The sequence below is a fragment of the Sinohyriopsis cumingii genome, unplaced genomic scaffold (genome assembly GCF_028554795.1).
Source record: "Sinohyriopsis cumingii isolate HCF-2022 unplaced genomic scaffold, ASM2855479v2 utg000229l, whole genome shotgun sequence".
Lineage (NCBI taxonomy): Eukaryota > Metazoa > Mollusca > Bivalvia > Unionida > Unionidae > Sinohyriopsis > Sinohyriopsis cumingii.
This window is the reverse complement of record NW_028315879.1, coordinates 6,057,441-6,129,529: the sequence shown is the minus strand read 5'-3', so window position 1 is coordinate 6,129,529 and position 72,089 is coordinate 6,057,441. Positions and strand designations below refer to the sequence as shown.

At 34.5% G+C, this 72,089-nt stretch overlaps 1 protein-coding gene across 1 annotated transcript; it reads left to right on the top strand.

Annotated features, from left to right (window-relative positions):
* The first annotated feature begins 21,541 nt into the window (after positions 1-21,541).
* On the top strand, positions 21,542-40,619 carry LOC149774478 (neurocan core protein-like). Its single transcript, XM_089945295.1, has 5 exons — positions 21,542-21,575; positions 28,293-28,532; positions 29,343-29,576; positions 35,094-35,353; positions 40,302-40,619. The coding sequence occupies exons 1-5, from the start codon at positions 21,542-21,544 to the stop codon at positions 40,308-40,310; spliced, it is 777 nt and encodes a 258-aa protein (XP_089801421.1). The 3' UTR covers positions 40,311-40,619.
* Positions 40,620-72,089: the final 31,470 nt, after the last annotated feature.

Below are 72,089 nucleotides of genomic sequence, written 5' to 3'. Positions count from 1 at the left end.
AAAGAGGTATACATCTGGAAAATAAACATATACTGTAAATATATGTAACCCCTTTAACTTGGAAAACCTTTAAGCTGCTGCTGCCTTGAACAATTTATGGGGAGAGCACTAGATGGGTGACCATCAACTATGTTATCTTACCCTAATAAGATTAAGACTTGTGACTTTAAAGATTGCATGGTTAATCTCGAGAATTCATGTTTTCTTTTGTGTTATTTTAGACACTTATTATACATACAGATGCAAATCCGAAATCCCGGCAAACTGGTGCAAAAGGACATATGGAGTCATGTGCTACCTTTGCATCAGCACATAGAGGACATGGGTTGACGCACAAATCGACTGTTTCTGGAGAGGGAGTAACCTAATAATCATACAGACAGCTGGAATACATACATTTTTAGAAAGGAATTTGCAGACACTGAATTGGAAAGGAAATGGACTGTGGATTGGGGCAAATGATAGACATCGAGAATGACACTTGGTCTTGGTTACTAGTAAGACCAAGAACAATACGTAACAATAAACGAAAAATGAATAAAAAAAGTTCATAATAAAATAATAACTTTTACTCTTTATTACGAGTTGAAAATTTTGCGTTTTGGTTAACTGTTTCATCAGAAGAAAGAATTTTTTATTTTATGTAGTTGCTTATGTACTAGTTGGTATGTTTCTTAAATTATAATACCCGATCATAATACCTTAGAAGAACTAATACTACCTTGTAAATCCAGCCTTTCCGAATTAAAACCTTTTAGCTAAGAAAGCTAAAGGTTATCTGTCCACTTTAGTGCCAACTAGATAGAAAGTTGTCTCCCCATGACACTGGAAATACCAAATCCTTTGATGACGTCAGTTACTACTTCCGTTCATGCCAAGTAACAGCTCTCTACGGACAGATATGCCTCACATAAGAGATGCAAGCAGTTTTAAAGTTTTCTACTTAAAACAAGTTAGAGGAGTTTTATCTTCAAATGGAAGTATACTCCATCTATATATTTCCAAAGTGTCTGACTTTCAGTGCTATCACTTTGATGCCTTAACATACTTAGACACCTGTGGTACATGCATGCACGGGTCACGATGACGTCCCTTCATATTGCGATAACGATGTTAATAAGTTTTCTTGCACGGTATATAAAACTCATCAAATATTGATGTATAATTTCCTCTTTGTAGTTGTATACGTGACGCTTAAGATATTTGGCCTGTTTATAATATCATTGGTCCTTTCGTACAGGTAACATTGCATTTCAATGGTTATCGTAGTGCCCAGTTTGTAAGTATCAATTAATGATTTTCAATGCCTCTTTATATGGAGGCATAGTGTAATGAGTATAAAACTCTTTTATATTACTGTATAGCTTCCATCATGATCAGATACAAACAGGCACATTTTCTATATTATTTTATTATAGCATCCATTTCATAGTTACTGTCAGTCATGCTTCAGTGATTTTACCTGTATAGGCAATACAAAATCGGCCTTCCTACATGTAACCTGTTACTGGAATTAGTTATTTAGCATCCACTTCATAGGTATTAATAGTGACGTTATAACTTCCTACCTCCAAGTGCCATGTGCGCTCTTCTACAGATATTTTGTCATAGGGTGTAACTCTGCTTCGACAGTATATACCGAGTGCTATGTTTTCTCTTACAGATTTAGAGAATGGGGGAGACCAGACTCACGGTCATTTTGCAAGTGTAGCATATTCTGGATTTCATTATTTTAATACATATCAGACTTGCATATTATGGACAGAAGTCACTGGGTGGCAATTTATGGTTAAAGTGCACGATAAGGGAGGGTGCCGATGCGAGGCTTGAGGGACAACGACATCATCTGCTTGTGCACAATGGTTCAAAACCATAGCAATTACTAGGGAGGGAGATAGAGAGCAGCAACAACTTAAGTTACCATCTTGCATATCAGAATTACCGATGAGGCTATATGGATCAATATCCCATAGACCATGAAAACATTAGAATTGGACAATGTCATGCTATCCAAGAAGGCTATGTTTATTCACGTCTGGACCTAGCCCTATTACACTGTTTGCAATGGGACATGACTACAATTGATTATACAGTATCATCTGCAAAGAAAAATAAACCTGTTCTGTTTTACTAATCATACAGTGCAACGTGGCACTTCCTGCATATGATACCCAGTTTTCTGCTTCATTACGCAAGACAAAAAATCATGTACCCAGTTATACAGTAGTCCAACCCACATTTACAGTCACCTCCAGTGGCTGACGTAGAGTATTTCTATATAGGCACTCTCATGGATCATCCTATCCCGCATAGTGTAGATATGTACTTCCCGTGGATAATGTCCATTTTAAACAGGTACCCTCATGGATTATTATAATCTCTATGCACTCTGATGGATCAGTTGAATATGCATATTTCCTTTGGACCATTGCGGTATAGTATTTGTACCTATATGGGAAGGAGATATGAGTACCCTTCTCCTGTCTTTATCTCAAAGATCTTTGATTCTGAAAGGCTAAGCTTGATCTGGTATCTTAAGTAACAACAACAATGACAAGAAAACTAAAACTAGAAGCTTTGGAATCAACTCATTAATCAGTTGAGCCATTTTCTACAACACTTAATAGAATACAAAACACAAAAACAGATCCTAGTTCCCCTTGATCTGTTTAATTAGACTCTGTCGTAGACGTAGACAAGAATTATACAGGTCAAGTTCTAGCTAAGTATGGAGATGCATTTTACATATTGCTGTAATTGATTCATTTTAGGTAACTTTTATTAAATATTAACATATGTAAGATACATAATTCATTGCAGATAAAACTGACTATGATTTGCCAGTGCATTATATAAGAACTGATCTGTTTCATCACTTTTGTGATGTTATACTTGCAGTTACGAATTGGTTTCATTGCTATTTTAAAAGATAACCCATTCTTAATGCATCACATGCTTTGACACTGGGGCATCAAACTGCAAAAAAGGATATCCCTACCCCAACAAACTGTAAGATGCAAACATTAACCTAAGGGAGAAAACTGCTTGTTATGCTTAATGCAAAGTTTAATCTTTCAAGTGTAATCATGATCTTAATTAGGGTAATCGTTACTGGACAGTACATTGTTAGGTCATTTATCAAAAGCATAATTCTTGTTTTGCATTAAATTATGGCTATCGTTTTTATTCTTTCTTTCCTATATTCATTTTTCCCCAGATTCAGTTGATGTGAAGGTGGAATATCAGCACTTAGCAGCTGTGGATGCAGGTGTCCAAACATGCACAAACAAAAATGAAATAGGAGGATCCTATGTTTATACATCTGCTAGTTTGGTTTTGATGGAACCTGAGGCTCATTCGATTTTACAGTAATCACTCGCTTTTATGCTGGTCATGGGAGCAACACTATCATTTCCTGTCGTCACTTTGTACTGAAGCAGATTATATGCAAGGCAAGCCTTTATGATAATAGCTATATTTTCGACAGGTATTAGTCTGTGAAATCACATTTTAATAAGGGTACAGAAAAATAATTTATCGGGAAGAATTAAAATATATTGAGTGTTTCAGAAATAACATTCTCCAAGCATAATGGGTACCAATGACGCTATATGAGCAGTCATGTCTCTGTAGTAAGAGTCCGCTTTATTTGCCTTTACAGTCGGTAGGGAATACAGAAATATGCTGTGTCTGTACATCCATAATTTGAGCAGTCCCATCGGTCAGTCACACTTTTGTTAATAGGGTTCACCTCCAGTACCATTCTAGATATTATGATGAAACTTGGTACACAAGTCCAAATCTTTTCAAGATGTCTCTATTTAACTTGTTTTACTGATTGTCTAGATTTTCACATTGTTCATGGTTTTGTATATCAGTCCCTCTCATCAGTCACTTACCTTCTTATTTACTGACCCAGTTGGCCAAGTGGTATAAAGGGCTTGTCTTTACCAATCACTGCTATTTCACCTTCCCATGTGGGTTCAAGTCTCAGGTTCAGCCTATGAGGATATGTGAAAAAGCTTGCTGGAGTTTTCCTGGGTTCTTCCTTCACCAGTTATACTGAGACTGGCTGCAATGTATAGCCTATTATATGCTGGAAAAAGCATTAAGCCAAAATACAACTCTTTCAGTTCTGAAAGGGACATTTAATCTATTCATGATATCCATATGATACTTGTGTGTGTGTGTGTGTGTGCGTGTCTATATCAAACCTTTCCTTGTTTGCATTACACTCCTTATACATTATTTTCAAAAAACTAATCAATTAGTACCCAGCGAATATTGAAAATAGTGTATGACTGATGTCTTGAGAGGATTTTCTGAAAATGGACATATCAGCACTTCAAACAGTCATAACCAGCATTTCAAAAGCCTTGATTTAAAGAAGGCTCCTAAGGATCCGAGCTTCTGGGAGAAATATGCATGTACTTCTGAAATAATGTATCCTTTCTCCCAGTACCGTGTGTGTCTCCGAGACGTGTCTCCTTTTCCCCTTGGATACTCTCAGTTTTTATATTTTGTTCAACTATGGCCAATCTGCAGAATGGCTAAAGGCATGACTTATTAAGTAAACGGCATGAAGCCAATTTAACTGGTTAACTCCTTATCACTGTAATTATCTTGTGAATATAACGGTCCTTCTGAAGACTAATTTCGGCTGATTTCATACAAAACCAATGTTCTGTTGAGTGTGCATATAAGCACCTGTGATTGAAAACAAATAAACAATGTCCTGTTTTGTTGTAACTGTTTTTGAATTAAATATGTGATGACATGTAGTAATCAAAGATGTCTCAATTCGATATTCACAATATTGTCAGATCATCGATATGCCGTGATAACTATAACTGGCATTTAAGTAAGTATGATTTTCAGGCACTATATAATCGAGTTGGCAGAGGTTATTTTCATCTTTACTGGATGTTGACGTATAATGAGAATGACACTAATCCAAAACCATCAAAAGGCACAAAACGTTGAAAGTTCCAATTAGTAGGCGATCTGCAGTCTTGCAAAGATTTGCCACCCTACAAATACCAAGATAAACTATCTCTTATATACAGTTCTTGTTATATCCCAATCGTATTCTTTGGGGCCAGATCATAAGGCATTTAAGACTGTTTACTAATTACTAATTAACCTTTAAATTAATGTATTGATTTTTAACGTGGTATATTGTTTAATTCCTTGATTGTTTAGTTAAGGATAGAAGTTTACATTCTTATATACAGTACAGTATAAAGCCAGGTGTTCACTCGTGTAAAGTTTCTTGGGTTGAATGGAGATGCAATTTTCTTGCAGAGAAAAAACACATCACTCTAAATAAACATTCTATTTACTGAAATATATTTACATGATTGTATGTCATTATAATTGTGTTAGAATGTAATAAAATAATGTTTGTATACATTTTCATCCTTTTGAAAGTGAAGTACTCCCAAGTTTAGTTTTTACAATGGATTTTCAGTTGTTACATCTTTCATGTCAAAATTTAACACAAGCGTTTGCACCATCAGATTATCTGACAAGTTAGTGAAGTTTTTGCTAAACATAGATCGTGATTCAAGCACAATGAAATCGTTCCTTTTTTAGTTTAGCACGGGTAATTATCAATCATGACTAATCCCTAACAAAATTTAGTTTGAGTTACAGCCAAATTTTCACTTGTACATAAAACTGAAATTTAAAATTGTATTTGCTCATCAATTTTATTTAACAAACTGGGAGATTCCTGCATTGGATTTCCAAACCCTTGTTTTTTACCCAATAACGTTTTAATGAAAATATATTGTTTTTGTAGATATGATATAAATGTGACAATAAATATTTGGTGAAACGTAAGTAAGTGTTATTCTTATTCAAATGCATTTTAATACAGTTTTGAAGTACAGAAGTATAAAAAGTGAAAATAACAGTTGCGAAGAGATTTTTTAAAATTGTATATTAGCTAAGAATGTTATATAGGAAATTAAAATACTTTTTACAGAAGGAAGGCCGTATTGGTATACTAGTTACGTTTATTTTGGTGTTCATTGCTGGCCTCATCATTGGTTTACGAATAAGCAGGATGTATGTATGCTACATTAATGTATTTGCCCATATGTAATATGCATTCGGATTTAATTATTACATCATATGATAAATTGTTTAGGTCTGATTAGCAAACAACGAATTACTTTATCACAATATGCATTTAAACTACACCAAGCAACAGTTTTTACACTATTTACATCAGGCTCGATTACTATAAATATCTTTGGACGCCCAATATTTTATGTTAAAAATAAAGATCTTATTACTTTCTCCTAAGAAAACAACATGTGTATTTGATAAAAGATTAAGCTGGTTGGCACTTTGGAGTATGCATTTCTGATCTTATGGCGAAACTGTTTAATTATATTGTCAAGATATCAGTCCAGTTCAATGATAACTGAGGTATTCATCAATGAGATGGTGTTGCATCTGATTGGCTGCTCTTGTCACCATTTTGGAAGCCATTTTTTTTTCTCTTCCAATTGTGATCAGACTTTAGAACGTAACTTACATCGGCAGTCGTTATTGAGCTCCAAGATGAATAATATCCTTGCATATTAATGAGGTGATCTTGCATCCTATTAGCTGAACTGGTTAGCGCCTTGTAATTATGGGTTACTAAAACTGTATGGACAAATATGAACGAATTTTTTTCGGATGCAAATACTGCACGAACTTGGGAGTTTTGTATATTCATTCGACAAAACGAGTTCATATTTTCCCATACAAGTGCAGTAACCCTTTTCAATGTATGCAATATTTTTTTAATTCTACCTAATGCTTAATTATATTAACAAAATGCACAAAAATCAATAAAATAACTGAATGTAAGCCGTATTCCAAACGAAATACACAAGCGCAAATTCATCATTACACAATAACAATATTATTAATGCGCACATAACTCTGCCCAGATAAGTTTGAACTTAGTCGCGCGCTCGACATAACTTTCGAAAGAAAACAACGCGTCTAGTTAACATTGAAATTTGAAGTCATATGGTGAATAAATGCGCATTACAATGACTATTCCATTTGATCTGGAATTAATAGATTTTGATATTTTCTTTGGATTCTACGAAATTGTGTGATTATCGACTAGATTTATATGTGACAATTCCAAATGAAATACATCGGATTGAAAAAGCGAGGGAGAAGCGTTTTGATAATTGCAGATGTGTTTCTGTTTCTGTCATTGAATGTTTGAAATCAAAATGTGGGGAAATTATGAAGTCTTTCAATTGCAATTATCAAAATGACGCTATGGAATGTAATGCTTATTTCATTTTGAGTGACAGTACAATTTAGAAATGTGTAATCAAGTTTGAGGACCTATGATATGGCTAATGTAATTCAGATTTGCAGAATTAAGATGTTGTTGTTGTTGTTGTTGGGTTTAACGCCATATTTCAGCACACGATAGGCTATGCATGGCGGCCAGTATTAATGGTGGAGGAAGAACCCGGGAAAACTCCGGGAAGAACCACCGACCCACTAGAAGCTACTGGCAAGCTTTCTCACATACCCACGTTAACCGAATCCTAGACTCGAACCCACGCAGACAGAGGTGAGATGGCAGTGATCCGTAACGGAGAGCGCTTTAGACCACTCGGCCACTCGGGGCCCCGCAGAATTAAGAAACTACATTTTTAGAAAATTCAGGATGTAAAACAGTATGTGTATTTTTTGGCATTCTTATCACCAGCTAAAGAAGATAGTTTATGTCTTGACACTTGTATGTTATTTGTAAGGACCCTTTTTTTGAGTCTATTTTACAGCTAGACTAAATCCGAAACACTGTATCAAAAAGTTAACGCGGAATGTGCCAAAGCATCTGGTATGTGACAGTCCACGAAACTATTGCTCTACTTCATTCAGGAACAAATTTAAACAACCACAACGTAAAACGCCTACTACGCGAGTGTACATGATTTGTTTACAAATCAAGAGTGCTGGCGTCTGCTTCCATTCTTTGTTTTACAATAGAAATTAGTTCTTTTATGCACGTGAATGGAATATGAAGGTGTGCAATATCGTAAAATACTGAACGATTCTGACAATGTAAAGTTAACGGGGAAAAATGAGCATATAATAAGCCAGATTTCTGACCAGAGTTTGGATGAGTTTGTCAAAATGTGAGTTTCGCGCATATTAAATAGCAGGTCATGGATCTGGAAGCATGTTTCCACTCTGTTGGATTTCTAGCAAATATTTTGAACCAATGTAAATCTTGAGCAAGTTTTTACGCGGCTGTTGCTACAGGAATCCAACCTTTCAACTGTATTATGTTTCAACAAGCTTATTTCAGATACTGGAACATATTTCTATTGACCAAGAAATTAATGAGCCATAACGACATCTGTTATTTTATGTAAATTTATGTAATATCACATTATATCCCGGATATTTCATTGTTATAGTAGTCATAGGCTGTAAAGCAAATTAAGAGAATTATTTAAAGGTAAAGCTGTCGGCTGTAAAATAACATTGTATGTGTGCATGGTTGTCTTTTTCTACTCTTCTTTGTTTAAACCGCTTGGTTTCAAAGTTCTAAGCTGGCGTATTTTCCAGACCGGGTAAACATGCAATAACATTTTAATTTCATTTCTGTTCAGTATATCTATAAATATTTGTCTTGTAGTAAAATTAGCTATACTAAATTCCTTTTAGAACCCGATAGTGTCATTTTCAAAATATGATCTTCAAATCTTGATGTATAATTCAAATTAACAATATATACTTAACTGTGAAACTTCATAAAAAATATTGCTTAATATCATTAAGAAATTTATAAGCCATAGTTCATTTAAATTTCTCTTAATTGATCTTTTAATTCTTTCATAAACAGGTTTGTATAAATTAGGAAGATACACACAAATTAGTGTCAATACTTAGATTTGTTTGACTAGAGTTTTTTTGAGTATATATTTAACTATTTTAAGTATGTTTTGAAAACATTTAACAATTGTCATTTATTTTGAATGTTTATCAGAAGCCCATCTGCACTCACTGAACTCCTAATCCCTGGAACAGCAATCTCTGCAGTTTGTCTCCATATCTTACGGCTGATCGGGATGGTTGTCGCCTTGGTTTCGCACGTCAAATCAGCCGCAATTTTGATCAATTACTTCATTTACATGGCAAAAATTACCCCCATGAAAACTAATAGACTAAGAGTATTGTAGGAACTCCGAAACAAATTGATTCTGTTGGCATAGTGAGACAAATTACCAGAGATATAATGTGTGACACCCATTCAAATTGTGTATAATGGACCTTACGCATGACACTAACAATATTGGATGTATATTAACATAATAGTATGCTTCTAATTCGAGACACTATATTTAAATATGAATCTAATAGTGTTGACATATTAGCGTTTGCTGAAATAATTCCTTCTCTTAAGGCAACACTTATAGTTGCAGAATGTATTTTAATGGGAATTGAGTCAAGTTAGTTTCCGTATTCTTGTGGTAATTTCATATGACATAGCGGAACATTAATTGCTATCTCAAAAACAAAGTTACTGCAAATACAAATATTTAGTACGTTTGTGGTGCATCTAATACGTTGTAGTCCTAATGTGAAACAATGTTATGGTATTGCTAATTGTTCAGACATCAAGCTTGAGAAACATATGTGGTAAAAATGCCTTCCTGTCGACATAAGTGTATCATATATTGTTCAATTGGTCACATGAATACAATTGCTATGTCGTCGACTGGAAGAGGAGCCAGAACCCAAATGTATTGATAAATATTGATAATGTGTGCAAAACGACATTTTCACTGGCGATAAATAATATAACGACAGGACAACGACATTATATTTAATTGCACCTTGAACTATTCAAGTTTCTGTTAAATGGCCTTGAAATGCTTTCGGTTTCGAAAAGACATTTTAGCCCTGTATGTGATGGTAATACACAGAACTATTTGTGGTTCTGTATATCAATGTATAAGACAGCATAACTGTACATACTACATTCATAGGACATGGGATAATTTTAGTTTTTAAAAGAAATGACAAGTCTAAAATGTAATGGTATGATTAAACTACGTTCGAAAGAAAAACATAAAAAAAACAAAAAATATTTTTCCAAAATGATAAATTGTACACTTTTTTTGCGATCTCTCCACCATGATTAAATATTACTTACGTTGTATCTTAGGACTGAATTTGGAGCCATTTGATAGGAAGAGTAAGGGTGCTGCTCATGCCCAACCGCAACCAACTTTGCCAACACTGTCGTCCAAACAGCAACCAAATGGTGTTCTTGGTCAGTCTGTCTTACATCTGTCATTTACATTTCGATTACTAAAATTTAACCCAGACATGGAAACGTTTGTTACTCGAAAAATGCATATGCGGTCTTTCACGTTGGTTCGAAAGTTCTCAAGTACAAGTTAAAATCATGTAAAGTCTTACTAAGGATGGGCCGAGTCATAAAAGTAATAAAATGAGGCCCTCACAGTATACAAATATGACTTCAGATAAAAGTCTTCCAAATTAAAAACCTTTTAGTGGAGGGGAATGATCAGGGAATTTGTGTACAAAATAGTTGACATTCTATTAAACCTTATTTTCTTTGTGCATGCTCGTTCGTGATTTTTTCATTTTATATAAACATCAGTTAAAGTGTTTATGGAACTATAAATATTACTTTAATCTGCTCTTCAATTAAGGACGTTATTTGCGTTCTGAGTATAATAATTGTAAATAACATCTAAATGCTTACTCCGAATTTAAATTGTGTGTCGATGTTATTGCATGAATAGAACGTATAGTTGTACCTTTCAGTTCTCGCTAGGGTAAGTGTCTAGCTGTTATTCGACTCTGCTGGCAATCTAGAAACTCTTAAAACACACTCGTACATCATAATTAACATACTTCATGAAAGCTTTGTATAGCGGATGTAATGTGTTAATTGGTTTATAGCGGATGAAGAGTATCATGTGGTTTACGGAAATATGTCCTTGACACAAGACCGGGCTGCAATTAGGAACAATTTATCTGATGGAGCGACAAAATAGACCGGAAAAGGTCAGGGGGACTGTGTATCTCGTAATATCGTATGAGTTCAAAGTTAATGAGAAGTGGATATTTGGGTGACGGAGGTGAAGGTTAGCCACAATTTAATTTATCTACAGAAAAAAGATAATATTCTGATAGAAATCATGGTTTGAGTTCGGAATCAGCATAAACGCATCCACCCCGTGTAAGACTACTTCTCAGATATGTAGACTTATATATGTGTATATATGTAGCTTACACCTTGTGTGAATTTAAAACTCATATGGTTTAAAAACATATACTATTACAGCGTAGAAATCTTACTATGAAACAAGGGTAAACGGATTGTAAGTACGTGCGAAATTTGTGTTTCATATTCTTGATAACGAGTTATTGAAATGTAACATCCCTTTTGGATGTTACATTTGTACAGTTAGCTCTAATTCGTTTTTGTTTTGTTATTCTCCTTCACTATCTCAATTAGAATGAACATATAATTTATGACAACCCCATTTAATTCATATTAGCAATAAGATGTCATAAAAACATGATGTATGAAACAAACTCAAAGCAACAAAAATTATGTTTTATGAGCTAAATTATTTTAAAATAGTTCTCACAATAAATTGTGCAGTTTTTCATTAACTGAACTTATAAAGACTATTTACGTTCGATGTTAATTGTCACTCAAACTTACAATCTCATTAAACGTGTTTAGTCAAAACTTTGGATTGATTGTAATACTACCAATTGTTTACTTGATGATCATAGCTCTCAACACGCTCATCATAAGGTTTGAAAACCATCCATACATTGGAGGTAAATGAGTGTTCACTGAAAATCGAAGCTAAATAACAATTCAGTAATATAGTGTAGTGACTATTACAAATTAGATTTCAAGCTTGATAATCATATTAGGTAAATTCACAATCACCAATATCTTAACTTTAAGGTGGATACGCTTTGAAGTCAGTTGCAAGCACGCATTCGTATTGGCTCTATTCTATACGATATAAATGTAAAAAAAATGATTTGTCTTATATAAAAAAGGCATTTTTGGGGGGCGGAAAAATACGCACTTTGAAGTATACAGAAGATAAGTCAGAGTCCTAAATTGTTGCGAGATGTTAGTACTTTTTTTTATCAATGCAGTAATGGCTCATTAACTGCATTGATTCAATACAGAAATAAAACGCGTGAAATCCGAGGGTTGTTGAAATGTTATATATATATATATATATATATATATATATATATATATATATATATATATATGTGTGTGTGTGTGTGTGTGTGTGTGTGTGTGTGTGAACAATAATAAAAGAAACTCCACGTTTAAGTTTCTCTGTAGAACATGAAATTTTTAAAGGATTAAGTAGACATATTTGAGTTTCATGTCAGCTTTGGTCAAAATATGTCCAACCAAGAGTTTAAATTTCCTTGTTAGGCAAATCAAGTTGTTTTCAACGGATCTGTTATCCTGGAGTGATTCTTATAAAAACGGATGTAATTAATTTAGTATAGTTGCGCTGACATGAGTGTAAAATGATGAACAGTGTATGAGCAAGTGAAATTCATATATAACGAATGAAATCTCTTACTTTGGGAATCAGTAACAATATATTTCAAAGACTAAATGTAGACAGGCAGACTGACATATGGTCATTGCACTTATAGATCCGTTAACCGCAATTGCACAGAACAGGAAAAAAATCCGTAAAAGCAGTAAGTTTTTAAATTTGAATATATGTAACAATAATATGTTTTTGTATTCGTAGATATCATAATCTATTAACGGGTGAGGTAGAAATATTTTCTTCGGCACAGGTGATAACATAACGTTTCAACTTAATTTGTGAAATATCATTAGTTTCTCCTTTAGTACACTTAGATCATCTCCATATCTTTAACATATTGATAAGTTTCTTGTAAGTTTAGGTCAAATACATAATATAGATAGACGGAATTTCCAATTTAAATCTTGATTCTTGTTAGTTAAATCAAGTTGTTTAAAATAAATCATACATCATTTAGAACTGGAAAGTGTCTCTTGTAAAAGTAACATTTGACCTACATAAAACGATACAAACATTTCATTCATAATAGCGCTCATCTTTTGCGTTTAGTTCATGTACCTTTTAGATAGACGAACATACCGACCTATGGAGGGACAATCACAGAGACAGACAAACAGCAAACTAAACAAATTAAGGAACAGTTTCAAGCATGAAGTATATTTGAAACCGTTAAGATCCTCACATTGCTCTTATGCACTTAAAGTATGTTATATACTCAGGATATCTATCAATGCATTTATTATTATTCACGACCGCTCGGGTGGCCTAGTGGTTAGAACGTTCGCCAAGGATGCGGGTGGTCGTGGGTTCGATCCCCGGTCGAGTCATACCAAAGACTTACAAAAATGGTACTAACAGCTGCCTTGCTTGGCCATAGGCATTAAGAGGTTAGTGTTGCTAGACATCACTATAAATTGCCACACTGCAGACATCGTAGCGATATGACTGCAACATTGTTAAAGCTACGTTAAAAATCGAAATCACACAGACACACAATATTATTCACTTTTGCATTTTAGTATAATATTGTGTTCTTTAAAATCTTCCTCTCTGCATCATGAAATAAACGATCGCTTTGTCCCTTTGACAGGAATATGGTAAAGTTGCTGTGCCTGTTTGTAACGAGGAATAGGGTAAACGTTCTGAACTGTATGTGCCTATTAGTAACTAGGAATAGGGTAAACTGTATGTGCCTGTTTTTTATTTCATTTTACTGGCGATAAGAGTACTTAATGGCACAAGTTTTGATAGGATGCGTATCAACACCAATCGGAACGTCCCCAGACTTTTCGTTGATTGCACGTGAAAAACAAAAGGGTGTAAATGATGGCCATTTTGATCTCCCGTCACGCCGACGGTTATTGTTAGGTCGTCATGACTCTCTAAGCGTCCCATTGACAAGAGGATATGTTATCACTAGCAGCACTGTACTCGATTCACTGAAGCATAATGATTTCCTCATTTTTATTATTTAAAATTTACAAGAATTACACTAACAATGGAACTTGCAGGCACTTAACTGAATTTTGAATCGTCATCGGTGTAATGTGCAATACCTATCATATCACACTCTTCACATGGTTATGAGGAATAATGCCACCCCAACCATGTATACTTATTGGTAAAATACCACCTGAAGAAATCCATGCATCTCATTAAACTTTATTGCATTAGCTTGCCATCTTTTCTCAGCAAACACAGTTGGCGAATTGAGAAGATAGCATCAATTCGTTAGGAAACAGTAACTGTGTACTCGCGGTGATGTAGCAAAAGGCTGATTACATTACGGGATATCACAAGGTGTCGTCAGGATATAATGATTACGTTGTCTCTGAAAATCATGTTCTTTTTGCATTACCGTAGTTTGCTTCGTAATCTATCGTTGAATGTTTAGTATGTATGATACTGATAACGTGTTTGTGTATTAATGCTCAAAGTCGACGTTACATAGTACAAAGGTTGAGATTTGGTTTCTGGTCAAAAGTCCTTCTACTATCTAGGCGGATTTAGATGTACGACTGCCGAATATTTACTAATTTTGGATGTACTATTACGATTATCACAATGTTTGTTTCACATAGTGGACATTATTAGAGTAGTATTGGAAAGGTACTTGGTTGACTATAGTGTAAGCAGAATACTAGTTCTTAATGATATCTCATAGTACAGAGTGAAATCGAAAAATAATTGGATCTACTAATGGGACGTAGTGACACGAAAACCCAGCAACAAGTTGACTAAGCTAAAACAGATTGATAGACGATATGCACAGTTTTCAAAGTACATGAAAACTTCAAAACATTTAGGGTATTATTTCGTATTTCACCAATATCACTAATATTACTAAAATCACTACTAACTTTTATCATGTTAATTAGAATAGAGCATGATTATCTCAAAGTCAAATCTACTTAGTTTCATGAAAAGTGTATCCCTGAAGCAGGGCGATATCTTAAATATCTCTCTCGATAGAGCACAGAAAGACAAACATATATGATCATGGGTGAGGTTTCTATATACAGGTTGAAAATTAATTATAAAGACTTGCTTTTATTACAATCATTTGAATTCTTCCTACAATGATTAATTTTGCCTCACACTCAATATCAGGAAAGCAAGAGGCCTATGTGGTCATTTCCATCCGTGTATCTGTGCTTTCGTACCTTCGTAGTGTCGAACAAAGCTTCCAAAATCGGAGGAGACGGAGACCTTAACCTGCCTTAATGCGATTATCAATTACATCGCAACCATTTTGTAAAGTACATAGCGCTTAACCTGAAATTCAAAGATATGTTCTTGACACTGGCCTGCTAAACATATTTGAAGTCTGTATGTGTAACCTATATTCTACAAAGATAGCGTTGATTTTAATTGGACATGGACTCCTTTGGGATCGGGAATACAAGAATGAACTCTGTCTCCAATGTCGGCTGATCGTCCTTCACCAACACCCCTCAATCCAGGTTCATTTAGATGATCTGTAAATTTAAATATGATTATATATATATATATTTTTGCCATCTAATCATGTTGAGAATGCATTTATCATACTTAACGAGATTATGTTAATTCATATCTAGATCAAATATTGTATTTTTATGATTTAGTTTTAAAAATGTGGTTGTGTATGTTGTGATTAGATAACTCTTACCCCTGTATATTTCTAGCAGAGTTATCTCTCTTAAATGCATCGGAGTTCCTGGTATTGTCCTTGTCAAATTGACAATCTAACATTGTTCTCTATGAGAGTGAGTGACATGCATGCTGAGTTAGGACGGGCAGTATATTTATTTCACAAAACATTAGCATATAGCTATATGGAAAAACAATTTTGAGCATATTTTATATACCTAGTCTCTTTAGTGTTTTGGTTTTTTTTTTATTAAAAAAATAAATGTGTATATATGTGGGGGTAAGTTAAATACCTTATGTATTTGTAGTCTCACTTGTCCGATTTCTTTTGACCCTTCCTTCACCGTGTTAGATATTTAATGTAATATAAACGTCATCAAATCTAAATATTTAATGTAATATAAACGTCATCAAATCTAAAGTGGGGTTGGAAGGATCAGTGGTAACTTGGTAAAATATTTCATGAGTATGGTAACTATCAAATTTTGAATCAATGTTGTGAAATTCAAACATTCTTATTTGATCATTTTAAACGATCTCTCTAGGTCTATTGTTTTGCGACTTTGGAATTAGTCTTGTCATGTTACTGTTACATCCATATGAAATGAAAATAGAAATAACTTCGCAGTACCAATTGCCGTCAACAAACTTGTATCGGAGGATATAACGTCGACTATTCGTGCAATTTTTGTATTATGTTAGTGACATGAATTATATCCCTGATAACATAAGTTCTAATGACGTCAGAACTAAATGAATTTTCAGAGGAAATGCTAAATAGCGGCATGTGTAGTTAATATGATAATTTACTAATTTGCCTGTAAGAGAAATATATGTCTTCACTTTGGTTTGCTTACTATGGCCATATGTTTTCGATATTTATATTCAACATTATATTAGTATACTGACAGAGAGGGTTCCATTGCCCACTTCCTGCTTACAAATCGGCTGATAAAAGGGGGTAGGGATATTGGCATGTATATACATATTAGTAGAGTTATGATTTAAACGACCGTTTCTTGTCAACCAATCATTTTATAATGCTTAATACAAACCAATTCAAACTATCCTGGCACTCTCTACGTGTTTGATATTGCTAAATCTTTTCAATTTATACAAAATTATTATTATTATTATTATTATTACAAGACAGGGGTCTTTACTTACCGAGCGGCGTCAAACCCTAGCGTGATTTCCGCTTTAAGTCATATGTTTACCCCAAATTTCCAAAGACTTTCATACAACTTCAGTTGTAAATTAAACGTCCGATGTGTCCGTTCTGTACATAAATTTTACCATTAATCAACACAATAACACAGATCTCATTACCTGCGAAATATCTATCAACCGCACATCTGCATGGTTTCTCTTCGTCAGGTTTCCGTACCGTCATCAGTTCGTGCCGAATAAACTATATAGCTATCCCTTAACACAGGGAACTATCTTAAATACGCCACCTTAGGCCAGTCAGTTGATGGATTCAAGGCACATTTCGCCAGTATAAATGAATCAAATTTGCCTCCATGGTTACACCAACGGTGTCTTCAGTGTCCCTTCCTATTGATTCCATTGTGTAATTTACCGATTTCCTACCGTAAATACTGCCACTGCAGTCACAACACCAATGTAAATCACTAGATTTTAATAGGGACAATCGTACGCCATAGACACTCATTTGGTTTTGACCTGATTCACTACTAGTTAACCGTGGTATTATTATTATTATTATTATAAATTTAGAGTATGCGCATTTGGACATAGCGCCCCGTTTTAAGGAATTCTTAGATATGTGTGATTACTTGTGTAATTATTGGAAATCCGCGCGATGGTAATTTCCCTAGCCCGAAATAATTAGCCAATTACCAGGAGCAAACGTTACGGAGTGAAGTGTTAGTGAGTTTCCTTGATACAATGGTTCACTAGTAGTGAATTCAGGCCAAAACCGAGTGAATGTCCAGTGTACACCACTAGATTGTAATATGGACTATCTTACGAAAGGGACTGTCGTAAGATAGTCCATATTAAAATCTAGTGGTGTACATTGGTGGTGTGTCTGCATTGGCAGTATTTACGGTAGGAAACCTGTAAATTACACAAGGGAATAAATAAAAAGGGACTCGGCAGATACCGTTTATGTCGCAATGGGAGCAAATGTGATGCAGTTATATTGGCGAAATGTGCCTGGAAAGCAAACATTGACTGGCCTCAGGTGGCGGAGTTAAAATAGTTCCCAGTGTTAGGGGATACTCGTATATTTTCTAAGGCGTAAACGGTTGACAGTACGGAAACCCGATGAAGATAAACCATGCAGATGTGCGGTTGATATATATGTGGCAGGTTGTTTTATCTGTGGTCTGGCATTAATTAGAGTAAGATTTAGGTATTGAATGGACACGTTGGGCATTCTAATTTACAACTGAAGTTTGGAAAGTTGGGGTAAACGTATGACTTCTAGCGAGAATCGCGCCAGGGTTTGACAACCGATCGGTCAAGTAAGGACCCTTGGCTTGTAACGTTATTATTATTATTATTATAAATCCCCAAACAATTTATTTAGTGCAGAATGAAAACACCAGCATGTAGATACATCTTTCAAATTAAAGCGCTGAAAAGCGGTTTAACCAGCGCCATTTGTATCATCGTTAATGTTATTTGTAATTAAACGCACTTACATATACGTTAATAGGAGTATTTGCACATTTCATTGTAAATAAATTAATTCGTTAAGTAATATTTGTACATTAGACAATGTAATATGCGTCCAAAAAGTGTTGATACCGTAAATTAGTTGTAAAGTTTATGAAAAAGCACACTTAATAGCCTAGAATAATCAAGCTTTTGTCAGTAATGTGTATTTTAGATAAATTAAAATGATACAAGGCCATTCATTAAATACCATCGGGAAATTCCCCACCACTACAACCACCACCACCAACATAAAAACTTACAGCGAGACACAACGGTTTCCGTTTCGACGCAGTGTTTTACAGATGCGTTTATCACACTTACCTAGGTTGTCAACTGGGTTACTGGATGCGCTTTATCCAGAAGTTTGGTTGTTGTTGTTGTTGCTGGGTTTAACGACATCTTTCAGCACAAGATAGGCTATACATGGCGGCCAGTATAACTGGCGGAGGAAGAACCCTGGAAAACCAAGGGAAGAACCACCGACCCACGAGAAACTACTGGCAGGCTTTCCCACGTACCCACGCTAGCCGAGCCTGGGACTCGAACCCACGCAGACAGTTTGAGTGTGAAACGACTAAGGTATCTAGTAGGGGTTAATAAAAAGTACGAACTACGAACAGTTGGCACAGTGGCTTGGTGTGGCGTGCCGAACGTACGACCAGAAAAACCCAAGTTCGAATCCTGCCAATGCGAGTACGGATCAGCTGATGAGAAACTCTCTGGGCAAGGCACATTACACAAATTGTTTCAGAACATTGTAACCCCTTACGTGTTGATGTACCACTAACATGAAACAATAAACGAAACTGGTTGTGCATACACAGTTTCTCTGCTAAGTGGCTCACTTATCGTCGCTTCCCTTAGCTGTACTGGGGCAAGATACAATTAATTTATAACGATATATCAAATGTCGTACTGAAAGTAACTGTATCAAAGTGGTTGAATATTGAGAGATTAACACTAGCCTAATAAACGAATTCTCATTGGTATTTCTGAAAGTTTTCATTTTGTCATTGATTACATTGTTTTGAAAGTTTGAGTAAAAAAAGTCGAGGAGTTGAATATGTTACACTGTGGATATTATGAAACGAAATACGTATTAATTTAGATATTTAGATAGAAAGAAAAAATCTTTATTTTGGTATAGAACAGTTAATACAAAATCTCTACTGGAAATTTTAAAAAATTCGACTTTAAAATTAGTCAGAAAAAATCGTTGTGGTCTGTTAACATCACAGATAATTGCTGGAAATTTGACATTGTAAGAACGTAATGAACAGTATCATACATTTTATGCAGACCTGTCCACACATTGAATGTCACTTTAAACAATAGGAGGAAGAATTGTTCCAAGATAGCAAAAATATTCATGAAACGATTTATGGTATACACTCGATTACAAATCGAGAACAACAGCAAACTGCAAAATGCCGGCAGTTCAGGGTATATGCAGTTTGTCAGAAGTACTCATTAGAACATACAGAATACACCATGGTCTGCAGGTACATTGCGTGGTCTGTGTCTATGCTTTTCACAGCTGGACTCGACTTATGGATACATGAATTAAACTCTTACATCGTCACATGTTGATGCGACTCCCCCTACAACAAAAAAAAAAAAGCCCAAAGAACCCCACCCATCATATTCTTATTTTAAACTAAAACAATGCCCTCTATTCAAAATTATTCTTGAAGAATTGCATGAAATATATATGAAACAAACCTTTTTTGTACAAAACCACATGAAAACATTGAAAATACCATCCTCGGTGAGTAACAAATAACATCCATTTTATCCTGTAACTTAGGAGCCCCCGAGTGGCCGTGTGGTTTAAAGCTCTCACCGCTACGGATCACTGCCACATCAACTCTGTCAGCGTGGGTTCGAGTCTCGGGATAGGCCAATGTGGATATGTGAAGAAAAAAATTGTCAGTAACTTCAGTCCAGGGTTTTACAGGGGTCTTTTTCCACCATTTATACTGGCCGCCTTGTATAGCCTATCTTGTGCTTATGAATGGCGTTAAACCCGTAGCTTAAACATAACATTTATAAAAACAAACCCACTGTACAAAGATAACCAGTCAACTGTAGCACGTGTAACTGAGGCTAAACTATATCATTGTTTCCCCTATCCCCGTTCAATGACTATGTGCTTTCAGTGACGACACGTAATCTACAACTGGTACACAATTGTTGTTCATGTATAATTGAAAGGAAATGTCCTCGTGTTTGATACTCTTTGAAATTTAATTCTTCTTTATATCGATCTGTTTCAGTTATTCCGCCTTTTTGATGCAAGTTACCTTGTTTAAATAGTCTCATATTTTTCAGTAACATATTGTTCTAGAAATCTTTGCATCTTTTCAATTAAGATCAATTTAGATGGAGGATATGAAGTTGATTAAAATGTTTTTACACTAATGCATAGATTACTGTAATTGATGGTTGTTAATTTTTGTGTTTGAATGTGTTATTTATGTTTCTGTGTTTGCAATAACGTTTCCATGCCAAATAAAAAATACGTGTAGACTCATGAATGTAACATGGCACAGAGCCTGGCACATCGTTTATGCAAATTAAAAAGTATTCCCTCTTCCTGTCTTTAGCACCGCCCACTATCATTAGCATAATGTTTTCTCCTAATCCTTTGGAACATATCGAATCCTAAAGATATTTTGCAAACATAAAAAAGATTTAACTTAAAACAATGACAGAATTCCAACAAATTATACGTCTTAGATGAAGCCTTAATTAACAATATGGGCGGGGCATAAGGATAATCTCCCAAACAGGTCCAGGTAAGGAAATAAGGCGGTGATAGCGAAGGGTGATTGACGTAATGATATAGTCGACACTTACACAAGAAGATTGCAATATCAGTATGAAGGTTCCTCCTCAAACTGCTCTGTTGCATTTCTTGTTATATACTTAATTCATTGAGTGTATTAATACAATAGTTATACCATTGCTAATTATTCATTCAAGCTCCTGCCATGAATTTTTCCGTTGTTATCATTATCCTTCTTCTGATGTTCTTAGATGTTTTTTGTACCGGTAATGTTTCTTCTGTCCTAGAGCTCTTTCCTGAATTCGTAATGGTCAAAGAGAAGATCAACAAAATAAAGAAAGGTAAGTTGGACCCTATTGACTTTGTTTCAGGTATTACTGTGTGAATATCTACATACCTATCTTTTTTATAGGAAAATATTCGATTAACAATTTCTCACATTTTGTAAACTGTATTAACTGTGTCGTTAAATAAAGAAATGCATAAAGACCATTCTCACTATTGGCGTTTCATTCGAGTAATATATTTTCATAATCAATATAAAATGTTAAAATGCTTCAGATATTTTCTAAAGTTGCAGATGTCAATCTGCCATTGGAAACCATTTCTTTCATAATTGTAGTGAATAGGAAGAGGTATATGGGAGGAACACAAGAAAACTTATTCAATCGGAATCCATTATGTAATCTCAATTTTGATTAAAATAGTTAAAGTTATTTTAGATTTGTATAATATATATGTTATGTCTTTCTTCACCAATGTCATTTATATAATCTTAACGACTAAAATTGCTTTCATCACTTCTATAATTGTTGTTGTTGTGTTGTTGTGCCTACTAAAACTATGTCGTAATACTAGTACATACTTTAAATACCAAAAATGGAACATTACAATTTAAATTTAAAAAATGGGGGGGGGGGGCATGAAAATATAATTTTGTCATAAAATAGATATTGCTTTATGGACTGTTCCACATTATGATTCCTAGACTTAGAACATTCTTCGGTGCCAGCAGAAAAAAGACGCCGGTGTTGTGTGTGTGTGTGTGTGTGTGTGTGTGTTATTTTCACCATGTTTTAAATAATGTGATTAATGGTTATTTTGGTTTTGGTGTATTTTGTAATCAACGTCTATAACTTCCTTTGAGAATATTCTGCATCATTGCCAAAGATAACAGTACCATCTACATCCATTTCAAATGTCTCTTCAAAAGTCCTCGTATGGCCTTACAATGATTACCTGCGTGAGGAATTCATTGTATGTATGTTGTTGTTCTGCAGTCTTCCCCACCTTTGTTGCTTTGGTCTAGCATCACTGTTTCCCTAAATGCGTAACGTTCCAGTCGAAACATATTGGGTATACGTGACAGAATATAAATATACGCTGAATGTATTCACCTGGTATTCGTTTTTGAAACGCGGTGTCCGTCCGTAATTCGGATTTATTAGGCTTTACCTAACAAGTACGAGGTTAAGCTCTGAAATTTTGATGAGTCACTGAGCCAATTATACTGGCTCCGGTCGAATATAGCAGCATGGCAATCAAAGGGATATGTCCAGAAACAAGTACTAATTATGTGATGATAAGTAACAAACGAAAAAGAAACAACGAGGAAATAAATTCATTTATTTTCCCATTTGATAATTTGAATAAAGTGTATGAAACTTTTAATGAGTAAGAATACAACTTTCAGAACAAATGATATCTGGATTTTTCTTGATAACAAAGGCAATATGAAAGGCATTTATTAAGTAAAACGTGACATGCGGACATTTATTCGAATCTCATTCGTTAGACATAAATCAGTTACGTTTAAGCCAAAGCTAACAAATGTTTCAAAGATAAATGTAACAAATATTTGGAGTTTCATTAACATATACGTTTTGATGTTTTAATTTTTGATACAGTGTATCGCAGCATCTTGATTATTTTCCAAACCTATGCTTTAATACTTTGGAGGATTTTGTTGGAGCAGTTTCGTCGCACCACCAATACCATCGTCATCAAAATAACAAAAGTAAAATTGTTTCCAAATCAGAGCATTGTAACCCACCAAAGTCAAATCCTTTTCACGTTATCCAAAATAAGGATTAATAAATGTACATAAAACTTTCTTCTTTATTTACTTCGAAGTGGTCGTAAACCAGAATTATTTCTTGTCCGCTGCGAACGTTTCGGATTAAGTATATGATCCTTGCAAATAGTGTATGTGTATTTGTTCTCATTACTGCAGTATTTGACTTTCAGTCTATTTCGTTGATTTATTTATTCTGCATAATGAAACGTAACACAGCTTAGTAAGTCAACCTTTTACAGAATGCAATGATATCGTTGGTGACGTCATTGGACAGACGTCTATTATACTTTTAAAATAATTCTCATTACATGCTTGAATTATAATTTACGCAATTTAATACGTATATCCTATGCACTATGAAAAGAACCATCCCACAAATTAAAATTAAAATAAAAAATAATTAAATAGGCAGTTCCATTCGGACTGCCTCGTCTATTTATGATCGACAAAATTAAGCATCTGATGTATGTTTGCGCAGTAGTTTATAGAAAAGTTGGTTTGTTTCGACGGAAATGTCAGACTTTAAAACACAATCTGTTTGTACTACCTTGATTATCTCTGCTACTCGTTTGATCACATGATTGACAGAGAAATTGCGAAAAAAATAAGTTCGAAGCATTCGCCGCTTTTACGTCATTCGTTATTTCATAAATGTCTAAGGTGGTCCAAAGGCAGATATAGTATACAGTTTAGGTACGAGAGATAGGATGACCTTAATGTGTTAATTTCTAACACCAATGTGTTTCTTAGTTCATACTGGAAGTCCAAAGTTTAACTAAATTCACATATTTCGACAATATGAAACACTTTTATACATCACAGTCACGTAGCTGCCTATACGCAGATACGCTGCTGCGTGCGACAATTTAGGCAAGAAAAATAATGCAATTCAAACCAATTATTTTAATGATTTGTTAGTATTACAATGACATTCATTGTTTATTTAAAACTTGCCGCGTGCGTCTATTGCATTTATTCAGTTTGATAAATTTATTTCAGCGGTGTACTTGATACAATCTTATTTCACATCTTATCGAAAGAACAAATGCAATGATTGATACCTTACCTGAACGTTATATGAGTTTGCGAAAAGATGGTTCTTTGTGAATACTGCTTTCAATAACCCGTTCAAAGGTGTCTTTGACTATAGTATGAAACATAAAAAATTAATAAACTGTTTAATAAAATAGCATTTATTAAGCGAGAAAACTTAAGTTGCTGATTAGGCAATCTTGGTGACGTGCCCTTATTCACGAGCATTGATGGAAGAATGTCCAAGAAACATAAAACGTGCCATTGTTTCACCTTTACATACGTTTGTCAGTACGGTTCCTTTGCTAGGCTGCTGATAAGTGCTACAGGTAATGTTAGTACTGTATAGTTTATAAACGTAATGTTAATTGTACATGTAATTTGAGACATACCATAGTCGCCTTTGTGGGGCCGGGCTTTCGTTAATCAGTTTGTGTGTTAACACAGGATGACCTCAGTAAACTCAGCAACAATAAAACATTAAACCCACTAGAATGAGTGGACAGCCATCATACGTATTTGGATAATTAAATCCTTAGTTCATTGTGTACACGTACACCTTAATGAGTGGGCAATCGCTCGTGTATTGAACCTTATTTATAATGTGATGACATGAGCACACAACGCACGATTTTCTAGGCTATTTCGGAACTACTCGACTGTAATGACTTATTCTTGGCTGAAACATTTCTAACTTTCGTTTCTTAAGACTCAACTCCCATGAGAAAATTCTTATACAGAACGTATGCAAATGAACATATTCGTATCATAACGGGATCGACCTACGAAGTATTTCCGTGATAGAGGTTTTAAGAATAGCCACGTGTTCTAATTAATTAAACCCGTAGCAGCTGGTGGTGTGATTAAGGATGTAGTTGAAATTTTTGGTGAGGGTTCATGATGAGTGAGTGGGAAACATAGGAGTGAAGCTGTCGAGGGTAGAATTAGCCACTTAATAAGTTTCTTAGCAGGCTTGGCATTCGACTTTGTATGCCTACACAAGTTTTGACTTCCGATCGCATCTTTTCCTTAGGTCGAACAATGAGTGGAGTGATATTCCGTTCATCTCGTTTAACTTGTGTATTGAACAGACGCATTCATGACCATGGCAACCTATAAAATAAGGTCTCACTTGACAGTTTTTTGGCATATTTTCATCCGACGATGACCTGTTGCAGAAAAATGATAATAATATTACATTAAAGATACATGTAAAACCTAACTAACGATTTTTGTTAAAAGTATGCTTCTAAGATTCTGCCTGAGGTATTAATGTTAATTCCTTATGCAATTGATGACTTTTATACTGAACCAACACTACCACCAACCCCTCTATTTTACTTTCATTTTTGACAGAAAATAGCCATTTTTAATATTTTGCTGTGACAAGGCATCTAAAAGAATCAGTATGTGCCTTATACATGAATAAAGTTCACTAGTACTATAAAAAATTAGCATACTTTTCATCATCCCTCAACCATCTAGAATTTTAGATATTTACCTCTGTAGCAGACACATGTAAATACGTAAGCCAAGTCTGCTACTCATTTGCAGCCCAAGTTACGGATTTGATCTCCAGTGTTCGTCATAATGTGACAGGCAGTCACCAACAAGCCAATCCATTTTCAAGCCTAACTTAAAGTAAATCTAAACCACATTGCAGATTTAGCTTCTGTGTGAATTTATAAATACTAGGATAGTGATAATTAGGCTCATGCCTTCTACCTTAAAAATTAGGGGGGTGTCAAAATACGAAACTATCCAGTGAGACCTAAGAGAATAGCCTGGCATTCATTAAAGATGCAGCAGTAAGGCAGCCTTTGTGTAAGCATAACAAGTTGTTTGATTCATAAAAGGTTCATCGAGAAGGGCGAGAAGTGTCTTCACTTGTTCTTGTTGTATGTATGGTACAGGCGTACAGGTAGGTTTTCAGCATCTACACCAGCTCCAGTGATTGCGGCTCAGTTGAGTCCTATCCTGTCAAGTTCCTACTGCGAACAACTCTTAATTAACGTTGGCGCCAGATGATATGTGAAACTTATCCAAACATCTCAGGATTAGAGCGGAGTAACAATAATTGTTGATGGTGAATCTTTCGATACGGCAGAGTAATATAGCTGTTAGCAGAGATCGGCGACGCGTCATTGAAATGTAGTATGTGTATCACGTGATACACGAAATGAAAATGCAGGACAAACAGTGACAGCGCTGATAATACAGAATGTGTAAGGAAATACAAAACAATGGCATGGAACTGCATTTTTATTGCTGCTTTTATCTTATAGCCTTCAGGAATGGAAAATGTATATCCATAGTGTACACACACACACACATATATATATAATTTTTTTTTTGTTGTATATAAACATCTTTGTAAAATTTTTTAAAATCTACCATTATGTAGACACCTGTATTTGAAGCAGAGGCTTTGAATTTTTAGTGATCCTAACTTCGTCCAATTTTTCCATGCCCTATTCCAGTCTACATATATATTTTCTTCTTCTGTTGTACTTTTAATAATTTTTGTAGCTTCATACCTAACCCAGTTATATGTCAAGTTTTCTTCTAAACCCCATAATTCCTTTTTATCTCTGTATTTCAAGATTATTTCCTTAATATTCCTAAACGGTCTGGATATTTCTAAACGTTTAGTTAATTTGTTATTCTTGTATATATATTCCCTATTTCTAATTGAGAATCCATAACGGTATATATAGATACCTTCCCATGGACTCATCGGTGTTGCTCTTATCCTCTTAAAACGGTTTATTGTATTCGCTAAATTAATCAAGATGGGCTGGGGAGTGCTATGTTTCCATGCATATAGGATTTGTAGCTTTTTTATGTATAAAATGGCATCACACCAGATGATGTTCTTTGACTATATCTGGGTTTTGTTGGAACAAACTTAGGTATCACAAACATTTGCCATCTTAGTAAGACTGTGATTTATTTTCGCAGAACATTTGTTCAATCTGTTGTTTTCGATAGTGATTATATATATATATATATATATATATATATATATATATATATATATATATATACAGAACATTTAATCGCTACTGGAATAAAGGTTTTATACTTAACACTCGCTTAGTTCCTTCGTAATGTTCAGTTTATTTTCGTTTGTAACAGACAAAATAAAAGACACGAAGGATTGCTAATTGAGTGTTGTTGTTGTTGTTGTGGGGTTTAACGCCATTTTTCAGCACAAGATAGGCTATACATGGCGGCCAGTATTAATGGTGGAGGAATAACCAGGGAATATCCCAGAAAGGACCACCGACCCACGAGAAGCTACTGGCAAGTTTTCCCACATACCTACATTGGCCGAATCCGAGACTCGAACCTACGTAGACAGAGGTGAGATGGCAGTGATCCGTAATGGAGAGCGCTTTAGACCACTCGGTCACTCGGGGGACCCTAATTGAGTGTGTGTGTATGTGTGTGAATGTGTGTATATGTGTGTGTGTGAGAGAGAGAGAGTGAGCGAGAGCGAGAGAGATTTGGATTAATAACGTCTCCTTAAAAAACGTCAGTCCTATCGCTGCGATGTTTTCAGTGTGACAGTTTAAAGTGACGTCTAGCACTAGGTCATCATCCCTCAGACCTGTAGCATCATATCCCTCCCAGTCACACTATCCTGACACTAAGCCGACCAGTCCTAGTAAAATCCTCTTGATACTGAGCGCCTAGCAAGGCACGTCCTAGTACCATTGTAATAAGTCTTTGGTATGACCCGGCCCGGGTTCGAACCTGCGACCTTCCACATCCGCGTCGGACGAGTTGCTAAAAGAATGTTCTTATATTTGTATTTATCTATCTATGTATGTTATATTAACCACGACTCATCGCTAATATATATTACCATTTATTATAATATGAGTTTACGTTTGATTATTTTTTCTTCTGCTCAGAAAGTATATCAATATTTGTATTTTTAAAGGCGTCTTTTTAGCACACAATCGTTTCAACAACTACAGGGTGAACGGAGAGCACATCCAGGGTGCAGTAGCTTTATCAGGGCGGGAATGCTGGACAAAATGCATCGAGGCTGTAAGTTGCACTGCCGCCAACTTCCAGAGTGAAGGCGGCATATGCGAACTGAGTCGGGTGACATATATCAGCTATGATGTTCTAACTAGGGCCGTCGGATGGGAAGTCTTCACAAGCCATACTCCAGTCGGTAAGTCCATTTCTAGTTTATTTATATTTCTTAAGATGCCCCTGGAGCAAAGTTAAGCGTGGATTATTTTCATGTTATGACATGAGGGATCAAGAAGTTGATTGCTACAAAGTTAAGAAGGTTTTGCATGATGCGACAACAGCTCTCGGTATACGCTTTTCTCAGCTGCGTTGATGTAACGCTTGCATAAATACATGAATTCTAGGCATGTATGGCAATTTCACCATCCTACGATTGACTTTTCTGCATTACTGTTAAACCTCAGCCGCTGAAATATTTGTTCGAAGAAACTGAAAATACGACAAGCATATAATATAAATAGCTATTACTTTAGCCTATTTGGAAGGTTAACTGTTTTCACACAACATTACACTTATCATTAGTAGAGGTAAACTATTGTTTAATTAATCATTGTTTCAAGCTGGACAAAGGCCGATCGTGTAGAACAATAATTTAATAATCTATTTTAAATGTAACTTTATCAGCTGTGTAATACATCATCTACGTCTTTCAAACTAGTTTATATTTACTATATTCCTTTTGGTCTTATTTTGCATAGGCTTGATCAATGTGTATACAAAGGATAATTATTAGTAGTATTAGAACTATGGAAAGTGTTATGCTTTTTAAATAGTTTTAAGTCATCATTTAAACATTGCGTTCTTTCATCTAACTATATTAGCATATGTACAAGCGTGTATTCGCAAAATGATGTTACAGAGCTCAAAATACACACTCGCACACCTACACAATTATACATGTATACATACACACGTGCGCTATGAAACTAAATTCACATATCTGTTTCAGGAACTATATCAATAGCGGACCACAGTGTGATGTTCACTGTTGCTGAGGCACATTGTGGATATCAAGGACTATCTATCGCCAAATTAGAGGATCTAAAAGCCGCCAACAAATTTGGCTACCAAAATGACGGTTGCGGGTGGGCTGCAGATAAGCGTCCGTATGTTGTTAGGCAAGGAGTATTAGGGTGCCCTGAGCAATCTGCCATGAAGGTATACTGCAAACCGCGGAAAACGGGTAAAAGTGCTTTTTCTTTTTTAGAATCCTTTTCGATTACTTTACTCGTATGTCAAACACTATCAAAAAGGAAATAACTGGGAATGGCTGATCCTGTGTTGTCCTGATGCTCAGTAGCATTTGATTTCAACCTTCCACGTCATCTGTGGACCACACTGAATCGCTTTCGGACAGGACAGGGTTGTTGTTCAGTCAGCCTTGTCAGATGGGGCCAGGCCATTAACTATTTCACTTTCTGTGAAGCTCTTCAGACCATGTCACACATTGTGAACAACTGTCCATTGTCAAAGTTCCCTGGTGGATTGCATGATCTGTAGTACCTTGCTGACGATGACGCTGTTATATGGCTGAGCACGCACTGCATACGAAACTAATTAAGTTGCATACAGAGTCACTAAAATCAAAAATATTCTATATTAAACGTTTCATAAATAAAGAAACAAAACGTTTTATGTATTTTTTTAAAACTGCACCCAAAAATAGACAAGTTATACTTTATAAGTGCATGATGCTGCTCATAGGGTAAGTTTATTCGTTCCCAGAATTTGAGACTTCATCATCAAAGAGGTTAAAAAGGAATGGCACATATGCTGTTATTTATTTGAACACTGAAATGTTTTGCCAGTAATTCGTTTTGGAGAGTTATTTCGGATCAATCGATCTATCCTCGCGATTTGGTCACGGTCTTATAAACACTTTTTTACATCTAAGAAATTAAAGTCTAAGGTCATAGTTTGATTAAGATAACAAATGTAATTTGACTCTACCACGTAAATGTAAGTTGGACATTATTACAATTTTTTCATAATGAATTATGCACAAATAAAATACATACGTATTTTGTTCTAATATTTATTGCATGCCAATTTAATCTTACATGCTGGACATGTTGGTGTTCGATGCATTTGTTACAATCGTATTTCCGTATCATCCACACAGATTAGAACTACTTAGGTGTCATTTTCAACGTCTGCACGTAGATGATTTAGATGCCTTGAATGGAACTTAAAAAATACTAATTCGTTATGAATTTCATTCATACAGTAAAGCTAAAAATGTTTAGAAAGCTTAAAGCAGGGCATATAATAAATACAATATCGCATTCGTTTATTATTCTGAGTTAAGATTTTTTTATATGGCTTATGACGGCTGCGTTGTATGCATGTGCCATATATAAATTCCTTAATTTACCATTCAGAACAAACCATACGTGCTACATGTATTTTGTGCATATAACAGTGGGAGTAAACCACTATGGCGATGCTACATTTATCGAGATGTTATTTTTGTTACTACGTGTTTCATATTTAAGAAACATATTTGCCCTTGCGTATGTTTATCAAACATCTATTTTCATATTTAAGACTATTTCAGTTTTCGTTCCCTCTCCTCAATGCTACTAATTGTATTGACAGAAAATAGAGAAAAAGTACATGCAAATTGAAGAATTACATAACAAAAATACAATTTTAATGGTTTGGGTAGATTAAAGAAAGATAGCACTCATGTAGACGAAACTTGTTTTATTCACTAATGACAAAACAATCTTTTTATTTTAATAAAAGTTCCCCTCTTAAAATATTTCCTTATATCTACTCAACATTTGTAAATGTGGTATATTTATTGTATAATCTACGAATCAAAACATTATAGCGTTAGTGCGTTGGTGTAAAGCGGATGCCTGAAATTCCTAAATTACTGATATCAAATATCTTTCCAAGTACACTCTTAGGAACGTTTCTATCCACACTGGACTTGTCTAACAAGTAAAACAAACTAAACTCTACAGGATAGGTGAAAGTTCATCATATGGTTTTAATAACGTTCTTAAGGCTTAACTAATGTCTGGAACACATGAAACCTCACTTTATCTTAAACTGAAGAAATTGAAGTTTCAGTTAGTCAACCTTATATAATTTGTAAAAGTTCAAGTTCTAAAGACCATTAGTAATCATCACGTTTCCAAATTAATTTCAATCAAATCAGAGCCACACGTGTGTTTATATAAATGGCATGAAAGGGTGGACACACTGCTTTAACAGTCATTGCTATAACACTGCTTTAACAGCCATTGCTATAACACTGCTTTAACAGCCATTGCTATAACACTGCTTTAACAGCCATTGCTATAACACTGCTTTAACAGCCATTGCTATAACACTGCTTTAACAGTCATTGCTATAACACTGCTTTAACAGCCATTGCTATACCACTGCTTTAACAGCCATTGCTATAACACTGCTTTAACAGCCATTGCTATAACACTGCTTTAACAGCCATTGCTATAACACTGCTTTAACAGCCATTGCTATAACACTGCTTTAACAGCCATTGCTATAACACTGCTTTAACAGCCATTGCTATAACACTGCTTTAACAGCCATTGCTATAACACTGCTTTAACAGCCATTGCTATAACACTGCTTTAACAGCCATTGCTATAACACTGCTTTAACAGTCATTGCTATAACACTGCTTTAACAGCCATTGCTATAACACTGCTTTAACAGCCATTGCTATAACACTGCTTTAACAGCCATTGCTATAACAGTGCTTTAACAGCCATTGCTATAACACTGCTTTAACAGCCATTGCTATAACAGTGCTTTAACAGCCATTGCTATAACACTGCTTTAACAGCCATTGCTATAACACTGCTTTAACAGCCATTGCTATAACACTGCTTTAACAGCCATTGCTATAACACTGCTTTAACAGCCATTGCTATAACACTGCTTTAACAGCCATTGCTATAACACTGCTTTAACAGCCATTGCTATAACACTGCTTTAACAGCCATTGCTATAACACTGCTTTAACAGCCATTGCTATAACACTGCTTTAACAGTCATTGCTATAACACTGCTTTAACAGCCATTGCTATAACACTGCTTTAACAGCCATTGCTATAACACTGCTTTAACAGCCATTGCTATAACACTGCTTTAACAGCCATTGCTATAACACTGCTTTAACAGCCATTGCTATAACACTGCTTTAACAGCCATTGCTATAACACTGCTTTAACAGCCATTGCTATAACACTGCTTTAACAGCCATTGCTATAACACTGCTTTAACAGCCATTGCTATAACACTGCTTTAACAGCCATTGCTATAACCTACTGCAGCATCTCGAACCAGTTACCGAATAAACTTTCAATCTTTAATGCTGGCATACTAAATTCACGAAGCAAATTATAATCCCCTGAAAGTAAATTACCCCCCTTATCAGAATTCTTTTCCACTCAAAAAGCCTTGTAAAACCCTTCCTTTTAGAATTTGTTAATACCAGTGAAATCCCCCTATGTATGTTGTTCTTATAAATCAAATCTAGGAAATGTATTATGTACTACTGGATGCATAGTCCCATTTATATTAAGGGTGTTCAAAAGAGAGAAAAACAGTCGAATATGCCATGCAGTCATCCGTTTCGGAATATAATCAACTTAACCGCATCCAATATTTGATAAATATGCATGCACTGTACACTGACCTAAATATATAAAACAAAACTTTACAAACAATCTTCAAATCATCAACCCATTATTGTTGATCTCATCACATATATGTTCCTGTATCCCTCCAGACGGATTTACTTCTACAAGACTGGATACCTTGCAAGTGATCACTGACATTGAAACCTATTATTATCCAATTGTCAATTTATTTCCTGTGAGAGGGACACTTTTCGATGTGAGGTTATATGACAGACTTTTGATTATGGACTATTAGAGAACATTTTGTACTTGATAGAAAACGCTGCTCCTTCATTGTGTTTTTAGCCAACCTTTTATACTTTAATATGTTATCTTTTGCTGTTCTAGAGATAGCAATATATCATTTGAACGTCATCTTTATGAAAACAAGGTTATAAAATCAATTTATATCGTGCTGAGAAATGTGTATTACATACCAATTTCATGTAATAGTCATGTTCTAACCTTCGATACAGATGTTCAATCCATACGTCCTTATTACACAGCCAACATTCAACAACTCAGAGGCCTTCTTTCACTTCCGTGCATAAATATAATTATGCATATAGAATCGAACATTTACAAATTCCAGTTCATTTTGAATTGCATTCGTTATAGTAAAACTGAAAGTATTTAGCAAGCATAAACGAGAGGGCGTCTAATAAATGCAAAACTGCATTTTGTTTAGTAATGAGAAGGAGCAAAGAACACGTTTCATACGACAAATGAATACTTCTTGTCTCTATGCCATATCAATCTCGCTCTTTCTGCCCACTCTGAACGAATTCGTATGCCGTTTGGTGTATATATCAGATGCTGATGTAAACCTTGACTATGATAATAGAAGAGACGTCAGTTCTTCCATTGCAAAATTACATTATGATGAAAATATAGAGTTTTAATGGTAAAACAATTTTTCACTTAATATTAAAATGAGACTTAAGTAATTAGTAATGTTCATCATCTAGGTTAAGAAAGTTTGTAACATATTATTTGTGTTCATCCATTAAAACTGCATATGTCAGAGTTGGTAGAGGATTTCCGAGAAATAGATTAACGTCATAGCAATGAAGAAATCAGGGTGATATTCAACATGTTTAAATAGTACTTCGATTTATGTAACCAGTGTCCTGTTTTTCATGTTTTATTATCAATGAAAAACAAGTATGATGTTCATTTTATACATTTAAAAACTGGGTGAATATCACCTTTACAGTATAAAATGAATCAAATAAATTTATTGTCTTTAAGTGAACATTTTTATTTTTATAATTTGAGGTTAAACATTCTTTCTCTTTATTATGGCTAATCGCATGGACTAGGTAGAACGATACAAATTGCATCACCCTTCCACACATATTGTACTTACATTGAAACGCTTCATCGACTATTATTTTGATATGTATTTTCTTTATACACGCATTGTATACATCAGCAATTAGTAATCTTAAGCTCCTCGGTCTGCTGGCTGGTTTTATATTTTTGCAAATGGCATATAATCTCAAATGATTATTCAAAATAGGATTTGCATACAGTAGTTAACATAGCAAACGTTGTGGGATGTTTAATTATTCACATACATTGGTTTCAATTAGAAAAAATAATGTTTCGAGGGCCTAAACTCTGAATTAGAATATTTCCATTAGATGAAAATTTGTTAACAATCATCAATCATCACACTATGCATTGTTTCTGTTGAATGCAGCTGTGTAACCACAAACATATAAATCACTTAAGGTGGGTTTATGATTCAATGAGATTTCCAGCCTACAATTTTAGGTGTCTTAAAATTTCTTAGGCCTTTACTAGTTCGGTAGTTTGCGATTTTCATGTTTATATCTAAATTGGAAAAGGTAAACTAGATTCACGTATTTCATCAATATTGTAGACTTCTTTATCCTAACTCCATACTGGAATGACGATATATTTATATATACAATTAATTTTGGTCGTGTTAGGTTATAATTTAAGAAAGTTTAGATATCTACTGCATTATCCTTGTATAAGGTATATTTAATTCTCTGACCTCCTCTCCTCAGAGCTCAAAATCGTGATTCAAAAAGGGGGAGAACGGATGACTCTGGACGAGGCTCGAAGTAACTGTTTGTCGAAAAGAGCCAGTCTGGCAACGATGGAGGACATGTTAGACGCTTATTACATGGGTTTTCAATCTTGCGAATGTGGATGGGCTTCCAACGGATATTCATATCGTATCATGCAGAACATAAGGGTTCAATGCATGGACAGCATTGGAATCATATCATGTACTGGGTTTTCAACGTGGAATGCCTGGTGCAAGGTCTGTACATATTTGTCAATTCATAAGCATAATAAAACGTATTTGACCTGTTCAGTGGATATTTTGTTAAATAAGAGAGGCTGGTATTAGTGTGTATATCAGTAATGCTGTTATTACCCCAGCAGTGGCGATAGACAAATCAGAGAGCACTATTTGGCTCATTCATAGAGGTGAACCTAGATAATAAGTAGTACACCTTTAGATTGTCATTTTGGTCATTGCACTAGACATATGTTGCAGATAACACTTTTCTATTTCCCTGCAAGAGTTTATACGTCTCATGTTTGGAAATGTGCAATAACATATAAAGAATAAAGGCAAATGTGTTTACGTACCATAAACATTGGTAACAGCATTCTGTATCCTTCATGCTAAAGTTATGGATTGAAAAACAGAGAGTTTTGGATGTCTTGTATACCCATTGTTCCACCTAGTTAGCATGGCTTGAACATTCATTTATTTTATCAAGACATAAAATAGCCAATAGTTTAGGTGTCGGCCATCATGGATCATTCACCCATATCCTTATCTTTCTTTGTTTTTTTTTATCTCTAGACAACCACCCTCCTATATCCATTTTCTTGTCTCATCCTAATCTCTTGTTAGCCTCTTTTTATTATTTCCAGAAAACGCACTGTTATATCGTCCTTATTGTTCGGAAAAATCTCAGGTCAACACCAGCCACTTTATGAACACCAATAATAAACTCAGGAAGCTATTAAATTAGCACTTTTAAAAACACAGGTTACTGATATTTACTATATTTTAAAACGCGCTCCACCAGTCACAATTTGGTTTAAAGTAGTCATGAACCAGCATCTATTAAATTTTAAAGAGCATTTACCCCCCCCCCCCCCCCCCCCGCAACATAAAACTATAAACGCTAGTTGATCAACTGTCGTATATTGGGAAAGAAACACGGGACAACCAACCATACAAATTAAAATGAAAAAACAAAACACAACTGACCAAAATTTAAAAACCATCTCAGTCACCAAGCCGTTTTTGTTTTTCAAAATCCATAGGTCACAAACCCTAGAAATTCAAAACAATACCTGTCCACCAACCATTTGTAAATAAAAAAGATATAAACGACGGTATAATACATTATAAGAATAACCACAAAAGATTACCACGCCTTAAAGTTAAAAATGAGATTGCAACTAACTCTCATATTAAGGTAAGACCGTATGACCAAATGCCCACAATATTTTGCAACAAACACGACACCACAAATGTCAACAGTTAATACAATTAAGCCACAAACTCTTCTATTCACCAATGTCTTTTTGTTTTTATTACAAACCATTATATCAGTATTAAGAAGAAAGATACCTACAGTATTAACCCTAAAATATAAAAAATAAACACTAATTCTCAGTAAGTTTCAAAATGTTCTTTAGTTTGTTCCCAAGAATCTGATTTTGTTCAGAATGTTAATTAACCCTACATGGATATATTTCATTCAAACGAAACTGATGTCCCAAACTACTCCAGTATGAAAGCAAGACAAAGTCAGTGATTTCAAGTAAACACCTTACGTAACAAGGATTCATTATGATGATAATAACCTCGGGTATGTAGGCTGTGGAAAATAAGGAAAACATCGTTAGTTTGGTGGCTTTACGTTTAAAGTTTTTAATAAAAGACAATAATGGACTTTAATAAGTAGAAATGTCAGATATATGTTCCATCTGATAAATAAATAGTGAATGATTTGAAATATGCAATGCTAAACTTCTCAGAATATAAACAATTTCATTGAATCTCATAATATATTGCTATTAAAATTCAAATTTGAAATGGAATAGTCAATAACTAGATATAAAACCTAACGAGAGATCAAATTATGGCCAAAAATATTAAATCTGTCAATATTGATGGCAACAACGGACACGGAATATCTTCTTGGTATTTGTCTGATCTACTTATATTAGAGTTGGTAAAATCGTGATATAGGTTTCGATTATGCTTATCCATATGTAAAATGTTTGCCCAATGTTTAAAATTTTAATACCTTTGATCGCTCTTGAAGTTCAACATCGAAAATATAAATCTAAAAGAATTTGGCATACTTTGTAATGAACTCAGTACTTCTCATCATCACGAGTGTATACATTAATGGAAAAAAAATCATGATCTTATTGATTATGGCCATGAGCAATTAAAAATATATACATCAAAGATTGGAGAAACTGCAACAGCTATGTTATATGCATACCAACATAAATATAATAACGGAGCTGGACAGTTGACTATTGGACAAAAATGTTAGCTGAAGAGTTAAATTTAATGTCTATACAGTGAAGCAAGGACAAAGTTATGTTGAAGAAAACATAGGATGGACTATTTCCTTTCATCGATTTAGCAACAGATGATATCATAACACAGCATTTCGGCATAAAGTATGAAGCAACCAAATGAAAGAAGATAAGGCTATCAATAATTATATTGATCAGGAGGATACAAAGTTTGAAAGTCTTGTAATTTGGACGGTAGTGCCTACCGTTACATATATATTACCAGCAGTCAAGATGATAAAACACAAACAATACACCGTATGACGAAAAAGACATACATCATAAAACAAAGAAAAAAATCATTCATTATTATTTATATGATCGTTGGAGTCGGTGATATTTCATTTTTCTAATAATTTCAACTCTTCTTTTAGGGCCATTTTCTTTTTTTTTCTTTTTTAAGAAAGAGAGAGTTACTTTAAAAATCAAATTGCAAAGAAGAAATTATCTAAAGCAAAATGATCAAAATAGCATTATCAGCCAATGAAGAAATAAAATATTAAGCAAATGAAAAAGACAGCATTATTCGCTGCAAGTGCAACTTGAACATACTGAAGCTTTCGTAGCTAACTGAAACGAATATTTGGCAATATTTCTCATAACCAGTGTTAATCTTATCAGAGTGAAGGATCCATTACCACTTGCACCTCCTACTGTAGGCAAAACGTTTATAATTGCTTATGTAAATGGTACTAGCAGCTTCCTCGCTTGGCTCTCAGCATTAAGAGGTTATTGATAAGGACTGGCTGGTCTGGATAATGTGGCTGTGCTAGATATGATGCTACATATCTGAGGCATGATACCTCAGTGCTAGACATCAGTATTAACTACCACACCGCAGACGTCGTAGCGATATGACTGAAAATTTGAGAAAGCTACGCCAAAAAATCATAATAACACAAATAAATTAATTTCAAAAATGCTTAAAGAAAATTAGCTCGTTTATTTTCAGCAGTTTGCAAATTTAATGTAATAAATACGCTTGTACTGATATAATTTACCTTACTGATATTTTTTTATTTTGCCTTATCTCTCTCTTATTTGATTCAAGTCTGTTTTATTTATATTTTATTTTTTATTCAGTGCATCAATGGTTGTGAAGTTCTATGTGACCCACTGTTATGCGTTGGGGTGGGATGCTCCCAATATTTATTTGAATTACTGTGGAATTCCCATCCTGGCCCGTTTTTGTAGGAAGTGAAATTAGTGATAGAGAGAGGTAAAGCTCAGAGCCCCCAGTCGGCAATACCGACAATTAAATTATTAAGAACACAAAGGTGAAATTCAAAAGAATAACAATTTAATACAAATTAAACGATATTAATTTCTCAACCAATCTTCTTCCTCTCGACCATGTAACAACCTATTTCATCACGTGATAATAGTGTGAGATGGCTTTCCCCTGTACTTGGTTTCTACTCATCTGTGTTTACTCCACCAATTCCTTTCCTCCTTCCAGCGTTTTCCTTACTCCGATTCTTCCTATCCTCTTCCCTTTTCGTTTCCTTTTCTCCTCCTCCTCCTTCTCTCTCTCTTTCTCCAGCAACTAGGCTTGTTCTCGGCCTACTGCCTTGTTCTATCCTGTCTCTCTGAGACTCGGGACTTGACTACCCGGTAGTTCTGTCCCCAAAAGCTTTCTTTACGAAGCTTTCTGTCCTTGAATGTACCAAGGTTTGTCCCGCGAAATCACGAGTGGCTCCCGGAGTTATTGCTACAACTTGTCAGCACGATGCTTAACAATGACTATTTCGTTCCCAGCCCAAATGACTGTTAAATTCTGGTTCGAATTGATGGCCCCACCCTTTCTCAGTTCTGACTGGATATCAATTCTACCCCAGTCGGTCAAGTTTAACAGACGAGCCTCAGGCCATCTGTCAACGCGGGGAGATTTACAAAAGCAACATGTGAGTATTAACACCTAAGGGTGCGGCTCGTGTACAAACACAAATCGCCACGGCAGTGCAGGGTCGACATACTCATGGCGCTAACCCATTCCTTTGTTCCTGACTTACGTAATCGCGGGCAGGCAAACGTGACAATGGTGCACAAATTACCCTTTATTCCCCATTCACTCTCTTTATTCCTCCAGAGAAAATAATCTCGCTACATGTTTTTTTTTTTTTTTTGAGAATCACCTCTTTGTGTTGAAAAACCTATATTGTCTTTGTAATTCCTTGTCCAAATCATTGATCTATGCTTATGTGTGTCATAATAATTTGTATCGGTTGTCTGGTTGTAAATGTTAGCTCTTCTTATGTTTCAGACGGAATCGTTTCTTTTTCTGCAGTATATTGACGTTAGTATTTAACTAGCTTTCGTCTGTAGCATATATATGTCCAGGGTAATGAATGGAAAAATCATATATCCTTTATATTTTAGGTACTGGGGCCCTGATATTATTAATGGTCATTCTTTCGTATACGTTAATATTATTATTTTGCATATGTCTTGGTGCAACAATGTTCATTCTCTAATAATTAAATTTTGTTGGATTATTTCGCAGTTTGTCTATTTTAATATTTACTTTAATTAAGTGTTTGAATCAATCAAGTTTGTGTGTTTGTGTGTGTGGAAAGTTGGAGAGATAGAGAGGGAGAGAGTTTTATCTCTTTTCATTAATCCTACCACACATCTTGTCTTCATTCCAGTTTAACTAAGTCCAGCTTGTGGCGAAGTCTCAAAGCAGGACAAACAGAAAATGCCTCACACTACAATGGAGGAATCATCATTATAATCGTCCAGTCTCGGAAATGAAATAATTTCTTCATAACACATAATTACAGGCTTCAGAATGTCCTTCTTTTAAGTTAAATTGACGAATATGTAACCAATGTTTTGCAATTCTAAACAATCAATAATTATGATGAGAGCATACTAAACATTATATTTTTACTTAAACTCTGAGTCAACGATGAATATCATTCTTCTGGTTGGTAAATACTCCTAGCAACCATAATAAAACTCATTAATTGTATACTACTTGAATTGTCCTATCTTTGTCATTAAATAGTATTCCAATTTAATACAATGTCTTAGTGGATTAATATTGTTTACAGTTGTATCTCATTGGCAAATTCGTGTTCTACCCACTATCCTTTCTTCCAAGAATATGTAATGTTATAATGATAGCTCCAAGCTTGATATTGTAAAATTGTAATTTTCAAAATCCAATTCTCTCTCTCCAATTTCTATCGTGGCCGGAATACCTAGGTCAGGTGATGTCAGCAACATATTTTAAGTGTGTAACTTCTAAAGATTGCATCACTCATTGCTTGTGTATACTTCGTCCGGATAACTCTATCTCTATATTTTTCTCTCACTTTCTCTGATTTAATTTCATTGATATCAATTATCATGGCGTTGTGAAAATGACATTTTAATCTGTGCCACTATTTCTTAATTGTTTTCTTTGAAAGACCTCTGATCTCTGGGTCTTTCAATTAGTGATTTCTGTCGCAGAATCCACAAAAAATTCAGTACATTTGGGAGTGTTTTGTCGTATTTCCGCATTTCCAACGTGCGATGACCAATTCCTTTCCTCATCGATGATTTTCAAATGGAAGTATCTGAGAGCAAACTGATATCTTTAATGCTACTTTAAACTCCTTTAAAAGAACATTTAATTTCTCGATAGCCTTTTACCGAGGAGAGGAAAACGAACAAAATTTTCAGTAATTTTATATTGAACAGACACTTTTGTCATATATCTCATTTTCGCTCTTAACATATTCTACATATAAAATTGAGCGGCCGGAAATGAATTGTTTACAATGAAGTTAACTAGTAATACTATTTAACGCAGACCCCATTCGTTGCAAATTCCTGCTGTATATTTTGTCGTATTGTAGTGTATCTGTGGCAGAGTTTCTACTTATGTAAAGTCATAATAATTGCACCATCAGGTCAAAACTGGTATGCAAAACTGCTGCTATATTTTCTGTGAAGATGAGAGCATTAAAATTACCAACAAAGAATGAAACATTAACTGAAAGAAATAAAATGAAACAAGGACGAATGGACAACTTAACCGTGACTAAATGAAAGTGAAACTCGACAACTCGGCAACCAGCTGGCTTATTTTATAAAGTTTGAATCATGTTGTTGAACATTTGTTTAACTGAGCTAAAACATAGCCGCAACATAATTGTTTGGCATACGTGGCATTGACATTTAATATCTGCCCGACTTTATTGTTTAATATTCTCAAAGAGTAGGAACTGTAGATTTCTTATCATCAGCGTATCTATACAAATATCATTACATACGGCAAGAATGCCTATATATTTCTCATTACCATGATAATCTATTTAAATTTTGTTTGCCTGATGAGCAAGTATTACAGTATTTCAAATTCGTTTGTTAGCACGTTGGTATTTAAGCTTAGTTCGAATGAATTGGACGACTAAAATCAATTATTACTATAACCTTGTGCAAACTACAATTTTCATCACCATATCTCTGGGTATTAAATATATACCGTCACTAACAACTACATAGTTTTGTTAAACCTTTGAACCTGAAATACAATGTTGACGTTAAGTCTGTGTGGAAATGTAGATCCCTAATAATACATATTTACATATTTTTATTGAACTTTGATCTGTGTATTTGGACTGCGTCATACAGTTTATATTATGTACTTTGCTGCCTAAAATATATATCATATGTGATCTAATACTCCGCATTAGACGCACAATTCCCTATTACGTCACTCCTCTGCAAAAGTGCAGAAAGCCTTGTAATCAACCTGTCTTTTCTTTTATTGAGTTTTATAGAACTCATAATTAGGGGGAAATAGCCATCGTCTATCCACAACATGACATAAAATTAGTTCTTTTTTTTAAATGTTGTTATACACATTTACCTGTTTCAACTATAATTAGGTTTGTGTACCTAAATTGTGATGGCAATTGACACAGGTATGTAGTACAATTATGATAAAAACACTTGGCCACTAATATTCAAAATTAAGGGTAGTAGTTAAGCTTTGGGCACTAAAAGATCGAACATGGTGAAAACGGTTTAGGATCTTAAGTTTGATGAAAAAAGTAAAATAAGTCAGGTAGTATTTTTAAATACAAAGTTCAAACGTTAGGTCGTTAGAATAAAGGGTCTAAATGTAGTCCCGGATTATTTAAACCAGTGTTTCAAGGCAATTATTTCACCGTCATTGTAACAGAAAAAAACAACAATGAGTTAAAATATTAGATAACTTGCCTCGCATGTAAATGACTAATATTAGTAGGATGAATAATAAGGCCTTAATTTAAACAAATATGACACCTCATCCTAATAATTATAGTTTGAAGCATTGATATCCAAAGGCCGTTTATTGCAAAGGCTCAATATTTATCATTAGTGTACAAATGGATCCATTAATGACCTTGCAAGATATTCAAAGTTTTGTTTCAAAATGTACCTTATGACATCTTGTAAGAGACCAATGCCACTCAGCTGATCAGTTAACAAATCGATTCTGCGACAGTGAATATATATATGTATGCATGTGTGTATGTATGTATGTTTGTATATATGTATGTATGTATGTATGTATGTATGTGCGTGCGTTCGTGTGTGCGTGCGTGCGTGCATGTATGTATGTAAGTATGTATGTATGTATGCATGTATGTATGTATGCATGTATGTGTGTATGCATGTATGCATGTATTTTACCTCACATAACCTGAGATAGTGAGACTAAATATGACTGAAAGAGGATACGTTTCCTCCTTCCTGATTTCAGTACGGTTGGTCATAATAACGATATATTTAAATCTTTTGTGCAAACTGACTTAAGTGGATATAACTCACTGATGTTACTACTAAATTTAAATTGACAATCCAAATAATTAGACGACTAATGGAAATATCTTAATAATCTTAATTTTCTTTAAAATTATATAATTTAGGTCGATCGCTCGTAAGTAGGACAGACAGTGATAAATATAGTTTTATAGGCAGACATCAGCGTTTTGCGCTTGCTATTCAATCAGTTTTTGAGAAAATTACTAAATTATACCTGAAAACTGTATTTGTACTAAACCCTTATAAACGTCCTGTACAAAACATAAAACGGGAAAAGCAGAAGCCAAACTAAAGATGCATGTTTGATGCATTTGATTGCTTCGAACATACTCGTATCTGGAAAAGATGTACATAGACAATGTGACCCAGACACGGAAAACAAACTAATTTTTTATTGTACACATGGCAACGCAAGATTCTTTAATCCAGTAGTTCAAACATAAATAAAATTATGAAGAACAAACCATGACAAAATCATTAAGAAATAAAGGCTTATCGCGATCTTATATAGTCAGAAAAGAAATGAGTCTATATCTTCGAATTTGATAAATGAAATGAAAATGAAAATAAATTTAATTAAACATGAAATGCATTACTACACTTTTTCCTAAGATTATTTAATGCTAGAAACACTAATTGGGAGCAAATATTATTGCATATGTACTATATGTAACAATTGTAATAGTAGTGTGGAAGCAGGACATGCTTTTATATATATATATATATATATATATATATATATATATATATATATATATATATATATATATATATATATATATGTCATGTGTAAGAGATATGTAGTAGTTTGCAGGGAAGTCTATATTCCTCTATTTTACTTAAGGGATTTTCAATGTTTTGAAATGTTTGACAGATTAAAAAGTACCTTGCTTGTTGGAAGTATAATTCATTGTCATTTATCCGAGAACGTTATAGCAGCTGCATTTAGTCGTAAGTTTCAAACATTAAGAAGAAATGACATATTTGCCAATTTTGTTGTGATATTATATATTGCACACTGCATAAACAGTCATATGTAATCATTAGGGTTAACCAAACTTTTAATCTCTCTTTTTAATCTATTTTAAAGTTCCGACGGTGTGTTTTCCGTAAAATCCTTGTTAGCTTGAACAGCAGGTGTATTTTTCTAGACGTTATTGAAAAAAAAAAACGTCCCAAGTCTTACTGCTGATGCGCATTATTGTATTGAAGCTGCCATTTTCTTTACAGCTGACATCCAGTTTTGGTGCTTGTATGATTCCTTCAGTGAACCAGTCCTATCCGCATGCGTCTTATCCATGAGCCACTGCTCCCTTCATAGCTTGAGTTGACTCAATTGCTGTGCCGGCTTTTGTGCACATAGTTAGCTCATTGACGAAGGAAAATGTGGTCTCGCTGGTCGGTGCAGGAACACATCAATATTCATTTTCTGTAAATGTGAAAAACAAATTGTCAGTTTCATTTCAGCAACAAAAGGTATTGCATCTACCAAAAGAGGCCCAAAAGGTTTTCACTTTTATTGGTAAGATTTTTCCTAAGTAAGTACGTCAATATTTTACATGTACTTAATTTAAGTCAATCAGGGCCTTCACATTCTTGAATAAGCTTTTTAATAATATTATTACTGGTTGGTTCCGTATCATGTAACAAAATTTGTCGTCTGTGACGTAAATTCAGATCAGATGGTATTTGTTATTTTAATTATTCATTCTTAAAATCTCATGTGTCATATTAGCGTTTTGCAAAACCAATGTCATTTCACTATAACCCCTTAAAATATAGAAATAACGTTGCTTTCATTAAGGAGTCGGGTATTTTGACAACATGATATTTTTTTCTTTAACAAGTGAAGAGTCGGCATTGGAGGAAGAAAGGGAATAAATTAAACGAGATATCAGCAAGAGTCTAAACAATACAAAACGGTAATTTGGAACGGGCTTGTGTCTGAGATAATAATACTTATTTCTCTCATAGGTTAATTTATGATTTTTCCCCGTTATATCATTTTGTTTTTACATTTATAATATAGATAAGACACGTGGATATAAACTATTCTTGCTTTATTTCAAACATGCGTATACACATATACATATATCCTCCTTGATTCGCACAGTTAAGCCAATATTCAAGTACATCATCTCCAAAAATTGCCATTAATAAAAATGAAACATATTTATCCTTAGCACAGTGCTAAATGTCATAGTAAAGGATGGAATCTGATACATGCTCCTTCACTCACTTTGTGACTTGTGTGTTCCTGTCTGTAACATATTACTTGTGCGCTTAAGGCTCTCGAACTCCATATGATAACTGATGTGGACTTCGTTGCTCTGTAAGTAAAACCAGACACTCTTTTTTCTACCTTAAAAGCCATCGCAAAACGTTCGCTATAAGATGCAGAGGAAACTAAAGGTAATTGTCTTCTTTGACACACTAAGGCAGTTGATACTGGCTGGTAATGAACCCACAACCATGGCATTACACTCGACCACAGCTCCCAAAATATAACATGAATATGTTTAGGAACAATAAATTTTTTTGAAGACTGAACAATTATACACTCTTGCAAGACTACGTAATTATACCATTCACCCTCTATCCTATTGAAATAAACTCTGTATATGATAATATATTGGTATTGTTGATTACCTGCACAGTTTCCATATCGACTACTTTCCTATTATTTACATCCAGCGTATAATAAATCCCAAACTTGGCAGTATACCCAGGTGAGTCAGCCCGACAATCTCCATCTACAACAATACTACAACCACCACGCCTCACTTCCCTTATGCTTCATTTTCACAGTTATCACAAACACTGAATAGGCTCAGGGGAGCATTCTCTGCTATTAAGAACTTCCTTTCTTGATGAGTTGACTTTTGCTGTAAGAAAACTAAACATTTATTGAATGATACTGACTTCATGTACAGCAAGTAAAGTTGGTAATAAAACTATAAATGCCAACAATTCATAATTAGTCCTGTGATATAAAAGCTGTACCATGCTTCCTTTTCTGTCAAAGATTTTGAAATTGATAAAACCAGGAAAAAATAACTAGAAACTGCACCTTTGAGTTAATTGTAACTACAAATGTCATCACCATAAAGTATGCTATTTACTTACTTGGGATGAATTAGGTTTAAAAGAAAAGGAAAATGTTTAAAACTAGAATATACTGTATGGATTTGGACTGTTTCATTCATTAATTAGTTTATTACTTCAAATTGTTTTAACAAAACTCTTTGTCTAACAGTCTCCTCCTGAAGGAAACCACATTTGTTGTAATATGAAATTATTCAAGACTAATCTTAACACATTCCATATAAATGAACCTCAAGATAGAGGCCACTTTTAAATTATAGCTAAATGTAGCCAATACTATAGGTGGGCTGGTGATTGTGTTACATAGACATCATTATCCTTGCCCTGATCCCCATTAAAGCTGCTCTGCCAGGATGAATTTCTTGTACTGGTTCCAGCATAGGATGAGTCCATTGAATCGCTGAGGTTGACTGCTATTTCAATTGACAAGGATGTTGAAGAGGTATTCAAGTCATCCACATTAACTGTGGTGCGCCCTGGTTCATCTGTGCTATTAGGGTTATCAGTTTGGGTACCTCAGCTCCTTCCATTGGGCTTAAAAAGGACATGTTAACCTGAGAAAAGCATTAAAATATTTACTTATACTAGAATTGTATATATATATATATATATATATATATATATATATATATATATATATATATATATATATATTATCTTTGCCAACTTTTCTTGGTCCACTGTACTGGGACCTAGTAGATTGTCTATTTGGTCTGACTGACGTCTGACAACCAGCTGTTACTGTTTTCACCCTTGCGTCACATGCATCATACTTCTGGCAAATTTTAAAAAGAATCGAGTATAGCAACTGCCATGGATAAATACGGCCTAATTTAAACCCAACATTATATCCTGCCCACCAACCCTACCTCCTTTCCACCACTGACAGACTGTGACACTGGGTAGTGCAATATAAGTTACTATATTTTCAAGTTTTGTATTTCTATATATTTACTTTTGTGACTTTTTACACGAAACTGCATTTAAGGGAAAAATACAATAATAACATAGTATTCAAATGACAAACTTCAACTTTAGAACATGCATCAATGTAGAAAAAAGTACAATAGTACCAAATCACAGGGGTGGGATCATTTATTTGAAAAGCACACATTACTGAAGCTTGTGATAATTTGGTCATATATTCGCATTAATGAATTTGATTTATTATTTGTTGTTCAAAAAATAGATATCAAATTATATTACGAAACATCTTTTTAATCCTGATTGTAGAATGCTCTGCAGTGCTCACACCCTTGCTTCGTGAAACCTACCATATCTGGGTCAGACAAAACAGTTTCACATTCTGTCTCATCTTCGGCTACATTGTCAACTGAACTAGTACATGTAGACATCACATCCTGCAATGTCTGAAAGATAAATTTAGCTGATGTTATACTGCCATGGATTGTACTGATGTGTTGGTCATGTGAAGCTGTACATGAAGACACTTTATTACTGATATTTGTATAAAATATTGTTCTAACTCAATATTACACCAATGAAACATGACCATATTAATGTGTAACAGCCGATTCTCTCTCTCTCTCTCTCTCTCTCTCTCTCTCTCTCTCTCTCTCACACACACACACACACACACACACACACACACAAATGTACACTCACATGATAAAAGATTATTCATAAGCAGTGAAATAGAGAGAAGACAATTTCCAAAATTTTAGATAATCTATTACCCGTTTTCTCTCCCTCTGTCATCCTGTGTGCCGACCGCTCCGGTGGCTTAGTGGTTAGAGAGTCCGCCTCGTATGCGGGAGGTCGTGGGTTCGATCGCCGGCCGAGTCATACAAAAGACTTACAAAAATGGTACTAACAGCTGCCTCGTTTGGCGCTCAGCATTAAGAGGTTAGTGTTAGGACTGGTCAGCCTGGTGTCAGGATAATGTGACTGGGTGGGACATCATGCTACATGTCTGCGGCATGATGTCCCAGTGCTAGATATCACTATAAACTGCCAGATTGCAGACATCGTAGCGATATGACTGAAAAATTGTTAAAACTACGTTAAAAATCCAAAATCTCGGGCACATGGATGTCTGGTCTGAGATATTAGTTGTGGTGAGTGGGAGGGACCTCATCCACATCAGGGCTGTGAGCACGCTTTGTTCGTGGCGTAATGGATGGTACTGCGTCAGAAAGAAGAGTAAGTGTTTTCTTTATTCCAAACGTAGCCATCAAACTCTACAGATTGTCGCATGGTTTGAATGCTCTCTCCCATCCGCCCTCGTTAGCCGCTCAGACCGGGACCAATGTCCTTTATATTTAATGTCCGAGGGAAGTGTGTGCATTGAAACACTATATTTTGGTATATTGCTACATCCACCAACGATACACCTCTTTCCCATATCGAGTAATGAACCCAGTGTGAATACAATCCAGAGACGCTTCACGCTTTACAACGATAACACAATGATTCTTAGGAATGCCGGGTTCATATTGTGACGTCACGCCGTCTGAGATCACCGAAACTGCCGACCTTATACTTGGCTGACGGAGAATATTCATGACATGTACCTTTAAACTAAATATATATGCATCTGTTGATCGCATAGGGTAGAACTTCAGATACAACATAAATCATGATAGTTACTAATTTAAGTTAAGTGATACAGGTGTCTCAGGTCTACCTTTAAATACATTGCATAGGGCTATCTTGAAAGGAAAAATGGGGAAAAGAATAAAAGGAAAAAGAGAGACGAATCTGGATGCTATGTCATAAATACATGAAAAGAATCAGATAATGTTGATACATACAAAAGGAAGACTGACTCATATTTGGATTTGTAATGTGCGTCCTGAGCTAAATGAATTAGGAAGCACACTGTTTCAGGATTCGGATACCTTTACGTAAGTGATTAGTCGCTATCAAGTTTACTTTCCACTTTTCAAAACTATGCTCAGGGTCAATGAATGTGCTAAAATAAAATCGATATCTCCTGCCTTTCTTCCCTTAGAGGCTATACACTAAATGCCATAGAAGAAGAAAGTAAATATTGAACCCACTGTTCCTTCCACACAGACTTCAATTTTTACCGTCTTTGAGAAACCGGCGTAAATGACACCTCAGAGAATATATTTTTGTGAATTATCAATGATGATTTTACTCGATCAATTGCGTCACTGTACAAAGAGTACGAGAAAGCTGCGCCTAGAATAAAGTCATGCATACATTTATAAAAACAGACATGAAAATGGACGAAACAAATCAGCAAACAAATTGTTTCCAATTGATTTGTAAGTCACATAAGTACTTTATGAGTCATAACATATATTAATCATATAAATTATTATAGTCATATGTATGTACTGGGTTTTTGTGCCTCGTTAAAAAAATATTGAAAAATCCAATATTACCGGAAAGTATATGTGTGTGATTTGGATTTGTATCGTAGCTTTAACAATTTTTCAGTCATATTGCTACGATGTCTGCGTTGTGGCAGTTTATAGTTATGTCTAGCACTGGAGCATGTTGTTGCAGACATGTAAAATGATGTTCCACCCAGTCACGTTATCCTGACCCCAGGTCGACCAGTCCTAACACTAACCTTTTAATGCGGTGCGCCTAGTGAAGCAGCTATTCGCATCATGTTTATAAGTCTTGGGTATGACTGGGCCCGGAACCAGCGACATCCCGCATCCGAGGAGGATGCTCTAACCATTACCCCACTAGAGAGGTTTTACCAGAAAGACTCGTGTTTGTGAACTGTACTTTTCATCCTAGTAGTCTTTAATAATTGTTATCATCTACTAAAACCTTTGGAAGAGGAGATTTATTAATCATACATACATTTGTTCAGCTTTGTGGCAAATATGTATGCTTTGTTAATAGCGATGCTAACAAAAATAAAAACAGTACACATTATTTTGTGAAGCTATCTTGCCAACCATGTCTTTAATTCAATCCTGACTGAAATGTGTTGCGTAAATAAAAGCGTCTAAAGTTTACACTACAGAGAGCTGATTTTTAACATTTTAGAACAAAACAAAAATAATCTACCCTGGCAGATAATTCATGTAAGAAAAAAAACTGGGAAAAGTTCACAAAGTTCCATTTCCACTTGGTGAATTTGCTTCTCTTTACTGAGAATTAGTTCCAGTCTAATTGCTCGTGTTCTTAAAATTCTGTAAAGTTACTGAATGTGTTGTGGTAAGACCCGTTAAAAACGTTTGCATCATATTCACGACCTATTCGAGACAAAACTTTCAAAACGATGAAGATATTATGCTGCACGACTCGTTTTGTAAACAGAAAAATTAAGTTGAAGGTGCCGGTAATTAGAATCCAACCCTGGGAAATCTCACTGTTTACATCTGATAGTACCTGTTCTGCGGACAGCGATAATAAGAAGATTGTTTGATGTTCAAACCTTCTATTGTCTACATTTTTTCCCGCTTGTGATATTCTTCTGAGGAAAGTAATCAACCAAGAACCTTCCTTCTTTCAATACGGTAAATATACCACCACACCTATGTTGGTTCTACAGCTCGCGCAATATTGTGCTGTCATTGGCCAACATCAGTGTTTTACTTTCCACCTTTCTGCCTCTAATTGTACACCGTGAAAGCCAATTAGCATGTTAGGTGCTCCGGTACGAGCACTCAAATAAACGCTGTTGCTGCTGGGTTATTTTGTTGACTTTTTAAAAGTTACATCCGCATTGATTGGACAATATCATGAAATCACGTAAGAAATAATTGCAGTACTATTAACTAAAACGTTTACACTATAAAAATAAAATCATTAAATCATACTATGATCTGAACTACGGCAGGCAACTATTTTTGGGAACACGTTTGGTGACGAGAAACAAAAGTTGTCGCTGACTTTTATATTTTGTATACGTTTAGTTAATCCACATGTTGAGAGAAGATAGCTCTCATCAAACTTTGAATAACAAGTGTGATCTAATCAGTGATAAACGTCTTTACAAATTTTCACACATATTCAATGTGATCTTTACCTAACTACTATAAGTACCTCTATATTTATGTTTGAGACTCGCTTAATCCTTTGGTAGAAATCATGTAATACCGTTTGATGTGCACAAAACATAAAGCAGATAATTAAGATTCTCTTTTCGGTAAATATATTAATTTCACCTCTGTACATTTCCCTTTGGGTATATACAATACCGTTTAGGCAAGGAAAGCTCACCGTTATGCGTCGCATTTATAATTCAATTTCCGCAAACAGTCCTGAAACTTTCAGTAAATTTACCTTAATCGGCAGCACATAGCCATCAATGGCCTGAACTGTTGCTAAACGTTAATACATTTGTACTCAGTCTGTGACAAATTGCATCATGCATACTACACCTCAGCAGAACAGAACGTTTCGTTAATGTTCAGTAAAATAAAGACTTACTGCATTAAATACCTCTGCATTTGTCTACACTGCCTGATGGACACGCTGTACACTTGGCTGTTGAGTTATCATAATATTGGGTTGATCCACATCTGCCTTTATTGCTGAATTCCATGGAATGGTAAGCTTATCAACTCAGTGGTTGTCCCACAGCAGACAGATTCCTGAACCAAACATTTGACTGTTTATTTAAATTTAACACACAACGAAACCAATGACATATTTCACTGTTAGAAATTAAGTCAGATATATAAGAACTATGTTGTCAACATGGACAGATTCTGCCTTTGTAATAGTCTGCATTTCATAAATTAACATTGTACTCAGGTCCTGTACTTTGCAATTGTTTGTAATCTGAAAAATGTTGTAAACATGGACAGATGCTGTACGTGTAATAGTCTGCATTTCATGAATTAACACGCAGAAGTTTTGGAACCAAAATCGAACCTTTTGTCGATTGGTGATACATGATGTTAACAATTTTATGTTTTAGTGTTTGACTCTAACCTGTTAAGAGACATATTATCCAAATAAACGGAACGGCTTGTGAATGAGAAAGCATTTGGGTTTCAAAAGTTCTTAAAGATTTTTAAGGGTAGCTAGCCCACTGGGAACAGTTGAAACAGAGTTGTAATTGACATAAACAGTTTATATAAAGTAAATGTTTCCTGCGTATGTATTTTAGTTTATATTCTATATGTAAACGGGACGTAACTAGGTGCCGCGTTACTTAAAATTATATTGATCACTACTAGATAATGCTTCTTTGTTGATCATAGATAACGTCAAAGCATATGTATTTGGCTTTTACAATTAAACAAATCTAAAAAAGAATGTAGAGTTTATTGAGGAATATCGGTATGAAATACTTTGAAATTCCAATGTTGTGGTCAGGCAGCTGCATCAACGCATATTCTTACTCTCGAAGAGAACGGAATTGTATCGCAACTCTGATAGGTATACCTGTAGAAGGTACATCCACATTTGCGTTTTCGTAACCATAAATATTAATATTCCATTGTGAATAGATAGACCGACGAATGTTCCCTCAATTAGCCCAATTAGCTAACTCAGTGGGAAAAAAATAAAAGTTAGTGGTACCTATACCATCCGAAGAAACTAGGATAAACATGCAGTTCGGAAATATACTCCTTTCATCCGAGCAACATCTTTCTTAAGCACAGAAACTATGTTTGTTACAGATACGAATATTGTGTCATCTGTTGTCATGGGTTTCTTTATCAAAGACTTTGCCTGATTCCAATGGGAAATCTCAGAAAGGCTTGTAATAAATTTCTTCCACGCATAGATTCACAATCCAGAGATTCAAGTCCCTTGGATATAGAAAGATGGCAAAAACTGGTAATTTCAGTTGTGATATGATCTTCTCCACTACCCGCCTAAACAACGTTTGGAACAACACCTCAGAAACAAACGCTACATTGTTTTACGAAATTTCAGCGTTAACGACACTATGCTATTTTTCTATTTACTTCGTTTCCTAACGGAAACATTTATCAAAGAGACTACACCTTAGGCTCACATACAAGTTTTAAATGATTTGTTGTCCACACAAGCAAACTCGCAACGCTATAAATTTTGAGCAATGCTGTTGTTGTAGTTGTTGTTGCTGTAGGGTTTAACGCCATTTTTCAGCACACAATATGCTATACATGGCGGCCAGTATTAATGGTGGAGGAAGAACCCGGGAAATCCCCGGAAAGAACCACCGACCCACGAGAAGCTACTAGCAAGTTTTTTCACATATCCCCATTGGCCGATTCCGAGACTCGAACCCACACAGACAGAGGTGAGATGGCTGTGATCCGTAACGGAGAGCGCTTTAGACCACTCGGCCACTTGGGGCCCTTTTGAGCAATGCAAAGCAGACTGTAATAGAACTGCAGCACAGAATGTAATACATCTGCAGTGCTAAGTTGAAAAGAAAAACAAAACCTGGAAAAGAAGCTGCATCACTTGTTTTATTTTTGTATGCTTTATTGCGCATTTAACACATTTTTGACTATCTCGTGAATAGGAATGAAAACTAAGAGCCTTTTAGAAAGTCAAAGAGGCAGCTGACCCGGGTTTAACAGTAAGAAATAGTATTTGAAGTAGTTTCCTGTACACAGCCACTGATCTTATACTATAGCACACTCAAAAATGTATCTGGAAAACAAATCCTTTTAAGTTGCGCCACACAAAACGTTTTAACACATTTTTTAGTAACAAAAATACTTTCAGCCAACAATACGTATGCTATTACACCAAAAATAACCTTTACGACAAACACCCTGAAGTTAGTCTTCGAAAACAACATAACATGTTACTATAACAACGTTTTACAAGACTTTTCAACCAAACAATAATGTGCTTCTGCTCCCCTTAAACATAGTAAGGGACATGAACGATATTATTTACTAACATTTAGAACCTTGACTGTTAACTCGTTTAGCAGACATTATCCTGCCACGTACCACTGGTTTCTTTGTAACGAGGATCTTGCACTAAAACACGCTTAAGAAGAGCTTGATAATCTATTGTCTTGTTGCTTGTCTGATGAACAAGTATTACAGTTCGTTTTTCAACTTCTTTTGTTAGCAAGTTAGCATTTAAGCATTTAAGCTTAGTTCAAATGAATTGGACGACTGAATTCAATTATTACTATAACCTTGCCTAAACCACAGTTTTCATTACCATATCACATTGGTCATCACCTTATCAGATTTGATCAGCTTATAGTTATTCAACAAGTATGATGAATATATATTTGATTTTCACATATAATGACATTACATGGTTGGTTTAATGCTGAATATACGAAGTTATTTACCTCGGTGGATCCAATCGACGATTACGAGATATTTCCGATCCCACATCTGTTAAATGGCATCGCTCGGTATACTCGTTCCAGCCTATAAATGGATCCCCAAAGAAACGCTTTGTCCAGCAAAATGGTTGGTTCAGAACCATTGGACCCTTACAGTGTGATAACCAATAATGTCCTTCGAAACAAGGTTACCGTTCCCCGCAGAATTCGGGTTACACAAACCCCATATATCGACGAATCCGTAATCATAAACAGCTCAAAACTCAGGGTCATTATGACGATGCAGAGAGCACATAATGCAATAGCCCTCTAACATTTGTAAAGGCTTTCAGTTCTTTATATAACCCAAAGTGTGGGGTTTTGTATTTCTGTTAAAATCAAAAAGAATCTGGAAGCATAAATTAATTTTTGTTCCTTCATCAGTTGCTCTTTGATTTTTGCATTTTATTGTTTTTGCGGTGTGCCGTACTCACAAGGTCCCTGGAACTGGTACATTTGTTTTCCTTCCCAGTAAATTTTCTTTGAGAAATACGTCACTCATGAGACACTGAGTCATGCGGATGGTTTTTATAACACGGATCCTAAATTAGTGATCGTAGCAAAGGATCAATCTAATGCACTACTTGTGTTGTATGTGTATGATATCTTGCTTTAATTATGCTATATTTTGTTGGTTTTAAGACTGGCCATTTTATATATTGTATGTTGTATTTTATTTTTATACCTTTTATACATTTTTATTTACGTACATTAAAAAAAGTTGTATAAAATTATGTCTTTTGATGGTTCTCCGGTCTCCATCTAGTAATGTTTTTCCTAAAAGTGATAAGACCAGAGCTTTTGCCTATAATATTATATAGTACAGATATATTTTCTCACTGTATATATATATATATATATATATATATATATATATATATATATATATATATATATATATATATATATATATATATATATATATATGGCTCGGTCCTCACCTCCATAATAAATGTATACTGTGAGAAGGGTTAGAATTTACTCAGCACTGTTTCATGGTTTATATTACTACATAAAATGCAATTGGCAAAGATGGTATCATTAGTGCTGATAACATTTATCTTCTTGTCCAGCGGCCTAATTACTTACCGGATGTAGTAAATACATCACACAAGAGAGATATAACTAGCTTGTCGAAAGCGTCTATACTTACTCAAGTACAAAACTCGGGACAAAATGTAATACAAATTGCCCTTGGGTTTTGATTCCCTCAGGGAGTGAACAGGAATCATTAATTCCAATCGCCAAGTTTGAAACTGAACCACTCTTGGTGACGCTGTACGAGGCTGAACCGCAGAAAAGAGTCGTTACTGAGTTCAATAAACATATGTATTGTAAGCATTATATTTACAATACTGGTAAAACAAAAATCAATTTACATAGCAAAGTACAGAAAGCAATAATATCACCAAAGACGACACGTTGAAAATGATTTATAAGACAAATGTCACAAATGTTACAGGCAACTAAGCAAAGTAATACAGATAGACACATCATTAAAATTCTTAGCTTTTCACAATTGCACATTTATCAAATATCGATAACTTAGAAGAGTGAAAGTGTTTAAAAAAGCGATTTTCGTATATATCGTCTCTTATTTTGTACATATTGTGGTATACGTAATATCCCAAATAATAAAGAAAATGATTTCGCTATTTATATATAATATTTATAGATAGCAACACATTAAAGTTATTGCTGCTTTCAATAATTTTATATTGGACACGGTGTTAGTTTGAAAATGTTATTATCGGTGAAGTAGCACAGGATTTAGAAGTAGAGCATTGTTTCCAAACACACACAGATATATATATATATATATATATATATATATATATATATATATATATATATATATATATATATATATATATATATATATATATATGAGGACGCATATTACTGTCGATCAATGAAGTCCACATTACTTTGGGGCAGAGATCAGTTAATTATATTTATGGGGACATGTGCTTGTTAAATCGCTTTACTGCATTGATTTCTAATGTCTGTGTCAGGGGAGGTATTGATTCTTAATTAAGCCTTTGTTTATTTAGCAGCCAGACAGACTGTAAATGACAGGGTTATCTTCGATTTCATATCGAAACTGTCAGAATTAAAAACTTCAGGATATTTATTCGTGAAAGTAGAGGTCAGGCTGACTTAATTTCGGCGCCTAAAAATAAAAGGCAGTAAATATATTTTATCCTGATTGATTACGTTTTATAAGAGACCTGCTTCCCACACAAACGTTTCTAGCTGTAATTAGTCCCCCTATTGAAAAAGGAGCAAGAGTGAAACTATAAGAAATTCGGTGAAAAATTTATTTAAAAAAGAAGTGGCTCTTCCTAATGTAATGTGTGATCACAATTGTTTATGTAATATATTCAAATGTTGTTTCCATGTATGGGTGCTCGTGTCTTTCTGTTCTATACGTCTGCTCAGATCTATATTTATTCTACCTAGAAGTTTTCACAATTTATGTTAATAATTACTCGAGCTGGGCAATAACACAGAGGGCGATCATCTCCTAGATAACAAGAACTAAATAAAGAGGACATCTTGAAAGAAGGTACAATCCGCCAATCAACCCACCTCTACAAGAGGCTGTCTACAAGTGGGTTCTCGCCCTTAGGTTATTTTGAACATTGGTCAAAAATGATATCTTCCAGAATTGTTACTAAATTAATAAATAAAGGTGGTCCCGAGAGGGTTATTCTGTCTTGAATGGAAGTAATACAATTTTTGCCTATCAAAGACGTAATCCTGAATAGCTAAAGTAAACGAAGGTGTGTCTGTTTCCCCATGGAATTAAGGCTTTTAAAACTTCTTCCTCGCTATATTAATCTCTCCTAAAAAGATTTCGGCCAATGATGGGATAGTTTGAGAGACCCAGAGTCAAAGAAGAGATAGAAGGAATTCTCTGATGATAAGAGAGCGAGGGATAAGGAACACAAAAATGTATTATCTAGATTCTCTACCATATACGTTTATTACTGTAAGTTTGCAATTGTTTTCTGAATTTATTAATTTTAAATTCATATTTCAATTTTCATGAGTTCAGAAGTTAATTTGTATTGCATGCATTTTTCAAATGCAAAGTGAGTCATGTATTATATGAATGAGTTCGTACTTAGATTTATATATAACAGAAATCAGGTACCGTACAGATTTCATACTTTGTATAAGAACTGTTGACAAGCCACGTTCTATAGCTGGAAATTTATGCTTAAATTTAAACAAATCAGTAATATGCATTAATGGACCTTTCCTCTGTACTTTGTTTATTCCTTGTTATGACCAGCTTGATTTATTTATAGCTGTATGCATGTATGGATTGATAGACGGATATATCGACTAGTAGATCCAGGATGATGAGGATGGTGACACAAGACTCCATTCCTTATTAAAATCTTGTGGCAACTCAATGCACAATACGCATTTTTATAACGCTATCGATACTGCATGAGACCGAGTGAAACACACGTCGTTAACAGTCACAATTTTAAACGCAAAAAAGAAAATGATATGAATTTCATTTCATGGAAGGACGATCCCAGCCAAGATTAACAAGCATTTCAAAGTCATAGACATATCATTTCGTAAATATTTATAATGTGTTTTTTGAGAAAAGGTAATTTTCTGGGTGAACAGGACGTTTCAGCATTTTTTAGCTATCATAGTTAGTGCCACATCTCCGCTTATAAATTCATGTTTCGCTCTGTTTCCAGTATTTGGTCAGTGTATGGCCGATTAGTCTTTTTAATGTTCATGCCATTCTAACATTAACTCTGCGGTCCCATTAAGAAACTTAAATTCAAAAGGGAAATTTAAATCATAAAACGCTAGTGTTACCTTCATTCATATAGAATGATGCTGTGAAAATAAAACATATTTATAATAGCCATGTTTATTGTATCCTCTCACAAAGTGCTAAAGAAATAAACTTAGGCAAAAGGTAAATGGAAGAGTTTGAAGCGTAAGCCAGACATTAAGGTCACTTTCGAAGGAAGCTTACAAATATACGTTAAATCAGTCTTATCATTGCTTTATCATCATCAGTGCCAGCGAAATTACCCTAGACACAAATGTAAACAAACTCGTTGGAACACGACATCTCGGTCATAGTGATTTGTTTTTAAATTAAGACGTTGTACTCTCACAGATGCAAAAGTTGAGTCTGTGAAATGTAGAATACAGTGACTTTATCTAATTCTGACCCTGTGGAATTCATAAAAAAGCATAGACAATCCCGAGATTTAATGATTCTAGCTTAAGCAATACAATATCAATTTAACATATTCAGAGCAAATGTTAGTGATGTAGGTGATGTTAACGAAGTTTAATAATAAAGCTGTAGTACGCTAACTATCAGCCATCAACTGTCATGATCCTAAATGCGACAGTACATGCAAAAAGTGCATACAATTCATATGTGGTCATGAGCTAAACGTAATAGCTTAAATGGAGACCGTCAAAGGTGAAACACAATTCTCAGTTTCTTTTATTTTGCTGCACTTTTAGCATGCAAACCAAGGTGCATAGCATAACTAATTATCACGATTTTAGCCTTGCAGTTACGAGCCGTATATATAGCAACATACAATATGATGCATTTGGTGACTTGTAAAATATAGTAGATAACCCTGATTATCACAAAAGAGCACTATCGGTAGAATTTATACAGCATTTATAAGTGTCGTATATTATTAAGACAGCTGGATAACGGATTTTGTTACTTATTACAATATAAATTCTTCAGAGTAGCAATAATACATAATTTGCATTACCCAATGCTAAACAATGCTAAACATCTTGGGCTAGGGTTAGTTTTAATCTGTATTTGACATTGCCCGTTATTCGTAATGTTTGCCAAACATTTCTCATTTTAGACAATTATTTATATTTCCGCCCCACCCGAAACATATAAATGTGCAACTGCAAAACATGTTAATCTTCATCATGCGTCGACACCAATCAATTATTTAGACTTTAATAGTTCAATAAAATCAATCAGCTTAGTAGAGGAAGCGACAAGATGGTTTGTCAGCGTTGTTCACAATGACTGTATGTATATAATTTGCTATTTAATTGCTACAACGGTACAAGATCAATTAAGTTTGAACAGACAAAATGTCATTTACCGTAACAACGTCCCTAGTGCAATCTGTGTCAGACGTTTCCCCGAGAAGAATGATATGGCAGGTCATTTAACAGAATTCCCGTGAACGCAACTAATAGTATGTGCACTTGAACCTTTTCCGGTGACGAAGGCTGTGTGTATGATATGAAAATGTTCCTGTCCGTCTTACTAACTGGATAGTCAAGCCTTATAAATAGCGCTGGAGTTCAAATACTAGATACAAATTAGATATAATTCTCAAATTCAGGTAAGTATGATGTGGCGTTATAAAGATAACTTCATTAGTTGCTGGCTATAAGTTTAAACCTTTTAAGGTGTGTGGTATTTATATTGCTAGACATCACTATAAACTTCCACACTCCAGACATCGTAGCGATATGACTAGGAAATGTATAAAGCAAGGCAAAAAGTCAAAATTATACAAATACATTAATTTCCTAAATGTCTAAGAAAATTAGCTTGATTTCTTTTAGCGGTTTGCAAAAGATAATGTAATAAATATGCTTTCACTGACATAATTTACCTTGATGATATCTTTATTTTGCCTTAGTTCTCTCTTATTTGATTCAAACTTTTGTTGTAGCTATATTATTTTGCAAGTCATTGCATCAATGGTGCGCACATTCCCCATTCACTTTCTTTGTTCTTCCATAGAAAATAATCTCGTTAAATTTTTTTTTGAGAATCACCTCTTTCAAAAGCATGGTATTGCAAAACCAATATTGTGTTTTTAAATCCTTGTCTAAATCATTGTTCTAAGATTATCTGTGTCAATATAAACTGTACTGGTTGACTCGTTGTAAAGGGTTGCTTTTCTTATGTTTTAATCAGAACAATTTCTGTTTCCTCAGTATATTTAGTTAGTATTCCACTAGCTTTCATTAGTAGTGTAAATAAAGATTGCCCAATCTAATGAATGGAAACATTGCATCTGCCAATATATGTTAGGTAATGAGGCCGCGATATTATAATAGGTTAACCCTTGTTTATACGTTAGTATATATGATTGCCTATGTCATGGTGAAACAATTTGTATTCTCTAATAAATAAATTTTGCTAGATTATATTTCACTTTGTCTAATATTTGCTCTTTTTAAGTCTTTAAATCAATCAGCTATGTGTGTGTGTGTGTGTGTGTGTGTGTGAGAGAGAGAGAGAGAGAGAGAGAGAGAGAGAGTTTAATCTCTTTACATTAACAATACCACACACCTTATCTTTATTCCAGGCTAAGTACGTCCAGCGTGTGGTCAAGTCTCAGAGAGGGAAAAAAATGAAAATTGCTTACACTACAATAAATGAATCACTATCATCAACGTCCATCTCAAAAATGAAGGATTGTCTTCATAATACATTTTCACAACTATGGAATTCGCCTCTTTTTAGTAAAATTGACGAATATGTAACCGATTTTGTGTACAATAAACATTACATATGAATGGTGAGTGCATGCTGAAAATGTTATTTTTATTTAAACTCTGCGTCCGCAATGAATATCATTTTCTCTGGATGGTAACCATACGAAAAGCTTAGTATTTTGGGGATTTTCGCTTGTGTCGTACGACGATGTCTTTGAAATTATCAGTGATGGTAATGTTAGTCAAGCCGTGCAAAGGAGAGAGAGGTTTTTAGTGAAACGTTGATAAAAAAATAACTTGGCTGCAAAAACTCAAAATTTAGTAAAGTAGTTAAGCTTTAGGCACTAAAAGCTAATTCCTGGTGAATACGGCTTAGGATCTGGTCTTTGATCAATTTTGTAAAAGAAGTCAGTAACTTTGACTAATACTAGTAGGAAGAATAATAAGGCCTCAATTTAAACAAATATGACACCTCAGCCTAATAAGTAGAGCTTGGTGTATTGATATGCAAAGGCCGTCGATTGCAAAGGCTCAATATCTGTCAATAGTGTACAAATGGATCTATTAATGACCTTGAAAGATATTAAAAGTTTTCGTTCATCATGTACCGAATGACATCTTGTAAAAGATCAATGTCACTCAGCTGATCAGTTAACAAATTGATTCTGAAACAGTGAAATGTCCCAAAGATTCACTGAGCCTCATACATTTTTGTGTCATCCAAAGTTTACACATCTTAACCTAGTAAAATGTGAGATCAAGACAACATCTTAGTGATTTTGTATATAATTGCTATCATTACTGAAAAGATACCACGATCGCATGGCTTTCATCATCATATTTTTCATGATTCTCCTACCAAGCACTAAGACAAAAAACACGTGGGATCAAATGAAAGAACTTTTAAAAAGAAAACTTATGTATTGCGTATACCACGAAAATCAAGATATATCACGGTAAAGTCTAAAGTCTCAGGAAGAAGCACACTAATATTACAAAATTCACTTTGTTCCTGTGTATCAGGCGTTTGATAATAGATTATGAAGTGTGGCTTGGTAAGTGTTTTATAATTGTTTGGAGTTCATGTTCCTTTATCAGAACTACCTGGATAAAATTACCATATTTCTCCAAATTGGTGTGTTTTCTTTCCGTTATCAGATGTTCAAGGATACAAATGAACAATTTTCCCCAAGTTCGTTTAATTTTCTGTAATCAGTTATACCAGGATAAAACTGACCTATTTCTTTCCCCACTGGGCAATATTGTTCCCTAACATAACGAAGGGTTCTTAACATATATGTTACATAACCTAGCGTAGGTACATATTTTGAAAATAGAGAATTTGATTCCAGCATAACTTTGAACCGTATTCACAGGATTGAATGTTTATATAGGTTAGGTTCATAAAACGGCCACTGTCAGATTTCATGAAAGAAGGATATATTTGGGTATTCTCTCTGTTAAGTGCTTCGTATATAAAGCTATACACAAGTGTGAGTATTATGTGTTTTAGGCAGAGCCTGGTGGTGCGCGTCATTAAATACCGATCTATGGCTTAGATTTGAATACTGATAAATTATACCAATGTGTTAAATAAGAACAAAAATGTACAAGTAGGAAATTATAGTCTCGTGAATTTATGGTACTTATTTGGATTATAAAACAATTGTGTTTGGTATTTATATAACACGTAAATGAGATAGGCAGTTGCCTTGGGCATCTTGGTAATAAAAAGAATATTACCAGCACAAGTGAACAGCGCTGGTACGTTAAATGTTTTCGATCTAACTTGCTGAATATAGAAACCAACATATGCATTTGTGTATGTATACCTACTAGTATCAAGCATTCTTCTAAATTATCCAGTGATAGCGCTTTCCGTTTTGCCTGTGTATATTTATAATTCTCTATAATTAATTTTGTATACCTTGATATCTTTCATAGGAATCCGGAATGACTGTAGATACATGATAATTAATTACTAGGTCGTCATGCGAGTATGTCAGCCACACACGAGTGCATATAAAACCGATTGAGTAACATCATTTTTTTTTGTGATGTGTGCTTAGTCGTGAGGGAATATGGGCTTGTGTGTGCAGGCGAGGCGATTAATGCCGTTTAATCGTGGACCTGGGTTTGAATCTCTATAGAGTATTAATTAAAAATTATCTAACATGTATGATAGTATTATTTGTATTAAAATATTAATTATGCCTGCTATTATCAAGCATTCTTCGATATGATCCAGTGATAGCACTTTCCGTTCTGTCTGGTGTGTATTTATAATTCTCTATAATTAATTATATATATACCTTGATTTCTTTTATTAGAATCCGGAATGACGGTGTAGATACTATCTAATTAATTACTAGGCAGTCATGCGAGTGTGTCTGCTACACACGAGTGCATATGTTTGTATGTATAACACCGATTCAGTAACAGCATTGTTTGGTGATGTGTGCTTAGTCGTGAGGGAATATGGACTCGTGTGAGAAGGCTAGATTATGGGTGCTGTTTACCCGCGGACCTGGGTTCAAATCTCCGGACAGTACGAATTAAAAATTTCTAGCCTGTATTATAGTATTATTTGTATTAAAATATTAATTCTGCTTACTATTAAATGTATCAAGCATTTATCTGTAGAATCCAGGGATACCACTTTCCGTTCTGTCTGGTGTATATTAATAATGCCTTGTAATTAATTATAGATAACTTGATTTCTTTCATAGGAATCCGGAATGACTATGTAGATACATGAGAAGTATGAGAATTAATTAGTAGGTCATCATGTGTGTCTGCTACACACGAGTGCATATAACACCGATTTAGCAACATCATTTTTGGTGATGTGTTCTTAGTCGAGAGGGAATATGGGCTCATGTGTGCAGGCTAGGCGATGTATGCCGTTTACCCGCGAACTGGGTTCGAATCTCCGTATAGTACTAATTAAAATTTCTCTAACCTGTATGATAGCATTAGTTGTATTGAAAAGAATAATTTTGTCTACTATTACCATGCATTCTTCTATAGAATCCAGGGATAGCACTTTCCGTTTTGTCTGGTGTATATTTATAATTCTCTGTATGTATGTATGTATGTATGTATGTATGTATGAGTGTATGTATGTATGTATGTATGTATGTATGTATGTATGTATGTATGTATGCATGCATGTATGTATGTATGTATGTGTTTGTGTGTATGTGTGTATGTATGAGTGTATGTATGTATGTATGAGTGTATGTATGTATGTATGCATGTATGTATGTATGTATGAGTGTATGTATGTATGTATGTATGTATGTATGTATGCATGCATGTATGTATGTTACCTCACATACCCAGAGATAGTGAGACTAAATATGACTGGAAGCACCAGTAGATATGTTTCCTTCTTATTGCTTTCTGTATGTTTAGTCATTATAATGATGTCTTTTAATCTTTTGTAGAAACTGACTTAAATGCACATAACTCAATGATGTTTATACTAATTTTAAATTGATAATCCAAATACTTTTAATTGACTTTTGAAAATATTTTTTATAATCTTAAAATCATCTCTTCTTGTGTTCTTAAAAATTATATAATTAATGTCGAGCAATCCAAAGATGGACAGAAATAGATAAATACAGTTTTGTAGGTAGACATCAGCGTTTCGTGCATGATTTTACAATCGGTATTTGAGAAAATTCATAAATAATAGCTGAAAATGCTATTTGTACCAAAGCATTATAAACGTTCTGTCAAAAACATAAAAAGGAGAAAGAAAGAAAACAACAGAAGCCAAACTAAAGATGCATGTATGATGCCTTTTATTGCTTCGAATCTGAAAAAGTGATACATAGATAATATGACCCAAACAAACTCATTTTTATTGTACACAAAGCAAATAAATAATGCTTAATCCAGCAGTTCAAACATAAATAATATTTTGAAGAAGAAACTCCGACAAAATTGTAAAGAAAAATGTCTTGTCGCGATCTTACAAATATAGTCAGAAAAGAAATATGTAAATGTTTTCAGGGAAGTCTATGTTCTTCTATTTTACTGAAGAGCTGCTCAATGTTTTGAAATGTGTGACAGATTCAAAGTACCTTTCTAGTTGGAAGTATAAGATAATGTTATTGTCCGAGAAAGATGTAGCAGCTGCATTCAGTCGTAAGTTTAAAAGATTAAGAGGAAATGACATATCTGAAAATTGTTTATGATATTATATATCGCATACTGCATAAGTTATCATACGTGAACATTCTGGTTAACCAAACGTTTCAACTCTCTTATTTGCAAGCTATTTTAAATGCCGAAGGTGTTTTCAGAAGAATCCTTGTTGACTTGAACAGCAGACGTATTTTTCTAGAAGTTATTGTTACATTAAACACCACAAGCGCTACTTCTACTAGGTTACTGCATTTGTATTGGAAAATATGAACGAGTTTTTTGGGTGGAATACTGCACGACCATGGGGGTGAATTATATCCATCCGACAAAACGAGTTCATATTTTCCCATATAAATGCAGTAACCTTTTTATTATATGATCATTGTTTTTAATTATACCTAAAGCTTAATTATATAAACCAAATACACTACAAGAAACAACGTTAATGAATGTATGCCTATTCCAAGCTAAATACACAAGCGCATATTCGTCATTGCACAACAATAACATTATTACTGCGCACATAACTCCGCCCAGATAAATTTGAACTTAGTCGCGCGCTCGACATAACTTTCGAAAGAAAGTGGCGTGTCTAGTTAAAATTTAAATATGGAGTCATATTGTGAATGAATGCGTATTGCAACTTTTCCATTTGATCTGGAATGAATAGATTGGGGTATTTATTTCGATTCTACGAAATTTCGTGATTATGGACTGGATTTGTATGTGAGAATTCCACATGAAATACATGGGATTGCAGAAGCTAGGGAGAAAGGTGTTGACATCTGCAAATGTGTTTCTGTTTCTGTCATTAAATGTTTGAAATCACAATGTGGGAAAAAATATGAAGTCTTTCAATTTCAATTATCAAAAAGACGCTATGGAATGTAATGCTTATTTCATTTTGAGTGCAGAAAGGAGTATGCAGTTGCACTTATCATCAAAATTACAGTACACTATCGAAATGTGTAATCAAGATTGAGAACCTATGACGACATGGCTCATGTAATTCGGATTTGCAGAACTAAGAAAGTCCATTTTGAGGCAATTCAGGATGTAAAACTGCAAGTATGACTTTTTTTGCCATTCTTATCACCAGCTAAAGAAGACAGTATATGACTTGTCACTTGTTTGTTATTTGTAAGAACCTGTTCTTGCGTCTGTTGTATACTGTAGCTAACATAAATCGGAAACATTGTATCAACGCGGAATGTGCCAAAGCAGCTGGTATGTGCCAGTCCACAAAAAATCTGTTTTAGTTCATTCAGAAACAAATTTAAACAACCACAACGTAAAGCGCCTCTTACGCGAGTGTACATGATTTGTTTACAAATAAAAGGTGCTGGCGTCTGCGTCCATTGTTTGTTTACAACAGAAAGTAGTTCCTTTATGAACTTGAGTGCCATATGTGTATTGTCGCGTGGGTTCAATATCGGGTAATACCGCACGATTCTGACAATATAAAGATAACGGGGAAAAAAATGAGCATATAATAATCCACGTTACTGAACTGATGCTGCCATTTTCTGTACAGATGATATTCGGTTTTAATTCTTGCATGATTCCTTCAGAGAACCAGCCGCATCCGTATTTTGTCGTACCCATGAGCTACTGCTCCCTGCAAAGCTTGCGTTGAACCAATGGTTGTGCCGGCTTTTGTGCACATAGCTTATGCATTGACGGATGAAAATATAGACTCGCTGGTCGATGCAGGATTACATTTAATTTCATTTCCTGTGACTGTAAAAGATAAATTTCACTTTAATTTCAGTAACAAAAGGAAATACATCTAGGCAAAGAGGCAACAAGTGTTTCCACTATTATTTATAGATTCATAAGATTTTTCCTAATAAAGTACGTCAATACTTTACATGTACTTAATTTAAGCCAATCAGGGCCTTCGCATTATCTAATAAGTGTGCTAACATTATTATTATAGGTTGGTTCAGTATTATGTAAAATAACGTGTCGTCTGTGACGTAAATTTGGATGGTATTTGTTATTTTAATTATTCATGGTTAACAATAATTGTCATATACAAGTTTTGCAAAACCACAGTCATTTCACTATAACCCCTTTAAAAATATAATGTTGCTTTCAGTTAGCAGCCATCTATTTTGATAAAAATATATTTTTTCTTTCATAAAATAATAAAATGTATATTAAAATTTACATGGCATTTAAAGTGTTGGTATAAAGCAAATTGATATACCAATACTATTGGCAAAATAATACGAATATATAAACATTCTATCAACCTCAGGCCTATAGATCAATGATGTGTATCTACTCATTCATTAATCATTAATGTCATACAAAAATAACAATGACAAGTATTATTAGTCCCTGTTTTCTAAATGATATTCAATTGGTACACAATTTCATCGGAATCATTTCTTTTTGTTTTATTCTTCTCTCGTGCGTAAATGACAAAAAAGCACAAATCTGGAACGAGAGAGGAAAACATATTGCACTGGACGAAAGCATTAAAGGTGAACTTGTACCAAGCAACGTACAGTAATCATGTTCGTCCTAACGGTATGTTTACGCTTTCCTTGGTATCTATCTACATTATTTATAATATCAATGATACATAGTTACATAGTTGCAATAGCCACTGACACTAAGCCTATATATTAAATTGTCGGTTACGTGGCACACATACTGTATTGTGTTTTAATCCTTTGTTGTTCTTTCCTAAACCTATTATAATGTTCTAAACATCGATTATTAACTATTAAACATACAAATGTCCAAATGGTTGCCTCGTCCCCCCCCCATCTCTCTCTGTAGATTATCGTAGCTAGAAACGGGCGAGAATCCATCAATATATTAAAATATTTTAATTACCTCTTGTAGGTTCGTCATTTCACTTAGTTTCTTTTCCACGCTAACTTCCATACGCCAGTACGTGAATTCTTGACAGTACAGGTTCAATGCATAAGAGGCTTACCGTGTTTCCAGTGGACTAATTTCTACATGAAAACCGTATTTCATACTTACATCATGAGTTTGTCATATATTGACTCAATACATGTGAATAAAAATAGAATCTGAAAAAGAAAACAATCAACATACAAATTTGCATCAGTGATTGTGAACAAGAAGAACAATCGTAGAAGTAAATTTTTTAGCCGACACACTCGCAGGATGTGATGAGTTAATTCACGCGGTCAATACACAGTTGCCAGAAGCATATCGTAACTCGATTCAAAGTGCAAAGATGTATTTTGTATGTGATATAAATAAAATATATATGTAGTATGTACGCTATATCAGTGATATACCAGTTGTTGTATTCATTTTTCCATGAAAGGATACACGGTCAAGCCACGCTTCATTTTAAGGAAAAATGCATGTATCTCATAGTATATCATTCAGCTTACATAATATGCATACATAATTATATATATATATATATATATATATATATATATATATATATATATATATATATATATATATATATATATATATATAGTTTTATTTATTTATTATGAAATTTCCCAAGCAAGCCATATATTCTACTATACTGTAATGGCTCATATATATACAAAATTTATATCTTAAATACACTGCATAAGGGCCATCTTGAACGGAAATAATCGGAAGAAAGAAAAAGAGGGAAATGAGAGACGAAAGCAGAAATAGGATTGGACGAAACAAATTAGAAAACACATTATTTCCAATTAATTTTAATTCACAGAACTACCAGAGTGGATGTTGATCATTAAACAATAAATATGTAACTATCACACCTTACGCTACTATTTTATAATCATAATGTTTGAAATTTTCCAAGCTATTTTGTCGAATTCATGGGATCATGCTTGATATCATACTTAAGAATGTATGACGCTTTGAAAATCATGATAATCTATCTTGGAAGAGACTGGGTGGGACAGCTTTCCGTGAATCAGATGTTGTTTGTTTTTATGACACAAACTCATAATAAACTTATCCAACACCTTGTAATCTGAACAATGTCAATAATGAATAGGATTACGTTCAAAACAACCTTAATGTCAACAAAATGTGATTGGTGCGTGTATCCATAGATGTGATCATCTGTGCGGAATTAATTCATCAACTGAAGTGATCGAAAAATGAAATAATTAACAAAGACAATGGATATAGTATATCTTGACTTCTGTTATATGTTTATGCAATTAACAACACATCATTGATATGTTGGTCTATCACCAGGTATGACCTATGTATGAAATTTATGAACATAATTGAGCAACGTATAGTTACTTAATCGACAAGTATGATGAATATATATTTGATTTCCACATACAGAGTGACATCAAAATGTTTGGTTTATCAAGCAATATACGAAGTTATCTATAAAAAATACGATATATTTCCAATCCCACAGCTGTCAAATAATCGGTCCGCTCGTTCCTGCCTACAAAACGATACCCCAAAAAACCTCTTTCTCCCGCAAAACAGTTGGTCCAGAACAATTGGACCCACACAGTCAGATAATAAATAATATCCTTCGAACAAAGGTTACTATTCCCGCAGTATTTGGGTTATGCAAAAGCCAGATATCGAAGACCCCACAATCATAAACAGCTTTAAACTCAGCGGCATTATGGCGATGCAGAGAGCACTTAGTACTAGAGCACACTCATATTTATAAAGGCGTTCATGTGTTTCTATATCCAAAATTGTGTGGCATTTTGTATTTCTGTAAAAATCGAAACGAATTTGGAAGAAAAAAGTATTTAGTAATTTTGGTTCAATGTATACGCATATATATATATATATATATATATATATATATATATATATATATATATATATATATATATATATATGCCTCGTCTCCCCTGTGGATACTTACACTAGTTGAGGTAAATATACACTGGTTGAGGTAAATACTTGTAATTAGTAACGTTAATGTCAGCATATGTGTACTACATATTATTGCTATTATTTCTATTATTATCATTATTATGATTATTATTATTATTATTATTATTATTATTATTATTATTGTTGTTGTTGTTGTTGTAAAATTATTCAGCTTTCTAATTGGTTTCTGATCTTAAATTTCAATTGAACAATACCTGTTTATTTGTGTTACTGACAACTGGAAGGTAAATCTCTAATCGTTGAACAAACATCTTTTCAAGCTTGGGAAGATTAAATACAGGTGTGGTATATTAACCACTGGCTGTCTGGAATCGTATACACTGCAGTCTGCCCAGAATACAGGTCTGGCAGACTGACATTTGCCTTATCTCCCAGTCCCTATGATTTTCTTGGAATGCGCTGACAATCTAACATGGTTGAGCATGTCAATTTAGTCCTACTTAAAGGAGACTTTATTGATGTCCCCGCGCCGATGCATTCACGTGAAAGATGTCCGTCTGTATATGTTAAAAAATCTTAGTACGAGTCAATGGCAGTTAGCATTGACATTTTGTAGCGGATCATTGAAAAGGCCGATAGCATTTCCAGTTCAACATTCTTAAGTTTTGCTGCCTCGAGTCTGAATTAATAACATTTGCCGCCTGTTATGCTGTGACAGCCGTCATGCAAACCGCAAGAGCATGCATCAGTTTAAATTGGAAATCGTAAATCCCTTCATAAGTGGCGATCAGATTCTGAACCTAGACGTTTCCATTGGGCCATGATCTTTTTATGGCTAATACTGTTTTTGGTTATACTGGAAAATGCCCCTGACGTTGCATCAAGACTGTCACGTGCTTTATCGATAAGATTCTCCCAATATACCCTTTGTCCTCTTAAGTCATCCCTTGTTACAGCTGGAGTATCATGATTGCAATCATCCATGAATGAATTCTTCCGAGCTTCGAATTCTGATTTTAATGAGGACGGTTATGACAACCTTGATGACAATGCGTTCTTCTTTAGACTCTTTATCAAACTGGCGACATTGTTTAAATATATGTCGTTTTGATTAGTTTGTCAACAAAGTTTCTGATCTCACTGATGAGAGTGTCGAAACTATCTTTCAGTTTGAATTATTTCGCAACATTGGCCATGGCCTTAAAGATTCCTTGAGTTGCGTCAAGGATGCCAGTGGCACTTGCACCTACAACTATTTCTTTTACTGGATTTCATGCTTCCGCTATCGCAAGTCATAATTTCAGAACGGCATCTACCTGGTCTCCAATTGCTGCCGCGAATATTGCTTTTATTTGCTGATCCATATAACTATTCATGTTAAAGGTTGATTGATTTGTTGCATCCTTGTACTTGATGTCTATGTATGCTGTAACAAGGTTTGCTTTGTTTGAGTCGAACTCTGCGAATTGTTGTAAATATCTCTTAAGTTGTCCAGAGTTCTTTTTCATCTCTACTTTTAAATGTTGGGCCATAAGTAACACATAACGTATATTGAGTTGTTTCACCAATTTTTTAAGTCTGCCCAAATCTTTTTCTTGTAGAAATATTTCATTATCTTTGATTTTGCTTATTTGTTCGTCGATGCCTCTTGCATTCTTGTTAGCAAGATATAGCGTTAATGAATTTATCATAATGTTTAACGTGCAGAGGGTCCTTTTCAAGGATTGGAATTCATCAGCATGATCACGTGGCAGGTAGACAGTATACGGAAGGACCTCAATAACTCGACTAAAAG

Coding starts and splice junctions, on each gene's coding strand:
- LOC149774478 (XM_089945295.1), top strand. CDS start 21,542: ATGGTCAAAGAGAAGATCAACAAAATAAAGAAAG. Junction 21,576..28,292: donor GATCAACAAAATAAAGAAAG/GTAAGTTGGACC, acceptor GTATTTTTAAAG/GCGTCTTTTTAGCACACAAT. Junction 28,533..29,342: donor CACAAGCCATACTCCAGTCG/GTAAGTCCATTT, acceptor TATCTGTTTCAG/GAACTATATCAATAGCGGAC.